Genomic DNA, 57,723 nt, shown 5'->3' on the forward strand with positions numbered 1-57,723 from the left:
ACAGAGCAAGGAGGCCGTGACCATCACTGTGCCCACAGCCGGCAGCAGGGTGAGGTGGCTCCAGCCCTGGGGCTGAACTCCCAGCCAAATTCAGCTGATTTTGGATTACAGAAGCCTGGAATATCCTGAGCGGCGAGGGAACTGTAAGGACCACCGAGCCCAACTCCCGGCCCTGCAGACACCCCAACAACCCCACCCTGAGCAGCTCTGAGAGCGCTGGTTCTGCATGGCGGCTCTGCAGCCCGGCCGGGCCCGAGGGAACGGGAACGCTGGAGCTCGGCTGGAGCACAGGAGACTGAGGGGAAGCTCCTCGGGGGCTGCAGCTCCTCCCCAGGGGAGGCACAGGGACAGGGGCTGAGCTCTGGGACAGGAGGCCAGGAAGGGCTGGAGCTGGGCCAGGGCTTGGCATGGAGCTCAGGGCAAGGTTCTTCCCCCCGAGGGTGCTGGGCACTGCCCAGGCTCCCCAGGGAATGGTCCCAGAGCTGCAGGAGCGTTTGGACAGCGCTCTCAGGGCTGCTCAGGGTGAGGGTGTTGGGTGGCTGTGCAGGGACGGGTGCTGGATCCACGCTCGCTGCGGATCTCCCTCAGGACGCTCTGGATCCCGCGTCCGCTCCCGGCCCGCCGTCAGCCCCGCCCGCCCCGCCCCGCTCGCCCCGCCCCGCCCCGCCCCGCTTTCAGGCGCGCCGCGGGCAGCCCTGTGCGGGCAGCGGCGTCGCGGGGTCCTCGCTACCGCGCCCGGCGCTTCCAAGATGGCGGCGGGGCCGGTACCGGCTGTGTGAGGCGGGAGCGCGTCCCGGCCGCCCGCGGCTCCTCTGCCCCCCGGCCCCGCTCCCGCCCCGCAGCCGGCGGGATGCTCAGATCCACCGGCTACTTCCGCGGCATCGACTGCCCGTTCCTCAACGCCGGGGGGTCGGGGCCGGGCCGGGGGTGCCGCAGGCCCTACTGCCACTTCCGCCACCCCCCGGTGGCCCCGGCGCCGTGCGGAGTCTCCGGAGCCTCAGGCGACCCCAGCGTGGGGCTCCCGCTCGGACACGGCGCAGGTACGGCCCGGCCCGGCCGCGGTGCCCCCTCACCTTCCCGTCCCTGCCGCCCCGGCCCTGTCGTGCTTTCTCCCCCCGCCCCGTGTGTTTTCCCCCCGGCGAGGGCAGACCCGTGCCTGGCCTCCCGGTGCCGCCTGCCCACCGTTCAGGGCCCTGATCAGCCCCCAGCGCCGCGGGATCGCCTCGCCAGCCCCTCCGCAGTGCGGCGATCTCGGGGTCTGTCGGTGTCACCGGCGGAGCCCGGCCGTGCCCCGGCTCTGTGGCTGCGTCTGCCCAGCCCTGCCCGCGGCTGTCAGCTCGCCCTGGGTCCCGGGGAGGGTTTGAAGGAGCCGTGCGGCCCCAGCGGGTGAGGGTGGCTGGGGTCGGTGGGATCCCACCGGGTGTTGGCGAGCAGCGTCCCGAGGCTCCGGGACAGCCCCAGCGCTGCCCCGGTCCCGTTCTTTGTCGCTCCGGGCACTGGGCTCACGTGGCGCTGAGGTGTCAGGCCGGATTCCAGAGCTGCTGACAGCTCCCGTTAGATCCAGGAGCTGCCTGGAGCGGGGAGGCATGGCCTGTGCTGGGCCCTCTTCGTTCTCTGGGGGGCTGTGGTCAGCCAGACCCCCCCTGAGGGGCTTGTGGGGCACAGGGCACTGCCAGGCTTCTCAAAGGCAGCCTGGCACAAAACCCCAGTGAATCAGGCAGTCATGGAATATCCTAAGCTGGAGCAGACCCACCAGGATCTATAGTGAGCTATTGTTGGCCCTTCTTCCAGCAGTTCTTGCCATTTTATTTATACACATTATTTGCTGTTCTGCTGATTTATTGGCAGAAAAAAGCCTGCATTCTTCTCCCTAGAAGAGCCCTGCTGGCTTTCTTTATGTCAAAGCTTTGTTATTTCTGTTAGGTATAATGGGATAATAATGCTGGTGTGGACAGTCCCTAATAATCTGAAGCAGAAATTGCCAAAACAAAGCCTAACTTGTGGGTTCTTTTTGTGTGCTTACTCAAATTTGGGTTGCTCTCTTTGGGTTGTTTGGAAGAGGATTAATTATAGATGTCTCCTGGTTACCAGGCCAGCGTACCACCACTACTAGTTTAGTTTAAAATAAAGGAAACATTCTCAGGGCTGTCACAGACAAATAATTGTTAGAAAGACAAAGTTTTTTTTTGCCAATTTTGGTGTTCTTTTGAATTTTAAAAGCTCCCTAGAATGCTTTAGGATGGTTCTTTAGATGATGTTGTAATTCTCTTTCAGTGTGCTGTTCCTGCACATCTTTAAAATATCTGTCAGTTTTTGGAACTGGAATTGCTCATTTTGGCCTGCACCAGGTGCTGCTGTGCTTGCTGACAGCTGGGGCTGGGTTTGGAGTTTGAAGTGGGGAAGGGAAAACCTCTGTGTGCCCCTGTGAAGTGTGTGAGGCTCCCAGAGCTGGCTGGAAGTGTTGGTGTAAGCTGAAAGGCAAGAAGAATACCCCAGTGCCTTGCTAGGCCTGGCCTGGGCGTGTCAGAGAGAGGAGAAGCAGCTTGAGTTTTGGGGAGTAAGAGTTTCCTTACAGTCATGGAATTGTTAAGGTTGGAAAAGCTTTCCAAGTTCATCAAATCCAACCTTCAACCATTGTGGTCACCACCAAGCCCTGTCCTCTAGAGCCACATCCACACGTTTGGACACGTCCAGGGATGGGGACTCCACCACCGCCCTGGGCAGCCCCTTCCAGTGCTTGACAACTTTTTATGTGAAAGAAATAGATTTTCTTAATTCTGTATTCTATATATTCTTAATTTCTTTATAGAAATTCTTATAGAATTTCTTATAAATTCTTATAGAATTACTTATTAAAAATTCTTATTCTTATATTCTTAATAGAATATTATTTTCTTTTTTCTTAATAGAAATTCTTGTGTAGAATCTATTCTATATAATTTCTGTATTTTCTTAGTATTCAACCTAATCTACAGCACTTAGAGAAGAGTTTTTTTGGCAAAGCAAAGCCCCAGTGTGGGCCTGGTTTCCCAAGGGGAAGGTTCTGTCACTTGTGAAAGAAGCAGGATGAAGAGGCTGAGCTCCAGGCACTGCTCCCTGCTGCCAGCTCAGAGCCTGTTCCTGCCTCTCTCCCAAACTCTTGGCATCCTGCACATGGCACAGCTGGCATAACAGGGATCTGGGAGTTCTGTCTCAGCTCAGGGTTTGCCTCCAGCCATTTTTTAATGTTAGTTCTGTGTTGGCTCCCACCTGCAGAGCTGCCCCAGCCCTGGGCAACAACAGCAGGAGGACGTGGAGCTGCTGGAGCCAGGCCAGAGGAGGCCACGGAGATGCTGCCAGGGCTGGAGCCCCTCTGCTCTGGAGCCAGGCTGGGAGAGCTGGGGGTGCTCCCCTGGACAAGAGAAGGCTCCAGGCAGAGCTCAGAGCCCCTGGCAGGGCCTGAAGGGGCTCCAGGAGAGCTGGAGAGGGACTGGGGACAAGGCCTGGAGGGACAGGACCCAGGGAATGGCTCCCACTGCCAGAGGGCAGGGCTGGATGGGATCTTAGGCAGGAATTGTTGGCTGGGAGGGTGGGCAGGCCCTGGCCCAGGGTGCCCAGAGCAGCTGGGGCTGCCCCTGGATCCCTGGCAGTGCCCAAGGCCAGGCTGGACAGGGCTGGGAGCAGCCTGGGACAGTGGGAGGTGTCCCTGCCATGGCAGGGGTGGCACTGGGTGGGCTTTGAGGTCCCTTTCAGCCCAGACCATTGGGATTCCAGTTGAGAAATGGGACATGAGCAATGGACCTGCTGCAATTTCAGGGTTTTAGAACAGACTCCAGCAGGTCACAAAATGTTCCTGATTCCTGTAGGAGCAGGAGACCATTTTGCAGTTATTTTGCAGTGCTTGGCTCAGCTTCCTGGGAAGGATTCTGGTTGAAGTGCTCCTGTCATTCCCTGCCTGCCCGAGGCTCCTGGCCTGGAAGGATCTGTAGGTTTTACACTAGAGGGTGTAGTAGCTCAGCCAGAACCAGGCAACCATCCTCTGGGAGCAGGTTCTCCATCCCCCAGGGCTTGCTCCCTGCCAGGGAAACTGCCTGTCTTGTTTAGAAGTAGCCTCTAACCATGCATGTGGGCAGGTCTGACCTATTTAATCACATCACTCGATAGAGAAGCTTTAAAAATGTCATTTTTTTGCCAAGGCAGGTGGGTTTCTACACCAAGAGCTACAGCACAGATTGGTGTTTTCTGGGATGGTGCCTAGAAAAAAAGGATAACATCTAAAGGAGCAGCCTGCTAAGCATATTGATTTGAGGCTGGGGCTGGCTTTGATGTTTGAGGATCACCAGAGGATTGGCAGGAATCCCAAAACTCTTGGTGCAATTTTGTAGCTTTGAAAGGAGCTTTTGAAAACTGCAAGTGGAGCTGGCCCTTGCAGGTTGTGGGAAGCGGGGCGGGGGGGGGTGGGGGGGTGGGGGAAGCATGCACATGTGCCATGCGGAGCAGAGAGGATGTGGAAAGAGGAATTAGTGGGATGCAGCACTGTTCCCCCCCTTTTTTTGCCCACCCTCACGGCTCCAGGCTTCCCAAGGTTCAGGTGTTCATAAATGATCCCTGTTTTGCACACACAGTGCTGGAGTCCTCCCAGGCACTGGGGGACAGTGGTGCAGAGCCCTCCATGTCCCTCGCACATCTGCAGGAGCAGGACTGAGTTTTCCCTGACTGCTGCTGGATGTGGCAGGTGTTCCCTTTTCTTTCCTGTCTGGAAGCAGGTCCATAAATACAAGGATGTTGAGTGAGGGGCACGTTTGAGCTGGGGTCTGAAACATGGAATGGCTGGTGTGGCAAATCTGTTCCCGTGTTTTATTGCAGGGATCTGCCTGTGTGGTAACAGAATGTGGGTGCCTTGGAGGTTTGTGAAGATTCTGTGCTGGCTGAGCACTGAGGATGATGGGGTTTTCTGTCCAGGACTGGAATCTGGAGATTGCAAATTCTCATCCTGACTTGGCTGAAGTGCTTTTTCCATCTCTGAGACGACTAAAACCCACCTGCTTCAGAGCAGGATGAAAAGATTATTGAATGTGTGTGAAGTGCTTTGAAAGCGTGCGCTGTAAGGAGGAGGGAAGAGCTGCCTTCAGTCCTAAAAGCGTCTTTTCAAGAGCTGTAGAGGGGAAAAATAGGTCTCTCTTTAAAGTCGAGGTCCTGAATATGCTGAAAGACATAAAAGAGGCATAATACAGCTCTTCATAAATATCTTAAGGTAGGCAGCCCTGGTTTGCTGGTTTGATGCTGTCTGGGGGTGTTTTGGAGGTGGATGTTTTTGAAGCCAGAGCAGAAAGCTGCTTCCAGGTCTGGAGCTCTGAGTTCTGTTGTCTGCACTGATCACAGAATCCTGGAATTTGCAGAGCTGGAATGGACCCACAGGGATCATCAAATCCAATCCCTGTCCCTGCACAGCCACCCCAACACCCCCACCCTGAGCAGCCCTGAGAGCTCCTGCAGCTCTGGCAGCCTTGGGACCATTCCCTGGGGAGCCTGGGCAGTGCCCAGCACCCTCGGGGGGAAGAACCTTGCCCTGAGCTCCATGCTGAGCCCTGGCCCAGCTCCAGCCACTCCCTCAGGTCCTGATCCTTGTGTTTTTGTGGGATGGGAAGAGCCAGCCAGGTTTTCAGCATCCTGCCTGAAGTACTTTGTTCTGCAGTGGAGTGTACTGAGCTGCTCAGCAGTTTTCTGATGTGGTCCAAAGCTTGTTGGAGCAGTTTTCTGGCTGTGTAGATTTTCTATCTGGGTGTACAAAGCTTTGCTGGTTAGACCTGGATCAAATCTGTGGAAGGTGTCAGGGACAGAGTTCTGCTCCTCTGTGTGGTTGACACACAGTGAGCTGCTGCAACACTGTTGGGCTCAAGTCAAGTGTGGAGAAATCCTTGGGCTTATCTTCCCAGCTTTAACCCTGGATCCTGTCACTGGTGCAGGGAGGCACTTCAGCTCTCCCTTCTTCTGCCCAAAAGCAGCCACAGAGGATAGCTGTGACCAGGAAAATCCCCCCGAGGGTGCTGGGCACTGCCCAGGCTCCCCAGGGAATGGCCCCAAGGCTGCCAGAGCTCCAGGAGCTCTCAGGGTGGGGGTATTGGGGTGGCTGTGCAGGGACTGGGGCTGGGCTGGTGATCCCTGAGGGTCTTTTCCAACTGAGGACATTCTGTGGTTCTGTGGTACTTGGTAAAACCTAAAGAGGCTCTTTAGAAGTTAAAATCCAGTTTTAATCACCCCTCTTAACCCAGCATCGGGACCATTGTGAGGTTCCTTACACAACCCTGCTCAGGGGCTGTGCCTATTTGTGGGAGCAGCATTGGCACAGGCTGGGATTTAGAGCCTTGGTGTGACTCACATTGCAGGCCATGTTCACACTGCGTTGTAGAAGGGTTGAAAAAACATCTTTCTCAGAGCATTTTCCTTCCTGCAATTGATGTGCAAGATCATCTCAGCAAAGAGCTTTAGTGCTCTATTTGCTACAGCAGAAGTGGAAACTCAAGTGTTTTCAGTATCATTTCACTGACAGAGCAAAGCAGGTGTTCAGTGTTGGGTGCTCCAGTCCATGAACTGGGAAGGGGCATCAGTTCTACTTTTCCCTCCCACATCTGTGTTTAGGAGAATCATTACCAAAGTGCCACCAGTGGATTTTATTTTTAACCAAGTTTTGAAATGAAGAGTGAAGAACCAGTTGGTGGTGAGGTCAGGATGTGTCTTTTCAGCACTTTGGGATTTGTGGTGATTTCCCTGCGCTGTTGGTTTGAGTGTTCCTGTGGCTGGGCAGGTGCAGGTGCCCTTTGTGCTGGGATTTCAGTGTGGCCTCACTGGACACTTCCCGTAATTGGTTTTTCTGTGGCTATGGGGAGATTCCCCCCTAAAAATCCGAGTCTCCCCTCGTGAGGCAGCTCCAGATGTGTGAAAAGCAGGAGGTGGGAGCAGATCTCCAGTAAGCTAGCAGGATTTTGGGTTTGGCACAGCTGGAGTTGTGCCAGTGCTGGTGAGTCCCCGGCTCTTCTCCACCCGGCCAGGAGCCCTGTGTCTGCAATTCTGGGATTGAAAAATTCTCTTGTCCCTGACATTTGAACACTTCCTCTAATTTATGTTTTCAATCTACAGCCAAGCCCCGCCGCGCCAGTGGGAAGCACAATTCACTAATCCAGCGCTTCCCGGAGCGCGTTCCCTGCGCTGGGCGAGGCGGAGGCGCCGGGTGGCTCCCGTGGGCTGGGGCAGGCAGCGACAGGCAGGGCCAGGCCGTGTCCCAGCCGTGCCACCTCCTCCCCTGCTGGCCCAGGCCGTGTCCCAGCCGTGCCACCTCCTCCCCTGCTGGCCCAGGCCGTGTCCCAGCCCTGCCACCTCCTCCCCTGCTGGCCCAGGCTGTGTCCCGGCCCTGCCACCTCCTCCCCTGCTGGCCCAGGCCGTGTCCCAGCCCTGCCACCTCCTGCCCTGCTGGCCCAGGCCGTGTCCCAGCCCTGCCACCTCCTGCCCTGCTGGCCCAGGCTGTGTCCCGGCCCTGCCACCTCCTCCTCTGCTGGCCCAGGCTGTGTCCCGGCCCTGCCACCTCCTGCCCTGCTGGCCCGGGGGCTGCAGAACTGGTTTGGGTCGGCACGGCCGGGGATGGATTTTTGGGGAGCCACTGCGGGCAACGTGTGGAGCTCAGACCAAGCCGACAGCAGCCGCAGGTGGGGAGTGGGGAGAGGAGGAGGAGGAGGTCAGAAACTCCCCCAAGGTGAGGGCAGCAGCGCTAGGAAAGAGGAACGGGGTCGGGAAGCCCTTGCAGACGCTCTGAACCCCACGGAGCTGGGAGCACCGGAGGGTGAAGGCGGGACCGGGGCAGGTCCTGCCCCGGTGCCCACGAAGTGCTGTGTCAGCAGCCGCGCACCGCGTGCTGCCGCCAGCCCCTGCCGGGGCGTCTCGCAGCACCGGGCGGCTCCAGCATGAACAAATACCTGCAGTGTTTATCGACCCCGGGCAGCTCAGGTAACTCTTTCTGAAGTTTTTGGCGTCCTGCGGGGTGAGGTGGAGGTTTGGGGGGTGCGGCTGGGAAGGAGCAGCTGGAGAGAAGCGACTTCTCCAGGGCGGCTTTCACGTGCTCACCATTCATTGAGCAGGAGACCCGAGTCCGGGGTCACCTGCTTCTGGAATATGTGTGCTGTATAAAAAGCCCACATTGGCTTTGGAGGGTTTGGTTTACGAGGGTTTTCATTCCCCTGTGGATTTTGGGTTTTTATTGAAGAGAGGATTGTGCTGGCGTGTTGGGTTCTGTGGTTAAAAGTGGCTGTGGAGCTGCAGGTATCCAAGACCTAAAGCAGCTGCAGAGTTTTAATTCCAGCTTTTGAATTGTTTAAAGCCAGACAGGTTTTAAAAACAGTTGAAGTTTTGCTTTTAGCTTTTCATACATCACAGCTAAAGTGTTTTAATGTAATGCACCTTGAAAGATGCTTTTCTTTAGCTTTTAACTTTGTTTTTTGGGTGTCCAGTTGTGACTAAGTTGAAATAGTTGAGTTTTGGTTTTTTTGGGTTTTTTTTTTTTCTTTTTTCTTGTCTTAAGCAGGAAATTTTCCCCCACACTAGTTTAAGAATCAGACAGGTGTTGAGAAGGTGATAACTTATCTGGAGCATGCCAGAAAAGGGCTTGAAAATTAAAGGACTGGTCGGTGTTGCTGCTTGTGACTGTGCCAGTTGGAGTAAGTTTTCAAGGTGAAGTTGAATGGAGAGAAGTCACCAGAATTACTTGAAATATTTAATTATTTTTTCTTTCTTTGAAAAGAAGACTTGCACTGCTAATTGCATTTTTTAGTAGATCCTTAGTTTTATCCAGTACTTTACACAGGAGGTGTGGAAATGGTTTCTGGGTTTTTTCTCAGAGGATAAAAACAAGTCTCTGTTAAGTTTGTTTTGTTGGGGCTTTTTTCCCCAAACAGAATTTCAACTTTTCCTGTATTTTGAGGAATAACTTTATAGCTAAAATGAGAGGGTGAGTGGAAAGATCTCCAAAGAATCCAAACACTGAATATCCAAATATTCAAATGCTGAGACTCCTTCCAGCCTGTGCATGACAGGCTGTGGGCTCAGGGTGTATTTTGGGTGCCAGTCCTTGTCCTCTGCTTGTCCTGGCCAATCCAGCCAGTTGGGATTCTCACATTCTTCCTAAGTTATGGGAGAAATGTGTCAGTGGTGTGATTTCCTCTTAGGTAAATGTCTCACAGACCTTGATGCTGTTCTCCAGCAGGGTGTGTGGGACTGTCTGTGAATCTGGGCATAGAGGGATGGCAGTGGTGGTTTGGTATGGGCCAGGTCATCCTGTCCTGGCTTTTGCATCCCTGGATTGAGGTGGTGGTGCTGTGTGAGTCAGTGACAGCCCCAGGTGTCCTTGGGGACTCCCTGTGAGGCCACCAATAGGGTGAAGCTGCCATGCTCAGTGGCTTGAGGACCTCTCAGATTCTTGTTTTGCTGCACCAGAGACAAAACTGCCTGTGAGAAATGATACTCACTTCCAAAAATTCAAAATGTTTATTAAAACCTTATCAAAAATACAACAGGAGACTGAATAGAGAGAATATTGCAGCACCTGGAGCAGAGGATTTTTCCCCCACGTGCTCACCCACACAATGGAGGTTTTGCCTTTTAACCCTTTAGCCCCTCCCAAAATTCTGTCCATTGACTCCTTCTTTGCTGTCCAGTGGTGGAGTTCACTTCCTTGAATCTTGCTTGGAGGTCAGGTTTTTATTGCCACAGTAACTGTCCTGCCCTCCCAAATGTCCCAAACCCAGGCCACCCCCGATAACAGCACAAGGGGGGTAAAACACAGCTATAAATCTATAAACTTCTCTTAGCATATATACAGGATATTTGCCTTTTAATTGTGAGAGCCAACCATGGCACTACTCATCTATCACATGCCCAAAGTTGTGTTGCCTTGAATAAGTTGAGGAGGTGGGTTCTGCATCCCAGGTTGTTTCTGTCTGAGCTGCTTTCTGGGACCTGCCCTGATGAGTTTCCTGCTGAGTCGTTCCCTGATAGCACTTCCAGCTTTGGAAGGACACTGTGAGGCTGCTCTGGCTGAATGAAGCCCCTTGGGCAGGTCCCTGTCTCGGGAGATCAGGACTTTGGATGTAGGGACAGGACACAGGGAATGGCTCCCACTGCCAGAGGGATGGGATCTTGGGAATGAGGAATTGTTCCCTGGGAGGGTGGGCAGGCCCTGGCACAGGGTGCCCAGAGCAGCTGGGGCTGCTCCTGGATCCCTGGCAATGCCCAAGGCCAGGCTGGACACTGGGGCTGGGAGCAGCTTGGGATGGTTGGAGGTGTCCAGGAAGAAGATGGGCTTTGAGGTCCCTTCCAACCTCAACCACTCCATGATTTCTTGCTGGGCACTGCCTGCCCTCAATCTGAGAGTTGAGGAGACAGCTCAGAGTACAGTACAGAGGTGCTGTCTGGCTGCTCTTGTCCCTCAGTGTGACCCCTGGGTTCAGCCTGTGGGGACAGGTGGCCCCATTGGCCATAACACCTGGGGAAACCAGCACTGCCCTGCTGGAACCCAGCAGGGCTAAAAATACCTTGGAGTGAGAGATGACTGTTCAGACTGTTTTTCAGTCTTGCTAATATCAGACTTTCTTTTCTCATATTTGCATCCTTTTTTCCATTAAAGAAATTACTGTAGAGGTTCATAAAGTACTTAGAGGCTGTGGCACTAAATACCACCCCTGGAGGAATAAATCCAAGGAGTGGGGTGCACAGGGATTCTTCTACCTCTAATGCCTCTCAAACCTTGCTTCCTGGTGTTCCTTGACCAACACAAGGTTATCTCTGCTTTTAATACTTAATTTTATAATTAGATTTACTTTTCAAAAACACAAAAAAGGAGCAAAACATATCCTAGGACTAGGGTTGAATTTGAAGAAACATTTCTCTTAGCTCCCCTTCCCTGCCCTCCTAACCCATTTCCTCTGGATGATTATTTGAAATGTACTATTTTAAATCTCATGTTAATTATTTCCAAGTGGTTGGATATTATTGTTAAATTAATTGTTGGAAATTTGCTTTGGGTCCTGGCGAGTGAGCTTTGTGCCAAAACCTGCCATTTCTTGTGTGCTCTTTAATTCTGTAGAGTAGCAGAACTCAGGCTGCTGGTAAAACCTCCCTGAAACATTCTGTTCTTGAGGCACCACTGTCCCTTCTGTGAAATGTTAAATGCAAAGCTCAGAGTGATTTTCCAGTGGTGATCATTTTTCTGCAATCACAGAGGTTGTCCCTTTGCTGAGTGCTGGCTCTGTAAACACAGAGAGCCCTTAAGCCAACAAAGCTGTTCCGATGACGTGAAATAAAAATGCCTTTATTTTTTCCTTTTTCAAAGAGTCTCCAAACAGCTTTCACCTTCCCCACCTCTACATGAATTCATCTTTAGTTGCCAGCTGCAGATGACCCAGGGCAGTGGGTGCCTTCAGCAGCAGCAGCAGCAGGGCTTGAAAAAAGAGCTGTAAGATCATTGTGTCCAGCAGTCAGCCCAGCCACCATGGTCACCACTAAACCGTGTCCCCAGGTGCCACATGCACATGATTTTTGAGCACTTGCAGGGACAGGGACTCCATCAGTGCCCTGGCTGCCTATGCCAATGTTTGACAGCCTTTTTTGTGAAGAAATTTTCCCAATTTCCAGTCTAAATCTCCCCTGGCCCAGCCTGAGGCCGTTCCCTCTCCTCCTGTCCCTGTTTCCTGGAGCACAGCCTGACCTCCCCGGCTGTCCCCTCCTGTCAGGAGCTGTGCAGAGCCACAGGGTCCCTCCTGAGCCTCCTTTGCTCCAGGCTGAGCCCCTTTCCCAGCTCCCTCAGCCTCTCCTGCTGCTCCAGACCCTTCCCCAGCTCTGTTCCCTGCCCTGGACATGCTCCAGCCTCTCAGTGTCCTTCTTGTGGGTTCACTACAAGAAATGTTCAATGTCTTTTGCCCCATGCTGGTCCCTCTGCAGCTTGGCCAGCAAAGCATTTTGTTTGGAATTCCTAATTACTGTAAATTTGAAAGTTTTTAATTTTTGCAGCCTTTTTGTCAGGCAGCAGCAGCTGAGTAGCTCTGTTGGATCTGGAAGAAGCAGTTGTCATCCAGTTGTCCAGAGCAGCTGTGGCTGCTGCATCCCTGGAAGTGTCCAAGGTTGGATGGGGCTTGGAGCAGTCTGGGACAGTGGAAGATGTCCCTGCCCATGGCAGGGGTGGCCCTGGGTGAGCTTTAAGGTCCCTTCCAACCCGAACCAATCTGGGATTCTGTCTCCCACATGCATTCAAGAGCTGGAGTCCTTTTCCAAAACCTGCAGGTTTGCATCATCATTACAGCTCACCTGTCACACATTTGGGCTTTTCTGAGTTTAAAGCATCTCAGCTATGTGCTGTGGTAGGCTTGGACAAAAAAAAGAAAGACTTTTCTCTGGAATGATTCACTGTAAAGTAAGTTTTACCTTCACACAGGTGACCTTGTCCTCCCACTCTTCTTTAATGTCAGCTTTGTTTACTGCCCTTGCCTGTTGCCCAAACTAGAAGGACCAGTGAAGAGTCTGGCTCAGAGGAGCTTTGTAATAATCCAGCTCCACCTTGGAACAGAGGCCTTGTGTCCCTCAATCATCCTGACAGGAACCAGGAGAAAAAACCCATCAGCCTGGTTATTTTAGGTGGAATCTTGTTCTGTGCTTCCATGTTTTCTGTGCTGCAATGGCTGATTGAAGCACAGCTCAGTTGGGTGTGTTCTAAAGCAGTTCTGGGTAAATATAGTGTTCACTGAGGTTCTGCATAGAGACATCTGTGTCTCTGTTAATATAATAGAGATAATTATTAATGATATATTAATAATATTAATATCAATAACTTGTTAAATATTAATAATTTGTTTTCTGTAATATTGATGGTAACCTCACATTTTGTTTCTCACGTATCTGAGGTACAATAATTTATTAAAATAGTTTGTACTTCAAAAAGTGTTTAGTTCACAATCCTGCCAGGAGCTGGCATCTCAAGTCTCATTATCTCGTGATTCCTGAGGGTCAGAGCAGCCTCTGCTTTCCATCCCTCCAAAAAGAGTTCCTGCACTAGGAGTGCCTCAGTCCTTCTGCTGCAGCAGAGCAGCCACCCCAGTGCAGCTCATCCTGCACCCCTGAGTGCCCGGGTTAGTGAAGGGAAGAGGAATAAAGGAAAACATGAAGCAGACTCCTTTGAGTGGCAGATCTCAGGGGCAGGATCCTTCCCTTTCCTGGGAGAACAGTTTGGCAGCTGAAAAGCTGATTTCAAATGGCAGGTTGAACATCTCTGGGTTGGAGACTTGTGTGCTTATGCCCCATTATATATATACATATATATATATATATATATATATATGTATATATACACACATATAAATAGATATAAAATTGATCTAATATAAATATATAGAACCAGGAATAATTATAAAAATATATACTATATAAGTATTTAAATAGTATTTCAAAAATAGATAAATATATTTTAAGAAATATATTTAAAATAAAAATATAATTTATATAAATTATAGAAATATGATCTATTGTACATTATATATAATATACATTATATATTGATATATATTTATACAGATATAATTTATTTATATAGATATAAATAAATGTATGAATAGATTTCAATTTATATGTAAATATTTTTATATAAATGTTATATAAATTTATATAAATTATATAAAAATATATATTTATAGATCTTAACATTTATACAAATATATATATATATAAAAATAAAATAATTTTTTTTTTTTTTTTTTTGGTAGATATGTTTTTGTATAAATTAAATCCCCCCTGCCCTGTTTTTGCTGCATTCTCTGCAGATGCCTCTTGGCCAGAGGGGGTTGTGCTGATGGGCATCCTGGAGGCACTTACTCAAGTCTTTCATGGCCAGGCAGCCTTTGATCAGCAGTGCTGGAGAATCCATCAGGCCTCCCCCACACTTGCACAGAGCTCTTTCCCTGCCCTGTCTCACAGCCTGTGGCACATCCTGAGGTTATAATGTGTGTTTTCATCCTTCCAGCCCCAGAAAATATGCCAGGAGTTTTGTGCTAGAGATAAGCAGCAGCCACCACGTCTGTGCTGGGCTTGCCCTCTGCTTTTCCTGATCCTGATATAGTTAAAATAGTTTGGTTTCCTGCATGTACAAGATGGCTTTTGTTTGGTTGGGGTTTGTTGCCTTTTTTTTGGCAAGTCTCTAGATCCAGACTCTGTGTTCTCTGTTTGCAGGCCATCTGATACTTTGCCCTGCATGAATTATCAGCTTTTCAGCTGTTCCCTTCAAATATTTGTGCTGAATTTTAGGTCTCAATGCAGATTTAGAGAGCAGTAGCTGACTCCTGCAAGCTTCAGTGCACTGGTGCTTTCTGCCAGTGTGGAGCTGATGTTTCACCCCATGGTCAGAGATGAGCTGTCTGCTCCTTCTCTCTTAGGCTGATATTATCCCTCACAGTTCTGATAATCTGCACACAGCCTTGCCTTGATGCTGCTGTTGTTTACATATGGGTTTGTTGATGTTTTTGCCTTGTTACCTGCTTTTCTTCAAAGTTTCCAACCAGGAATTGCTCTGTCCCTGGTTTGTCACCTGCTCCCTCCCTGTGTGCCAAGGAGGAGCACACCCTGACTTTGGGAGCACTCTTTGTGTCATCATTACAGCACTCTGCAATAGCTGGAGGGGAACTGGTTGTGGAAATAGCACCTTGTTCCTCTTTCCCCACGTTTCTGGCTCTGAGCAGGGCTCAGGCAGGCCTGTGGATGGTGGTGACATCGCTCTGCCATTGCCCAGAGTCCCTGTTCAATCAGGAGCTAATTGGTTTGGGAAAAAACCTTGCAAACCCAAAGGGATAAAAAGTGTTTTCTGAAATTGCTGCCTTTATTTTAACCCAGCCTCTTTCATTCTGCTTCCTTGGGGGCCAGTTCTGCCAACTGCTAGGGAGAGCCTTTTCCTGTTGCTAAATGAAGCTTTGCATTTATGTATCCTCTCTAAAATACCCCAAACCTACTCCTGCCTCCCCCCAAAACCCCCCAGACCCCTCAATCTTATAAGAACGATAGAAACAGCTCTTTTAACACAAGAAATTCTCTCTCTCATCTCTCTTAGACCTGAGAAGTTTTTCATTTTCTGTTTTATGTCTCTTTGCTTTTTGTTTGGTTCTTAGCATATCCATGTTGAAAAGCCAGTTTTGTACTGTCCTTGTAGCAGAGAACAAAAAGCTCCTCTGGAATGTCAGCCTCCAGAGATGCTGTGATAAAACAGGGATTGAAAACAGTTCAGAGTCAAAAAGCAGCTGTTAATGTTCTTGAAGTTTCTGTCATGGTTAGAGTCCTGGAATGATGTGGGTTGGGAGAGACTGGGACACCTTCCACCATCACCCCCTCCAACCTGGCCTTGGACATTTCCGTGGATCCAGGGGCATCCTCTCTGATTTTCCACACCATCAGCTCCATGCAGGCTCTGGCATCCTCACTGGAGTCGTGTCCTTCCACTGGGCACACAAACACAGTGCCACTGACCCCTCTGCCTGCTCAGCTCAGCTCAGGGAGCTCCCCAGGCAGAGCCAGCTCCTCCCTGGCCTCTGCAGCCACAGCCACACCTGGGAGCACCTTGAACCACAGCTGGGGATTTAAAGAATTCCACAGAATCCCAGAATGGTTTGTGGTTTATGGTTTTTTCAAGCTCATCCAGTGCCACCCCTGCCATGGCAGGGACACCTCCCACTGTCCCAGGCTGCTCCCAGCCCCGTCCAGCCTGGCCTTGGGCACTGCCAGGGATCCAGGGGCAGCCCCAGCTGCTCTGGGCACCCTGGGCCAGGGCCTGCCCACCCTCCCAGCGAACAATTCCCAATTCCCAAGATCCCATCCAGCCCTGCCCTCTGGCAGTGGGAGCCATTCCCTGGCTCCTGTCCCTCCATGCTCTGTCCCCAGTCCCTCTGCAGCTCTCCTGGAGCTCCTTCAGGCCCTGCCAGGGGCTCTGAGCTCTCCCTGGAGCCCTCCCTTCTCCAGACTGGATGTGGAAAAGAGGCCATCAAAGGGACTTTTCTGGAAAGGGGAATGTGGGAAAGGGAGATCCTTTGGGTGTTCAGTGTTCTTGTCTTGGTGGTTGCTCTGAGTGGTTGAGTTGTATTGCCTGTTGTAGTTTTTCCTTCCTAGCAGCAGCTCTCAGTTTGTCAGTCCAGATCAGAGTGGTTTTCCTGCAGCTGCCATGAGAATCACTGAGCCTTGAGGAATACTGGAGGCTTTTGGTGGGCTTTAGGTATTGGCATTGGGAAGTGAGAACCTAATCCACAGTTTCTCTCTGGAATCCTCTTTCCTCCTTGGTGGCTGCATTGAATTTAGCAGATAGTTCTGTTTCTGTGCACAGTCAGCTCCCCTTGGGCCTAATAGGGTGATTATTCTTTGGTGTCCTGAAGAATATTTAATTTATGGGGCTTTTGCATGAGTCTTATAAGCACTTTGTTACCAGATCTTTAGTCCTGAGAGTAAGTTTTACAATCTGGTTTAGTCTAGGCCAGAGAACATCACTAGTGGCTTTTGGTATCCTACATTTATTTATTCTGTGGTGCAAGAGTGTGGCTTTTGGTTGTGTCATTCAGTGTTGGGGCTTGATCAGAGCAGACCCTAAAAAGACCTCATTTTAAATTTTACTTGAATTGCTGGCAGTAAATGACTTTTTTTTTTCTCTTTCCAGAGCGAGGCTATGATCCCTACAACCCCGAGCTGCCCAGGCCCTCGCTGGAGGTGGAGGATGGCTTTCTGGCTGACATTACAGATGTCACACCTGGAATTCTGGAGCTGGAGCTGGTCAACAAGGCCATTGAGGCAGTGAAGAACGAAGTGGAGAGGGAGCAGAAGAAGTACGAGGAGCTGCTGGAAACCACGAAGGAGTTTGGTGCTTCAGAGGGCTCCTCACTCATTTCAAACTCACCTGTGTCAGCTGCTGGGCCTCAGAATGATTCCTTTGCCTCCTTGGAGTATAATCCAGGGAGCTACAACTTCAGTAATAACTCAGACTACAACCCCACTCCTCTGGCTGCTGCTGGCCACTCCAGTAAATACACTTTGGATTCCTCCCGCTCCAAAGGGAGCTCACTGGAGTATGTGCCCAAGGCTGTGGTGCAGAATAAAAAATACAGCAGCACTGTCACTAACAACAAATACGTGATTGATGACTCCAAGCCTTCCACAGACTTGGAATATGACCCCCTTTCCAATTACTCTGCCAGGCTGTTGGGCAAAGCCACAACCAAGGGGTCCAAAAGGGACAGGGCCTCTGATTATGAGGACTCCTACTCTCCGTCACGGAAGAAGCTCTGCGAAGATCCCGATGATGATGAGGTGTTGGCCAGGTTCTCCTCCTCTGAAGATGAGGCTGATGTGGAATATAAAGCAGCTTCTGGTAGTTCACCCTCAAAAGCTGGTTCTGAGAGTGAGTCAAATGAGTTCTCCAGCAAAGAGCAGAGCACAAAAGTGGATGGCTCTGCTTCCCAGGAGAGCAAAGCAGCACAGCACAAGGAGGACCTTCCAAATTCACAGAAAAACCTTGCCAAGAACTCATCAGACAAGAACTCAAAGGCAGCGAAGTTGTGTTCTGGTAAGAACAACAAGGAAATTGAAAATAAAAACAAAGACTCCAAAGACAAAACGAAAAAGAAGAAAACCGATGTTAATAAAGCACCAGGCCTCAGTGAGGCTGGTAAGAAGGAGAAAAATAAAAATGCAGACAAAGACAAAGTGCTCAAGAAAGAAGAAAAATTAAAAACCAAGAATGAAGAGAAAAACTGCAAAGACAAAAGTGTCAAAGTGAAAACAGATGGGAACTTGAAGAAACCTGAAAAACACAAGTCAGAAAAAGTGGATGGGTGTAAGAAAGAAAAATCCAAGTCCAGCACCAGCAGTTCAGGGAAAAGCAAGAGCGAGGGTGTCACCAAGGGCACAGAGAAAGTGAGGAGCAGCAAGAAGGATCTGCAGAGCAAAACAGCTGATGTGAAAAATGGCAAGGAAAGTTCTGGTCGTAAAAACAAGGAGAAAGGGACCAAGAGCTCCCTGGAGCGAAAGGACAAGGTCAGTTGTGCAGGACAAGGAGAGCCCAAGAAGGGTCGGAAGCAGCAGAGTTTGAGTCACGTGGACCTGTTTGGAGATGAGAGTGGAGATGAGGATGACAGAGGCCAGCCTTTGTCCTCCTCACTGCTCGGTGTGAGCTCGGACTTGGATGGGGCTGACTCCGGTTCAGCCTCTGACAGTGACAAGGACAGGACAAAGAAAGCAAAGCGCTCCAAGTTGTCCAAGTCCTCATCATCTTCCTCAACATCTGATGACATTGATTATTCCATCCTTGAAAAAGATGTGGATTTTGAGTCAGATCCCATGGAGGAGTGTCTCAGGATCTTTAATGAATCTAAAGATGTGAAAACTGAAGACAAGGGAAGGCTGGGCAAACAGGTAATGCTGGGTTGGGGTCGTTGGTTCTCTCCCCTCCAAAGGTGGAAGGGTTCTGGTTTGGTTTAGTGGTGCTGCTTATCTCAAGTAGCTGAAGAGGGAGACTCCATGTGTTGGAAGTCTCTTCCTTGTTGTAACTGACTGCTTGGAAGTGTTTGCACCTGAATTTACCTGCTGGATTGAAAGCTGCTGTGAAATGCAAGGCTTCAGTCCCCTCTTGTGTGGGAGGCTTTCAGATTTCAGGGTTATCAATTACTGCTGTCTCCATCTGGCCTGAGAACCTTGGGGCTGTGGATGGCTGGAGAAGAGGCTGCAGGGAGTCAGTTTGGGGTTTCAAAGCCAATCTAGGATTGCCAGCCTGAGCACTGCCTTCTTGTTGCAGCAGAGTTTGAGGAGCATTGGGGCAGGTAGAACCTGGACAGGGTGTGTTGGTGCAAGTAAGTCCAGTATTTGTCAGACACTTTGGAGACTCCCCAAATTCATCTTTCCTATTCTAAATGCATACTACAGGTAGCTTCTCAGGATCTCTGGATACCTTGTGGGTGGTGCAAGCAAGAAATGGAAGTAGTACCAGTGGTACCAGGGGCTTCAGACTAAGGAGGTAAAAAGACAGTGTTTACATAACAGGAAAATAATTGAAGGGCACATAATCTGTAGCAGGAATTACTGATCAGTAAATTGAGAAAGTACTGAACCAGAGGCTGCCACTCACAGCCAACAGTTAATTGTGGCCTGGGGTGACAAAGCTCAGCTGTTAGCAGCCACATGTGGCTCCTTTGCATCCCTGTGGTGAGGTTTGGTTTCCTGCTCCTTGGGGAAGGAGGCTCACTGCAGCACAGGGATCCTTCTTTGGGACATGGGTGTCTGTGGGTGGGATTGGTCTTGGGGCATTTTTTTGTTTATGGGATGATTTCCTAGATGCACCCTTTTTGGTTTGACACTGGCCAAACACCAGCACCCATGGAAGTCACTCACTTGCCCTCCCCTGCTCCAGCTGCACAGAGCAGAGAAAAAATTCAAACCAAGGGTTCATGAGTTGAGGTAAGGACCAGGAGAAAACATTGTAAGGGCTCAGCTTAGAGGAACAAAGTGAGTTTATTGCTAACAAAATCAGAGGACTATAATGAGAACTAAAATAAGCCCTGAAAACACCTTTTTCCACCCCAGCCCTTCCCTCCTTCCCACCAACAGTGCAGGGAGGCAGGGCATGGGGGGTTGGTCAGTTCATTAGTGAGATTTTCTTCCACTGCTCTGGGAGAGGAGTCCTTCCCCTGAGAGGCTGTGGGGTCCTTCCCAAGGGAGACAGCTCTCTGTGAACTTCTCCAGCGTGGGTCCAGTCTCATGAGCAGCAGCCCTACAGCACCTGCTGCAATGTGAGTCCCTCCCATGGGCACACAGCCCTCCCAAAACTTCTGCAATGTGAGCCCCTCCCATGGGCACACAGGCCTCCCATGGGCACACAGCCCTCCCAAAACTGCTGTGCCATGGCTGCAGTCCTCCAAGGCCAGGCTGCTCCAGCCTGGAAGCAGGGCCCCTCTCCTCTGGGTCTCCCACTGGATCACAGCCTCTTCCAGGCATCCACTGCTCCAGCATGGGCACCTCACCCATGGGCTGTGGGTGGATCTCTGCATCCCCCAGGGATCCCCATGGGCTGCAGGGTGATCTCTGGATCCCACAGGCTGTGGGTGGATCTCTGCATCCCCATGGATCCCATGGGCTGTGGGTGGATCTCTGCATCCCCCATGGATCCCATGGGCTGTGGGTGGATCTCTGCATCCCCATGGATCCCACAGGCTGTGGGTGGATCTCTGCATCCCCCATGGATCCCATGGGCTGTGGGTGGATCTCTGCATCCCCCAGGGATCCCCATGGGCTGCAGGGTGATCTCTGGATCCCACAGGCTGTGGGTGGATCTCTGCATCCCCCATGGATCCCATGGGCTGTGGGTGCATCTCTGCATCCTCCATGGATCCCATGGGCTGTGGGTGGATCTCTGCATCCCCCAGGGATCCCATGGGCTGTGGGTGGATCTCTGCATCCTCCATGGATCCCATGGGCTGTGGGTGGATCTCTGCATCCCCCATGGATCCTCACAGGCTATGGGTGGATCTCTGCATCCCCCATGGATCCCATGGGCTATGGGTGGATCTCTGCATCCCCCATGGATCCTCACAGGCTGTGGGTGGATCTCTGCATCCCCCATGGATCCTCACAGGCTGTGGGTGGATCTCTGCATCCTCCATGGATCCTCACAGGCTATGGGTGGATCTCTGCATCCCCCATGGATCCTCACAGGTTGTGGGTGGATCTCTGCATCCCCCATGGATCCCATGGGCTGTGGGTGGATCTCTGCATCCTCCATGGATCCCATGGGCTGTGGGTGGATCTCTGCATCCCCATGGATCCCATGGGCTGTGGGTGGATCTCTGCATCCTCCATGGATCCCATGGGCTGTGGGTGGATCTCTGCATTCCCCATGGATCCCATGGGCTGTGGGTGGATCTCTGCATCCTCCATGGATCCTCACAGGCTATGGGTGGATCTCTGCATCCCCCATGGATCCCATGGGCTGTGGGTGGATCTCTGCATCCCCCATGGATCCGCACAGGCTATGGGTGGATCTCTGCATCCCCATGGATCCCCACAGGTTGTGGGTGGATCTCTGCATCCTCCATGGATCCCCACAGGCTGTGGGTGGATCTCTGCACCCCCATGGATCCTCACAGGCTGTGGGTGGATCTCTGCATCCTCCATGGATCCCCACAGGCTATGGGTGGGTCTCTGCATCCCCCATGGATCCCCATGGCTGCAGGGGCACAGGTGCTTCACGATGGTTGTCACCATGGGCTGCAGAGGAATCTCAGCTCTGGTGCCTGGAGCACCTTCTGCCCCTTCTTCTCCACTGACCTAGGTGTCTCCATGTTGTTTCCCTGACATGTTCTCACCTCCTCTTCTCTAGCTGGAATTAGAACTGCATGCCTCACTTAATTTTGATTTTCTTCTTAAATCTGTTATCACAGAGGTGTTGCCATCTCCTCTAATTAGCCCAGACTTGACCAGCAGCCTGTCCATCTTCAGAGTCATCATGGACTGGCTCTGCTGGACATGGTGGAAGCTTCCAGCAGCTTCTCACAGAAGCCACCTCTGTGCCTCCCCCCACTACCAAACACCAGGCCATGCAAGACCAGCACAACCCCGTGTTGTTTGGGCTCAGTAATGTGTCAGGGCTTGGCATGGAGCTCAGGGCAAGGTTCTTCCCCCCGAGGGTGCTGGGCACTGCCCAGGCTCCCCAGGGAATGGCCCCAAGGCTGCCAGAGCTGCAGGAGCTCTCAGGGCTGCTCAGGGTGGGGGTGTTGGGGTGGCTGTGCAGGGACAGGGGCTGGGCTGATCATCCCTGAGGGTCCCTCCCAGCTCAGGATAATCCAGGATTCTATGATTGCAGGAGCTGCATGTGGCATTGCAGTGCTTTTCTGCCTGGGAGAATTGCATCGTGAGAGTTTATGATGGGTGTAAGTGAATTAACAGACTCTGGGGTTCCTGGGGAGCCAAGTGATTCAGGGTGAGGTGCTCATCCAGAGTGCCCATGTGGTGATGAACACAGGCTTGTCCCAAGTGGTTCTCGAGCTCATCCCTAAATCTAGCCTTGGCTCTGTTACTGAATTTCAGGGATTGTCAGGCTCATGTCAGAGTTTTGCCAGGAGTTGTTTTGAGAAACTGAGAACAAGATTGTCTGGAGAACAGCTGGAGTTTTGAGAAATAAATTGGTGAATTGTTTTGTATCAATTAACAACTGAGGCAAATTTCAAGCAGCTTTCCAAGATTTTTTTCTCCTTGTCCAGGAGCAGCTCTGAGGGGTCATCTTGGAGTAGCTTTGGCTGGAGAGATGCTCCTGCCTCCTGCTGAGATTCTGGATGTGACCTGGACTGTGTCACCAGAGTCTTCCTGCAGTGACAGCTGTGGCTTAACCTGCAGAAGATGTTTCCCTAAATGTGGGGTGAGGGCACTGTGGTTTGGTGTTGAGCAAGTGTCAGCACCTGCCTAGGGCAGAATGAGTCAGTTCCCAACTTCTTAAAAAAACCAACCCATCTCAAACCCCCTGGACTCTGAAAATGCCATGGGAGGTGAGGAGTGTGAGTGGCTGGCAGGGGAGGGCTGGGCAAGGCTCCTGTGGCAGGTAAGGCTGATCCTGCTCTGTGCCAGCTCATGGAGCTGCTGCTGGGGTGGGAATGTCCTGCTGCTGTTCCTTGGCTTCCTTGGTGGCTCCTGGGCTCACAACAACATTCTTGTCACTGGCCCAGCAGCTGGCCACGTGTTCACACCTGTCTTCTGCAAGGTTAACCCAAAAGGAGACTTTCCACCTCTCCCTCTTGTGAGGGATCTTCAAGTCTGTTCTCTTGTTCTTTTGTTTTCCAGCCATCCAAAGAAGAAGCAAATGAAGAAAAGACAGAAGATAATTTAACTACCTTGTTTCCTGGCCAAAAAAGAAGGATCTCTCATCTTGTCAAACAAGGAAATGTAAGTGCAGATTTAGAAGCAGATTAGCTTAGGTTACTCCAAGTGAGGATTTTCTGTCCTGACCCTGGAAAAGGCTGCACTCCCAGGGCCAGGCAGCAGTGTGAGAGCTGTTTGTGCTGGAATCAGTCTGTGGCAGTTTTATTTCCTCTCTTTCCAATTCCTCAAAAATCTGCCATGTGTAGGATCTGTTAAAAGTGGCAGCAAAACAATAAACCTTCCTAAAAGCAAGGGTAGGCTGGGAAGAGTGATTGGATTGTGCTCTTGGGAATCCTTTGGGATAGGTTGGGGTGTTCATTTTTCTCCAGTATAGCTTAATTTAGAGATTTCAATAAAAATTAACTGGACACAAGGTCACTCTGTATTTGCTGGTATTTTTCTGTGCCTTGTGGATCTAAAAGATCCTGCAGGAATTTGGTCAGATGTTTAAAACCATTACCTTACATCTGCTCTGAATCAGTCAAGATCTCAGCAGTATTTGTTTGGATACTCTTCTTTCCCGATTGTACAAATACAGAGGAGAAAAATTAAAACAAAACAACAAAAAAAGCAAAGAAGCAGCAAGAAATTCTGATTTTTTCATTTCTTTCTCCCTGGGATTTTAATTCATGTTTTCTCTGAGGGTTTAATGTGTTTCCCTCCAGGTGCTGATCACAGATTAGTTTTATGTTGCAGCAGGATAAGAGTGGAGGCTTGTGCGCTAATTTGAGCTGGGTAGTCCAAATTAATTGTTCTGCCTTTCCTCTCTGCCTAGGAAGGATTTTTTTGCCTTTAATAATTTGAAGCCCTGGGGTCAATACAATGGGTTTTATTTAACTACATATCTCCAGCCAGTTCATGTGGTTTGATAAGGGCCCTTTCTTCCAAAGTGAGGAGATAAGAGACTGAAGCAAATGGCTTGGAAATTCATTAACTCAAATATTTATTGCAAAGAGGCACCTTTTAGACATGTACAAACCTTTAAATATATTTTCTTAATGTGACAGCTGATCCCAAAATGCTTTCCAAAGGCAGGAGCCCCAGCACAGGCTTTGCTTGGGCAAACAGAGCTGATGTGGGTGCTCATCTGCCAGGGCAGCTCCAGGACCTGCCTTCCTTGCAGTATCTCAGCTCAGAGCAGCTCCCAGCTCTGCCCAGGAGGTGCTGTAACACCTCAGCTGCCACTTTTCACCTCAGAATGGGCTTTGCTGTGTCCCTCCAAGTGGAATATTTGCTCAGTCTTGTTCATGATTTATGGCTGAGGGACTGAGCAGGAGAAGGGGAGGGAGCTGAGTTCAAGGTTGGTTGCCAGGGGAAATGGAGGCCAGAGGAATTGCAGGTGAGGCAGAAAATGAGTGGCCTGTGCTGCTTGGAAGTCTGTAATTATAATTTAATGTCTGACTGCACCCAGTTTGGTATCCAGAATTTGCTGTCAGCATCAGAGGCTGGGAATGCAGGAGGTGCCAGCTTGCCCCCAGGTGTTACACTGGGCCACCCTCCTCCAAGGAGATTCCAGGAGGGAAGGCCTGTTCCTCACATTTCAAAGCTGTTAAGTAGAGGGAGAAGTTTGTACCACTGCTGCTTCTCTTGCACTTCTGCTGCTAGGAAACTTCTCTCTTTGCTGACACAATTTCTGGCACTTTTCCTGCAAACCTAAATTTGGCTATCAAAGGAAGCTTGTGTGGAACCTGTTTGTGCTGTAGCAGCCAAGGCACTAAGGTGCCTCCAGAAGTGGGCAGGGACAGAGCCTGTTTGAAATTCAGAAAATCAGTTTATGTAATGCTCTGATCCCATAAATACTTCTCTGTGAGGCTTTTAAGCAGTTCCAGGGCTGCAGAGAGGTGGGAGCTGCTGTGGTGCAGAGGTGGATGCAGGTGTCCTCAGGGAGGGAGCAGTGGAGCTCAGTGTCCTGTGGCAAGGAGGAGTGGGGAGTTGGTGTCACTTTTTTATTGCAGTAAAAAGCAAAGTAGGCAGCACAGGGCTAGGTCTGTGTGCTAGGGCAAGGCTGAGGGTGTTGATAGAGCCCAGGACTGGACTGGGCACAGCCATGAGGAACATCATGCCACTAAAAGCAGCTCATGAATAGCACCTGCCCATTGAGGAACGTGCCAGTGAGCTGGGAGACCTTCCCAGAGCATGAATCACTAATGCCATGTTTGTTGAAGGATGACTCTTAATTATTTCATTCTGGAAGACACTTGGGATCTTGTCCTCTCCAAACCCTCTACTTGCTAACAGAGGGATTGAGGAGAAGAGACCTTTTGGGGTGAGTGGAAGGCAGGGGGTGTGGATGGAGCAGGGGAGCTGCTGGCCCTAAATGCTGTTTGTCTGTGCAGGCAGAGGCCCCGAGCAAGCCGGTGGTGCGGCCCTACCGTCCCCCCACGGCCCAGGAGGTGTGTTACCAGAGGATCCAGCTGGCTCAGCAGCAGGCAGCACAGCTGGTTGGGGCTGTTCAAAAGACCTCTCTCTGTTTGCCAGGAGAAAAGAGGAGGATTGCTCACGTGCCAAATGCAGCCCTCACCGCAGCAGCCAAGCAAAGTAAGGCAGCGGTGGGATCTGGGTCGCTGTCCTGTCCTCCCCCTGGTCAAAGGCTCTACCGTGTGTTTACATTTCTCCTGAGCACGTGTGAAACTGTCAGGGGATGTGTAGGACTGACCATGACTTGAATCTCTGCTGCCAGTGTCCAGTGGAAGGTCTTTCCCTGAGAAATTCCACCCTGTTGTGAAAAGCAACAGGTCAGACAGGTAGAGCCTGATGTGTCTCACCTAGCTTCCCTCACTTCAGCCTCTCCTTTTTCTGTTTCTTCCTTGGGTTGTGTTTGCTCTTCATTCCCTCTTCCATGTAAGCCTGGAGGGGGCAGGAACAGGAGGGAAGTGCTAATGAAGGCTCCTTGCTGTGCCTTTGTAGTGGAAGGACTCAGAGCTGACGTGTGGGGTGTCAGTGCCTCCAGCTGACTGAGTTACCTCTTTAAACTCTGCTGACTCAGTCACCCCAAAACAAACCCAAATGAGAGACGTTTCCTGGCAGAAGATTTCTTCATCCTTGCCTGCAAGGGGGTAAAATTGCCCAATTTGTGTCCCTTTGGAGACCTGGAATTGAGAAAATCACATCTTGCAGTACTGGCCTTTGATAGTGAGTTCATTCTGGCTGCCTGGAGCCCAGTGGCAGGATTTGCACCTGAGTGTTTTGTGTTCCCTGCAGGCCTCGGGAGCAGTAAGGCGACTGTTGGTGGCAGGAGTGTCACATCTTCCAATGAGTCTGAAGCCCCCACCCTTCCTCTGAAGCCTTGCACCTTGGCTGGGATGGCTTCCAAGACCACCAGCACCATCGTGCCCAAAAGAGTAGCACACGTTCCCTCCTTACAGGTAAGAGGAATTTGAATTCTTTCCTGTCATTCCCCAGGGAGGGTGGAGTGTTTGATCCTGCTGTTCCAAACTTAGCACTCCCTGAGAGTGGTGTTTTGATTATGTTGATTGAGTGGGTTTGTTTCTTCCTGTGGTTTTCCTAGATGGCATTGTATAAAAAATTAAACACTTGAGGGGTAGGAGCTTAAAAAGGTAGAAATACTTAAATGCTGCTCTGATCTCTGTGAATATTGATCACTTGTCTCCAATTTGAGCCTTCCCTTGTGCTGACTGGCCTGGGTGTGTTTGGGTCAGGGGCTTGGAACCTCCTGTGCTCAAAAGCCAGGGATGGATTCTTGGCCTTCCCAGGCTCTGTGGGCCACACTGGTGGTTATGAATAATGTGTGTGACCTAGATAGGAAAATGTGAGCACTGAACTTCATGCTGCTGCTGGTGTTTAAAGAAAAGACGGTTTTGTCTTTGTTAGTTGCTTTTGTTTTGTTTCTCTTTACCCCCTGGGATCTCTGCCCAGCCTTTGGGTGCCTTTGTTGTGAGTTCCTAAGCAAAGTGACAGGACCCAGGGAATGGCTCCCACTGCCAGAGGGCAGGGCTGGATGGGATCTTGGGAATTGGGAATTGTTGGCTGTGAGGGTGGGCAGGCCCTGGCCCAGGGTGCCCAGAGCAGCTGGGGCTGCCCCTGGATCCCTGGCAGTGCCCAAGGCCAGGCTGGACAGGGCTGGGAGCAGCCTGGGACAGTGGGAGGTGTCCCTGCCATGGCAGGAGGTAGAATGGGATGATTTTTAAAGCCCCTTCCCACCCAAACCATTCTGGGATTCTGTTAAGTCCCTCCTTTCCTGTTACTTGCTAGGACAAGTGAGAGCAGGATTCCTCCTGGAGCAGCCTGGGGATGGCATGAGGAGCTGTTTGCTGGGGTGGATGGCAGAAGTGATTATTGCCAGGCTTGATTAAAGATCCCTTTATTGATGATGGTTTGTGTCAAGATCTGTCATAACTTGCTCTGATTATTTCTAGAAGAGTGAAAAGTAATTTGTTTCCTTTCCCACCCAAACTGCCACCATAGTAACGTAGAACTTGAAGCTGGTTAAAAATAAGATAAATAACTGAAAGGGTAAAATATTTAGCAGAATTACAGAGGTGGTTAAGGGTATAATATTAGAGGTTGAGAATTTATATATTGAATGAAAAAGACCAAATCCCCTTGAACAGGACATCAAGGTGAGAGTCTCCTGGGGAAAATGAGCACTTCTCCCATTGAGATAGGACCAGTTGCTCCCCTTGGAACAAGCTCACATCTTCCACAGAGCTGTTTTTGTTCCAGACTGCAGCAGATGGCTTGGTTTATGGATATCTCTTGGGTGGGATGGAGAACAACTGACAAAACAATTGGGTGTTTTAGAGATGAATTAATATTTTCCTCTCTGAAAAAGAGGCAAGTGTGCTGTGATGTGGGGGATAAACTGGTGTGAAATGGAAAGCTGCAGTGGTGGGTCATAGCTCAGTCCAACATGCAGCTTTTGAAGAACATGCCATTAAATTGAAGGGGTAAATCCTTTTAGGAACATCATGATTGGTATTAAAAATGGAAGAAAAACTCCAATGCAGTCAATTTGCAGGAATGCCCCGGGAAGTGGGGATGGGATAAGTGACTGCCAGCCTGGCAGGAGAGGCCTCCTGTTCTCTCTCCAGAATCAGAGAACCAAACCTGTCTGTGGTGCCCATAACTGGTGGTGTGTATTCATGGCTCCAGTGGTGCTTGGTGCCATCCTAACCTTGGAGCTCTCACTGGAAATGTCAGCATGCCCCTCTCTGGAATGCTGTGTGTGACTAATGCCACTGGAGTCCTTGGCTCCTGGCTGACTTCAGAGTGAACTGCAGCTGTTTTCTGAAGGACTTGGAGCACTCAAGGTGGTGAAGCCTCAAGTGGTATTTTTAGTACCAAAAGTGCTGCGTGTTACATTTGGCTTTGGGCAGATTTTCAAAAAGGAAGTCACCCCATGATTAATAACAGGAAGTGGGAGAGCCTCAGAGCAACCTCCTGGAGCCTGACCAGCCTCTTTCTCTCTCTGTCTCACCTCCAGAGCACCACTTTACAGAGGCCTGTTATTCCCACAGAGTTTGGTGCTAAAGTCCCAACCAACATTCGTCAGAGGTATCTCAATCTCTTCATTGATGAGTGCCTGAAGTTCTGCTCCTCCTCCCAGGAAGCCTTCGACAAGGTCTGTACAGATCCCTGCTTCTCAGGAATAATGGTTGCAGCAGGGAATGACATCCTCTGCCTTGGCCAAAACCTTCTAAAATGGTAGCAAATCCAGAAAACTGAATTGCATTTAAGCCTGTAGAAACTTAGGGGTGGGACCTAGATGATCTTAAGGTCCCTTCCAAGCCAAACTGTTCCCTGATTCCTGAAGACTCCCCTGTCCACAGCTGAGGAAACTGGCATTAAATATTACCAGACTGGGCAACAGCAAGTGTCATTCCAGTGGGGGCTTCCAGTAGGAAATCCCATCCTTCCGTTCATTTGGAAAGCTTGCCTGAGCCCTTTAATAACCCCAGGAGAGAATGCAGAGGAATGGGCATTGTGGTCAGAGAGCTTCTGCTCTTGTGCAGCCAGAAACACCTCCTGGAGTCAAAGTGTTGAGCACAGGGAATAGATGTGTTTGGTTGGGAATTGGGTCCTTGCTGCTTCTGAAGGCTGCTAAAGAGACTTTTAAGGAACCTTCTAGCAGCAGGGACAGTGTAGTAGGATTTCCAGAAGCAGAGTGGGGAGAGTAACACATTTTCTTGGAAGAGCTTGGTTGTTAGTTGGGTACATGTGGGACATTGTGTGGTGTGTTCTGAAACAAAGCAGACACCACAAGGATTTCTTTTGTGGGATTCCACCTTCCCAAGGAGTCACCATTTGCCAAAGCTCCTTTCTTTACCAGTTAAGATCTTGCACTGCACCAAAGTGGGGAAAGCAGCCTTGCCCAGGCAGTTCCAAGAACAAGAATTACTTGATGAAACATGGCAAAGTTAGATATTCCTGGGAGCAAGAGCAGCTCTGGAATACTTAAGTTGAGGTGGCAGCAGACTTTATACTGGTGAAAAGAGAAGGGATGATACCAATTTAAAATATATTAAAGTTTTTTTTTGCTAAGTAGGGAAGTTTTATTAATCTCTTCAGGAAAGTTTCACATGAAAGTGCTTTTTCCAGCACTTTGTTTAAAATAAAATTACTTTTTTATCCTCTTACTTACCCGAGCAAGTACATATTTGTGCCATATTCTGCTTTATTACTCAGTTCCTTCTCAGGCAATTTTTTTTTTTTGTGGTCCTACTGATGCCTTGTGAAGGCTGAGCTAGAACAGAGAGTAGATGGAGCTAAAGAATAAAGCAGGGATTTATTAGGAGGCCTCCATGGACCCACCTTGGGCAGCACAAGAGCCCAGCCAGGGCTGCTCCCAAGATGAACCAAAATGGTCCCAAAATGGACACCAGGTCACAGGGTCTCTCCCTGGGATCAGCTCTGCTCCATTTGCACCTTGCAGTTCATTGTCCCATTCCAGCCCCAGCCCATCCAGTCCCACCCTTGTTTTTCTCTCTCCAGCCCTCGGGGTTTGTGCTCCTGGGCTGAGATTTGGATCATTTGTCCTTGGTGCCCAGCTGGAGCAGGAATTGTTTTGTCTCCTGCTCTGTGCCCAGAGCTCACCATCCCATAATATGAAGCCCAGACCCAAACACTAAAGCAGCACAGAATGTGAAAAACAGAAAAGCTCAAACCTGAGGCATCACTCCTTGGAGTCAGAATTTAAGAACCAAACATTTCTTTTCTCCAAAAGCCATGGAAGTGTGGCTGCCCCATCCCTGGAAGTGTTCAAGGCCAGGTGAGATGGGGCTTGGAACAACCTGGGATAGTGGAAGGTGGAAAAAAGTGATCTTTGAGGTTCCTCCCTGTCAGAACCCAGGACATTCCTCTGGCTGCCCTGGAGGACTCCAGACCCTGGCAGGGGGCTCAGAGACCTTGGCATGGAGTCACAGACACCTGTGCCTTCCACTTTAGTCCATGGAAACAATTCCCAACTTTGTGTGAGGAGTTACAAGGCACAAGAGTTTGAGTAGAATGATAGTGAATTTGTCACAGGGTGAAAAAGTAGAATTTTGGGTTTTTAGAATGGGGGTTCAAGAGGCAAGATGGAGGAATCTGGGTGTGTCCTGTCCTTCTCCTTCTTCTTCTTGTCCTCCATCTTCTGCTGTGATGGTGACACTTGTGGATTGGTTTAGAGTAGAGACAGACTGTCTGACATGGGTGATAGGTATTGGAAAATATTGTAAATGAAGTACAGGTAGTTCTTAGTATAAAAAGATAACACTGCCCTGAGGACAGTCAGTGTGCCACAATCCAAACTGCTGGACAGATCTCAGCAGGTCAGACAGACAGTGTGATAGATAACAGAGAATAAACAACCTTGAGAAGAGAGCCAAGGAATTCTGCCTTCTTTTTCCATCTCGGGGCTGGGAAAAAGAGACTTCTAACACCTCGGGGTCATCTCAACACCAGAGACCTCGTCACGTCCCAGCCCAAGCCGTTCTGGGGCTCTGTGAGCAGTGGAAGGGAGTGTGTGGTGATGACTTCTGCTGTTCCAGGCCCTGGCAGAGGAGAAGGTGGCCTACGAGCGCAGCACCAGTCGCAACATCTACCTGAACGTGGCCGTCAACACCCTGAAGAAGCTCCGCAGCCTCGTGCCCAACTCCCCAGCCAGCACCAACAGTAGGTACCTTGCAGCTGAACTGTTGGAGCCCTGCTGGGATTGCAGACCACACCGAGAAACTTGTTTCAAAAGCCAGAGCCCATTTCTCAGCAGCATTATGCTGAAAGGCAAACAGCTCCAGTTTAGCTTTTTATAGCCTGGCAAGCCTTAATGGGCCTTCAAGAGGCAGGTCCTGCAATGCTTTGTTGGCTTTCTCAGCCTAAATGGAGATAATGCCACATGGGTGGGTTTTTTTTAGCACAAGTTCTTTCAAATGAAAAGCCCTGCTAATGGAGTAACTTTCACATGATGCCTTCAAAGTGATAGACTCGTCCATCACCACAGAAATCTGTTACACACATTAAGCTTCAAGAGAGAAACGAAGAGGGTTAAGACATTTCATTATTGGCTCTCGAGAGGGTACATTAAACAATCAATTTGTGCTCTTCTTGTGAATTTTTTTTTCTTTGGTCTCTTCCCTTTTCTCCCCTCTGTCTTCATTAAGTTGCTGGCCATTAGGCAGAGCAGCTGAACTTGGAGGCTGGCCTTTAGGAGAGGGCTGCCAGTTAATGATTAGTAAAAAGCCCCTCTCTGCCATTGTCTGATGTGTTGAGCATATTCTAGAGCTCTGAAGCTCCTTTCTGAAAGAAGCTGAAGGATCCTGCCTGGGAGGTTGGTCTGCAGGGCCCCAGAATCAAAGCTGTTTCCTGGGGGTGGGTGATGCCCTCACACAGCACATGAAGGGGTCAAGTTGTTTCTGTGCTGGCTCCTCTCTTTCGGTCAGTTGGAGGCCTTGCAGTGCAGAGCGAGCAGGGAGAGCTACAAGTTTCTAGCAGAACTGGAAAAGTGTCTTTGCTGCCCTTAAAATTGCTGTGGGCTGACTGTGAATGGAATACTCTCTGTGGTGCTGGAATGGAAATGCTGGGCCAGCATGTGGCACAAAGAATCCATTTCTGGAGCAAAACAAGAGTTAAAGAGAGTAAACACAGTTCTCCTCTTGCCCATGTGTAGTGTCCCAAACTAGGACTGAAGTCACCCACTGGGTACCTGATCTCTCTCCCCCTGTGCTGTTCCCTTCTCCTTGCAGAGACAAGTAACAAGAAGGTGGTGTCCCACGAGGCTGTGCTGGGAGGGAAGCTTGCTGCCAAGACCAGCTTCACTCTGAACCGCTCAGGGAGCCTGAGAGCTGAGGACCTGACAGGTCAGAGCCTGCTCCTGCTGGGCTGTCACTTGTGAGGGGGGAGTTGAGGTGTGGCACAGACTGGGGACTGCAGGATCAGGCTGGTGCATTCACCTCGAGTTGTGGGGGCACTTCAGCCACCACACTGTCAGAAGGATCCAAAGCTGTTGGAGAGTGCCCAAAGGAGGGACACGGAGCTGGGGAAGGGGCTGAGGCGCAGCTGAGGGCACTTGGCTCCTTCAGCTGGAGCACAGGAGACTGAGGGGAGGCTCCTGGGGGCTGCAGCTCCTCCCCAGGGGAGGCACAGGGGCAGGGGCTGAGCTCTGGGACAGGGACAGGGGGCCAGGAAGGGCTGGAGCTGGGCCAGGGCTTGGCATGGAGCTCAGGGCAAGGTTCTTCCCCCCGAGGGTGCTGGGCACTGCCCAGGCTCCCCAGGGAATGGTCCCAAGGCTGCCAGAGCTGCAGGAGCTCTCAGGGTGGGGGTGTTGGGGTGGCTGTGCAGGGACAGGGGTTGGGATCAATTATTCCTGAGGGTCCCTTCCAGCTCAGGATTTTATGACCTGGAGTGCTGGGATTTCTCTGTTCTCTGGCTGCATCACAGAGCTGCAGAGTCCCTTGGGGGATGGTGACACCACCGACCAGTGCTCTCCTTCTGTCCTCACTGGGGCTCTGAGGTCACTGCTGCAGCCTGGCTGGCTTTGATGGAGCATCAATAACCATTCAGAGCTGCCTCTTGTGCTTTGGGCATTATTTTACTTTAACTTTCTTGCCCTGAAGCAGTTCTTTACAATGTGCCTGTCAGATTAAAAGGCAAACTTAAAAATCTCCATCTCTGCAGGGCTCAGTTTCACTTTCACCAATGTCACAGTAAGGTCATATCGTAGCCAAAGGGTTGTGCCACGAGCATTTTTCATGTGGGCTCAAATCAGTTATGGGTATTTTGGTTGCCAAGAGATGTAGGCAAATTGTGGAGGAGATCAGAGAAGAGTCAGGGAGGCCATGGAGCAGAAGGAATTGACATTGAGAAAGCTTAAAAGGGCCAATATAGCTCAGCTAAGCAACATCAAAGGGCACGCAGGAATATTGGAAGGGTTTAATGCAGCAGCCAAAGGAGATATTGAGCAGAGTTCAAGAAGTTATAATTATTCTGTGAAATGAAACAAGCAGCCTGAAATCAGTAGCAGGAAGAAACTTCTGGTAATGAAGTTTTTTAGGGAGCTGTGGGTGGCCTTTGAGGGGTATTTGAGGTCTGTGTTACCAGTTATCAGCTGTTGCATTTAAACATTAAAATGGGAGAAGTCTCACATTTAGTGACAGGACACGGGGAATGGCTCCCACTGCCAGAGGGCAGGGTTAGATGGGATCTTGGGCAGGAATTGTTCCCTGGCAGGGTGGGCAGGCCCTGGCCCAGGGTGCCCAGAGCAGCTGGGGCTGCCCCTGGATCCTTGGCAGTGCCCAAGGCCAGGATGGACACTGGGGCTTGGAGCAGCCTGGGACAGTGGGAGGTGTCCCTGCCATGGCAGGGGTGGAATGGGGTGATCTCCAAGGTCCCTTCAGCTCAGATTGGGTTGGTTCTATCAGCAAAGCTGAAGATGGCCTTTTGGAGGAATTCTGTTCCAGCTGTGCTTTCCAGACTTAATGCTCCTTGTTCAAGTAGTTTAAAAATCAACTTGTGCAATAATGGCCAGATTTTAAAAATGACTATCTAACACCTATTCCCCTGTCCATCCTGAGCTGAGCCAGTAGAAACAAGTTCAGAATAGCGGGGGGAGTTCAATTGCTGAGGACAGGAGACTTGGTAAAGGCAGAAAACCAGGCAGTGCTTTGGTGCTGAGAGCTGAGCTCTGTGTTTGTGTGCAGGAGCTGCCCTGTACCGGCGCCTCAAGGAGTACCTGATGACTGAGGAGCAGCTCAAGGAGAATGGGTACCCAATGCCTCACCCTGAGAAGGCTGGACGTGCTGTGCTCTTCACTGCAGAGGAGAAGAAAGTGATTGACTGTAAGCTCTGCTGGCTCTTTCCTTCTGCAGGGTTTGCTGGACACAGCAGGAGCTGCCCCTTGGTCCTGCTGGGATGGGAGTGTGGCTGCAGAGCTCTGCTGCTCTGGAGAGTTTCTTCAGCTTTCACATCCTAAGAATGCTATTTTTGACCCAGAGTTTATAGTCTGTGAGGCTGAGGGAGGTTTCTAATTTCTAATTTCCAGGTAACAAGTGACAGGATGAAAGGAAACGGCCTCAAGTCGCACCAGGGGAGGTTTAGATTGGATATAAGGGAAAATTTATTTGTGGAAAAGGTTGTGAAGCATTGAACAGGCTGCCCAGGGCAGTGATGGAGTCATCACCCTGTAAATGTTGAAAAAATGTGGGGATGTGGCACCTGGGGACATGGTTTAGTGGTGACCATGGTGCTGGTGCTGATGGTTGGATTTTATCTTAAAGGTCTTTTCCACCCTCAGCAATTGCAGGATTCTGCCAAAGATCAACAATTGACCAGGTTGCAAAGAGGCTCCTGTTCTGCACTTGGTGACTCTCCCCTCTCCCAGGGGAAGGATTTTTTTCTGTCTCTCTCTGTGTAAGCTGCTGTTGTTGTGGGATAAGGACTGACCCAGGGTCAGGCTGGCTTTGCAGTGGGTCCTGCTGTGCTGCTCTGGATTGCAGAGTTTTCTATTTGATCTCATGGCACTGCTGCGTCAAATAGTTCCCCAGAGCCCTTTGTGCAGCTGGATAATATGATCATAAAATAACAAAATAGTTTGGATTGGAAGGGACTTTAAAGCCCATCTCATTCCACCCCCTGGAACACCTTCCACCTGATGGGTGGTGGAAGGTTTGGGTTGCTCCAACCCACATCCAACCTGGCCTTGGACCCACAGATTGGGTCAACCCACAGGATGGGGTCTTCCTCTGAATTTTCTGAACTCATGGCAAGATTTCTGCTCCTCAGCCCCTGCCTAAAGCAGGCTGTGCTGCAGCAGGGATAAAACCCAGATTGGTGATTTCTGTTGAGGTGCTTTGCCACGCTCCCTTGAGCATCTGTGTGAGAGACCTCACTAAAGTGTGTTAAGTGCTCATCCATGTTAACACCTTGTGCCTACATTTGTCCTGTGGTTGCTGAAGCAACCTGGGCAAAAGCTCTCTTTTGGCATTAACGCTGTCAAGTGCTGTATTTGTGAGAGCCCTTTCTTCCCAGGAACTAGCCAGCTTCTTTATATGAACCTGAGCTCATGCTCCTGGTTTTGTTCCTGTAGTTTCATGCAGATGTTGCAGGATCTTTGAATTTCTCCTTCTTTAACTAAAGCTGTTGCTGCCACTGTGACCAGTTGGGCAGAGCTAACAGCATTAATGCTCACACCAAAGTGGAATTCTGGTGGAATCATGGAATTGCATGGAGATCAGAGGAATGATAGCTCCTTCCCAGTGGCTTTTTGCATCTCCCTTCCCCAAGTTTTGGGCAGTAAAAGCAGAGGTGGTTGGTGGGAACAGTTGCAGACTCCCAGGCCCTGCCCTAAGTGCTCCTTCATCTAGCTGCTGGAAAATCCTGACAGAAAAGCTGTGCCCTAGAAGAGCTAAAATGTCATTTGGAAGTGACAAGGCACAGATCCCCTGGAAACCAGGCTTCATTAGCTCTGGTGTCCAAAGAATGACTTATTTATCCTGTTCCTTAAAATAACTGTGTTAGACTCCAACGTAATTTGCTGTGCATGGAGAAACAATTCAGCAAACCTTGATGGAGCTGGGGGGCAGCTTATGTGGACCAAAGCCACTGGAGAGTCTTTGTGTTTGCTTCTGGGAGGTGTTTGGGGGGCAGATTTCAGAGGGATTGCTGTGTCTTTAGAGGGGTTTAGAATCCTTTTTAACAGAAAACATCATTTACCAGCACTTGGGGCTGAGTGATGGTGATTGACTCTGCTTTGGCCAGGTGAAGGGTAGGAAGGGCTGCTTCCAGTGACCTGGCTGATGTTTCTCTCCTGTCCCCAAGCCTCGTGCAGGATCTGCTGTCGCTGTGGCACCGAGTACATGGTGTCAGCCTCGGGGAGCTGCATCCGCAGGGAGGAGTGCGTGCACCACTGGGGGCGGCTGCGCAAGCAGAGAGGTACAGCCCTGCCAGGGAGTGCTGGCACTGCCATGCTCAGGAAAAATCCCTTGGCCAGCATTGCTTCTCCTGGGAAGCTGGGAAGCTCCAGCTTCTCCATGTTTTGCTCCTCTGGAATGTGATTTGGAGAATGTTTACCCAGTATGTGAATTGTTTTTAATTAATGGCCAATCACAGCCAGCTGTGTCAGACTCTGAGCCTGTCACAAGTTTTTTATTATCATTCTTTGCTATCCTTCTGATGTCTCCTTTCTCTTTCTTTAGTGTAGTTTTAGTATATCATTTTCTTACAATAGATATGATAGGATATACAATGCAATACAAAGCAATGCAATGTAATGTAATGTAATATAATATAATATAATAAATAAATATAATATAATAAATATAATTAATATAATATAATATAATATAATATAATATAATATAATATAATATAATATAATATAATATAATATAATATAATATAATATAATATAATATAATATAATATAATATAATATAATATAATATAATATAATATAATATAATATAATATAATATGCCTTCTAAGAACTTGGAGTCAATTCTCATATCGCACCTCATCCTGGACCCATAACAAAACTGCTGCAATTAATAACCACAGGCTGGCCCTGCTGCCTGTGCTCCAGCCCCAAACACAGGCTCTTCCTCAGCTTTGAGCTTGATTTTGGGGCTTGTCACGCTCCCAGGGGTGGCAGGTCTGTGCCTGTCACTGCAATGACCTCACAAAGAGCTGCTGGGCTTGGCTGTCCTCAGAATGTGGCACTGGGGCTGCAGCAGGGGGGGTTTCATCTTTGTTCAGAAAAGTGAAGGAGAAAACCTTCCTGTGCTTTCTGAAAAGAATCAGCCCTTTAAAAGGCTGACTGGGAGCACTAGAGGTCTGGCACTCCCAGGAGAGTTCACTGATCTTGGTTGAATTCATTTGCAGCAAGGCACTAACCTAGTTTGAGCTCTGCTCTGGTTTTCCATCAGAGCATCTGAATGGCTTCTGGAGTTTGTCTGGCTGAGTACCAGAGACTTAAACTCTTTTGCTGCCTGTGCATCCACAGTTATTTCCCCCCTGTGTTAGACACCTTATTGTCATGCTTATCCAGGGGATCTGCAGTGAAAGCTGAAGTTCAGGTCTCTTGTTAACAAGAGCCTTCTCCTTGACCCTTCATCTCTTTCTCTTTCAGTGCCAGGTGGGTGGGAAACTCACTACAGCTGCTGCTCTGGAGCTGTGGGGTCACCAGGCTGCCAGGTTGCTAAAGTAAGTGATGGAACAACACCTCTTTATTCTCAGTGACATTTGTACTCTGCTCACAGTGGCAGTGGCTGGGAAATCCTTGTTTAAGCCTTTAGAAGAACAGTGGCTTCCCTTTAGGGGATAAAACAAGTGCAACTGTTTTTTTTTTGGTTTTTTTTTTTTTTTTTTGCTCTGCAGTGGTGAGAAAATCCAGTATTTGCCCCTCAGCTGTGTGAGTGAGCTGGGTTCATTTATCCTGGGCTGCCCAGCTCATCTACCTGAGGGGCATAGGAAAGCTCATGTTCTTCAGGAATCACAGAAGGAATGAGAAATAAGGGATTTCCTTCTAAGGAGCAGTCTCAGGGCCTTGGCAACAGTGTGCCAAACCCTTTTCCCCATCTTTTCCTTTCCAGATTCCCATTAAGGTAACTTTATCCTGGTGGACAAATCTTTTTCTGACATGTTTTCTGTTTGTTGCCTGTCCTTGGTTGTAGTGAGGGGAGGAACCTTCCCAAGGAGCCTCTTGGAACTCCAGAATATCACAAAACTTCTTTTGAGAGAGCCAGCACTAGAAAAAAGAATGAGGAAGCTTCTCAGGTGTGGAGTTTGATGGAGCAGAGCAGTGCCTGGGTACCTTTGCACAGGTGCTTTTTTCTTTCCCTTAGGCAGCAGGGGAGTTGTGCCAGCCCAGCCTCTCCAGTCTGTCCTGTGCCTTTCTCTCAGGCCTCTGGGCATGTTCCTGGTCACTTGTTTTAGTGGCATTTTTATATTTGGCAGCTGCCACACATGGCAGAACCAAAAGCTAGAGGTAGAAGGTGATCCTGGGCAAAATTCAAGGTTTGTTACAATTAATTTTTTTACACTATAAAAGCCTGCCCTGCACAGTTGGGTTGGATGGGATCAGGTTATTACTTTTCTTTCTTTTCCACATGAATTTAGGAATTTTTTTTTTTAAATCACTTCTCTGAGCACCCTGTGCCAGGGCCTGGCCACCCTCCCAGGAACAATTCCTGCCCAAGATCCCATCCAGCCCTGCCCTCTGGCAGTGGGAGCCATTCCCTGGGTCCTGTCCCTCCATACCAGTATAAAAAGTCCCTCTCCCTCCTTTTTAGAAGCCCCCAGTTTTCACAGCACCCCTTGGTAGCTTCAGGGTTGAATCCACAGCCTGCTCAGCATCAGTGCACCCAGTGACATTTTGGGATGTTGGGGCACTGGGGAGCACAGAATCCTTCAGTTTTGAAGAAGGGCTTTGAAAGCAGAAAAGATTTGTAATGAGACACCATTCTCAGGAACTGGAGCAGTAAGCTGGTTAGAAAAGCTTGTGTGTGTCCAAGCACAGGGCTGGGAAATTCTTCCTTAAGCCTTTAGCAGAACAGTGGCTTCCCTTAAGGGGATAAAACAAGTGCAGCTAAATTGTTTTGCCCTGTGATGGTGGGAAAATCCAGTCTTTGCCCCTCAGCTGAGTGAGTGAGCTGGGTTTGCTGCAGTGAGGCAGGGAGGCAGGAGATGGCAGGAGGGAGCTGTGCTGCTCCAGGGAGCCTGCAGAGGCTGCTCTTTGTGCTTCCTCGGCTCTCAAAAACGGGAGCACCTTCCCTGCTCTCCTCCCAGCCAGGAAGAATTGGGCATTTTCAGGACAACAACTGATAGAGAAAAATACCTAATGGGTTTTTTTCACTTCATTGCTCAGTTCTGTTGTTACACAGGGAAGGGCTGAAGCTGCAAGGGAGAAGTGTTTGGTGTCTCCTGGCTGCTGAGCTGCTCTCCCCAGTCCCTCAGCAGAGCAGTTCCATGCCATGGGTGCAGAGTGGACAAGTGCAGCCCCTTGCACCAGGGAAGCAGTGATCCATGAGGCTTTTGAGCAGTGCTGGCTGTGGAATCTGGGAGAGATTGGCCTCAGTGTTGGTCCAGCTGCCTCATTAACTTCAAATGATGCAGTTCCTGTGCTCTGGCTGTACCTGCAGTAGTGACCTGTGCAGGAAAATATGCAAATCCTGCTTTGGTTTCCTCTCTGCCCACACATGGCAGCTTTACAAGAGCCTCAGTTCCTCCTCTCTCCAGCCTTTAATCCTGGGACAAACCAGAAGAGTTTCATTCTTTGTAGGGTGAGACCTTTGGGCAGCCCTGTCCTGTGCTGGGCACTGCTGAGGCCCCACCTCAATTCCTGGGGTCAGTTTGGGCTCCTCGTGACAAGAAGGACATTGAAGGGTGGAGCATGTCCAGGGGAGGGAACAGAGCTGGAGAAGGTCTGGAGCTCCCTGAGGGAGCTGGGAAGGGGCTCAGCCTGCAGCAAAGGAGGCTCAGGGGAGACCTTGTGGCTCTGCACAGCTCCTGACAGGAGGGGACAGCCGGGGGCGTCGGGCTGTGCTCCAGGGAACAGGGACAGGAGGAGATGGAACGGCCTCAGGCTGGGCCAGGGGAGGTTTAGGTTGGATATTGGGGAAATTTCTTCATTGAAAGGTTTGTAAAGCATTGGAAGGGGCTGCCCAGGACAGTGGTGGAGTCCCTGTCCCTGGGAGTGTTCAGGAAGCATGTGGGTGTGGCACTTGGGTTCGTGGTTTAGTGGTGACCTTGGTGGGGCTGCTGGGTTGACTTGATGATCCTGGGAGTCCTTTCTAGCCCTGAGGATTCAGTGATCCCATGGCAAAGGAGACTGTGCCCAGGTTGCTGTGGTTGTACACAAATACATGGAGATTTAGGGACAGACAAAACTTAAACACAACAAAAAACCCCACTGGGGAATAAGGGAGGGGGAGCATCACCTGTGGGTGTGGTGCAGGTTGGCTTTACCTAGAACCATGTCAGCAGGCAAAGGGCAGTCCCAGCTCTGCCTTGCCCTCTGTGACCTGTTCCTGCTTCCCCTTTAAACTTCCTCCAGCTCAGAACCCCTGCTTGCCAGGAAGGTTTCAGGAGAACCAGTGGGATCTGAGCTGAGGAGGAGTGTGGGAGTACCTGTGTTGCAACAGCAGCTCAGTCATGCACTGGCTAAAACCACTTGTGAAATCACTCCCTGAGTTTTCCTGCTGGATCTTGTTGACCCTGGGGCTTTAGCTGGGAACAATGCAGAGTGCTTGGAAATGCCCTCTGTCGCCTCAAGTGCTGGTGGGCTGGAGCTCCTGTGGGTGTGGCTGGCTGGGTGTGGAGTGCCCACATTGCTGGAGCTGGCTGGCTGCTGGTGCTCACACTGGGATGTCTGGGCTTAGGATCCTGCACCTGGCCTTGTCTTGGCCACAGGAACCAGGAGCTGAAGTTACAGCAGAGTTAGGCCTCAGTGTGACCCTTCCTGATGGATTCTCCTCCAGACTGAAAGCTCCTTCTCCCCAGACACGCGATGTCCTGCTCCTCCTTGTGCTGTCAGTGAGATGCCACCAGCCCTGATGTGCCACTGGTGTGTTTGCTGTGGTTGTGAACTTCTCAAAACTCATTCCTCATTAAGAAATTATTAAAACCCAAGTGGAGGTTTGTTGGAGTGGGCTCTTTGGCTTCTTGTTCCTATGCTCAGCAGCTGTCCCTGTCTTTTCCTTTCAGCAACACGTGCACGATGGGCGCAAGGAAAGCCTGGATGGTTTTGTGAAGACTTTTGAGAAGCTGCCCACGACTGATGGCTACCCTGGGATCTATGCCTTAGACTGTGAAATGGTGGGTCCAGAGCCAAAACAAAGCTTCTTGGGGCTGCCTGAGGTGTGACACAAGTGGCTGAAGGGGAGCTGTTTGCTGACCTCATTCTCTCTGCTCTGAATATTGGTGCTGGAGGTGTAAATGAGCTCTTATTGATTGCTGTGTTTGGCTTGAGGGCTGTGCAGCCCTGGCAGGCTCTGACTGGCCCATGCTGGGCAGTGCTGCTGCCTGGCCTTGCTGCACCAGATGTGCTGCATTTTGGGAGCTGCAGCCCTTGGGTGAGGGGCTCCACAGATCCCACACTGGTTGGCCTGTGCCTCTCATCACATCTGCCCTGTTCTTGCAGTGCTACACTAAGCAAGGACTGGAGCTGACAAGAGTAACTGTGATCAACTCAGAGCTGAAAGTGGTGTATGACACCTTTGTCAAGCCAGACTCCAAGGTGGTGGATTACAACACCAGGTGAGGATGCTCTTCCTTGGGACAGAGCTTTGTGCTCTCTCAGGAGCTTAGCGTGGCTGCCAGCACTTGTAGAAACTCCAGTGGCCACCACTCCCTAAGGGCTGAGGGGCTTTGGGCCTTGAGGTGTTTCTACAAGTGAAGGACCCCCACCTGTGTGCTGTTGCTCTGCAGGTTCTCAGGTGTGACAGAGGAGGACCTGGAGAACACGAGCATCACCCTGCGGGATGTCCAAGCCGTCCTACTGAACATGTTCAGTGCAGACACCATTCTGATAGGGCACAGCTTGGAAAGCGACTTATTTGCACTAAAGGTAACTTGGGCTCTGCCTTCACATCTCCCTGGGGTGCTTTCCCACCCTGGGGGTGTTAGGTGGAATTTAGGAACTGTTCATTTCCAAGGACCAGTGGGGTGGCCTCACCTCAAGTCCTGTGTGCAGTTTTGGGCACCACAATATAAAAAAGCCATGCACCCTTTAGAGACTGTCCAGAGGAGCTGTGAGGATGGGGAAGGGTCTGGAGGGGCCTCATGAGGAGCAGCTGAGGGCACTTGGCTCCTTCAGCTGGAGCACAGGAGACTGAGGGGAGGCTCCTCGGGGGCTGCAGCTCCTCCCCAGGAGAGGCACAAGGGCAGGGGCTGAGCTCTGGGACAGGGGGCCAGGAAGGGCTGGAGCTGGGCCAGGGCTTGGCATGGAGCTCAGGGCAAGGTTCTTCCCCCCAAGGGTGCTGGGCACTGCCCAGGCTCCCCAGGGAATGGTCCCAAGGCTGCCAGAGCTGCAGGAGCTCTCAGGGCTGCTCAGGGTGGGGGTGTTGGGGTGGCTGTGCAGGGACAGGGGCTGGGATCAGTGATCCCTGAGGGTCCCTTCCCACTCAGGATATTCCAGGATTCCATTGTTTGTCCAGTCTCTGAGCCTGTGTGAAGCTGGTTGTGGTGGAAGTGCAGAGGAGTGGGGTCATGTGTGTCACAGCTGGACAGGGCTCTGAGCAGCCTGGTCTAGTGCAGGTGGAACAAGATGGTCTCTAAGGTCTCTCCCAACCCAAACCATTCCATGATTCTATGACTGATCCCAAATCATTTGCCTCTCGCCCCTGCCTGATCTGTTCTCTGCTCTGTGCCAGCTTTCCTAGGAATTGTGGTGTCACTTTGATGAAGTTACTTTGACCTTTTACCTGTCCTGTTTCCTGCCTGGCCCTCATCAGCCTGGTGTGCCCATCCCTCAGCCAGCTCTGCTGTCCTGCCAGGGTGTGTGTCCTGCACTGAGGCCCCAGGGGTTTGTCCTGGGTCACCAGGAGTGTGTGGCAGGCAGGAGCCAAGTCTTTGTGCTCACATGCCAGAACTTCCCTCAGCCATTCTTTGTCCCACAGCTCTCCTGCTGAAACCTCTGTGGCTGCCAGCTCCCAGGGCTGGGTTGGAAGCAGGAGCTTTTAATGCTTGTAAAACACTTTACCTCTCTGTGGCACCCTTTATCCCAGTCTTGGAGAGGCTTCATCATAATCAGAAAGACATTATTTCCAGTTAGATCAGCTCGAGATGACTGCCTTGGCCTCTTAGAGGCTTGATTTTCTCTTAGCACCACAGCTGCTGCCAAGAGGAGGAGCCCAGAGCAATGTGGGTGTCACAGCAGAATGGCCCAGGGCTGTGCCACTAAAGCCATATCTCACTAATGGCTGTGGCAACTTCCAAGTGCTGATGGCATTTCAAGTTTTATTTAAAGCTTTATTATCCTGTTTCCTCACTCTTCCTGATCTACATAAGTAATTACCAGTGTGTCTGGGAGGGTGCCAGGGCTGAGTGCAGTCCAGGGGAGATTATCCATAACATTGGCAGTTTTACATTCTGAGGAGTGGAGCAGGTTGTTCCTGTTAAAGTGCAGTTGTGGAGCTGTTACTGATGGAGTTGTGGGTTGTCCTGCAACATGAGCTGGTGCCTGGAGGCAGAGAGGAGAGGGGATTATCAGGGTCCTGTTGGAGTCATCTGTGTTGGGACAGGACACAGGTTTATCTCTTAGGCCCTGCCCTTCACTCCTGTGCTCAGGATGTGGGATTGCCTTCACCCACGTTCCTTCAGCTCCCACTGAATGAAGCTCATGACAGCAGAGAATTCATCTTGTCTCAGCCTGAGAGGAAGAAATCAGTGTTAAAAAAAGCCAGCCTGCCCTGTGATTATGGACTTTATCAGGTGGGGCTTTTGGCTGTCCCCAGCCCCCTTGGTGCAGGGCAGGGAGCACTTTGACCTGTTCAGCATCCTCAGTTCTTCCAGCATAGTGACAATTCATAGCTGAGCTGTTGGATGAGAGGGCCAGAGCCCCTCTGCTCTGGAGCCAGGCTGGCAGAACTGGGGGTGCTCCCCTGGACAAGAGAAGGATCCAGGGAGAGCTCAGAGCCCCTGGCAGGGCCTGAAGGGGCTCCAGGAGAGCTGGAGAGGGACTGGGGACAAAGCCTGGAGGGACAGAAGCCAGGGAATGGCTCCCACTGCCAGAGGGCAGGGCTGGATGGGATCTTGGGAATGAGGAATTGTTGGCTGGGAGGGTGGGCAGGCCCTGGCCCAGGGTGCCCAGAGCAGCTGGGGCTGCCCCTGGATCCCTGGCAGTGCCCAAGGCCAGGCTGGACAGGGCTGGGAGCAGCCTGGGACAGTGGGAGGTGTCCCTGCCATGGCACTGGATGGAGTAGAAGCCCTTTAAAAAGTCCCAACTCAAAACACTCTCTGCAGTGATTCAGTGATAGAATTTCCTTGTCCCATTCCACCCTTGCTGAGCTGGTGCTGGTTAAAAACTTCCTGGTGAGTCACTGCTGGTGGATGGGAGGATTTGGGGTTGGTTTGCACCCTGAGGGCCAGGTCTGCTCTGTAGCTGCAGTGGGATGTACATCCTGCTTTGTCATGTGTGCACATCCTGCCCACTTCTGTCCCCATCCTAGAATCCCAGAATGGTTTGGTTGGAAGGCACCACAAGGATTACCCTGCTCCAGTGCTCTGCCATGGGCAGGGGTGCCCCTCACCAGACTGAGAAGCACTTGAGAGGTTGCTGCAACTCCCATGGCGGCTGTTGTGCAGCCAGCTGGTTCTTCAGTTAAGTTTTTAATTGGGAAAGACTCCAGAGCTATTCCAGCTTCTCCAGGCTGGGGGTTAAGGGTTGGCCTGTCCTGCTGGAGTTACACAAACTGGATCAGCCCCAATCTCTGCTGAGATTCAGGAAACCCCCTAAATGTGAAGTTCCAGGGCTGTGGGGCTGGCACAGCAGTGGGAATGCTGAGTGCCCACACCCTGCAAGTGTGCCCACATGCAGCCAGAGCCTCCTGCCAGACTGGTTGGGTGGGAAGCTGCTGAGAGCGCTGCACGGAGCCTGGAGCTGACCAGAAGGTTGCTGCAGCACAGCTGATCCCAAGGAGTGCCTGTCCCTGTGGGAGTGGGGAAATAACCCTGTTCCTCTGCGCCTCCCCAGCTGATCCATGGCACTGTGGTGGACACAGCCATCGTGTTTCCCCACCGCCTGGGGCTGCCCTACAAGCGGGCGCTGCGCACGCTGATGGCCGACTACCTCAAACGCATCATCCAGGACAACGGTGAGAGCTCAGAGGGACCCCACGGCCTCCTGGCTGGGCTCTCCTCAGCCCTGCCTTCCTCTGCTCTCCCCAGTCCTCCTGCTCCTGGTGTTCTCTGCCCTGCATGTGTGTGGTAGCTGGGAATGTGCTGGCTAAGAAGCCTCAGCCACAGCTGGTTTCAGTGTGAGCCCTGCTCCGAGGGCAGAGCTCTCCCTGCTTCCCTCCCTGTGCTGAGTGGGACAGAGGAAGTGCGGGGGGAAGGCTGAGGGTGGCTCTGCCAAGGCCAAGTCCTGCCCTCCCTTCTCTCTCTAGCCAGCTGGGATTGTCCCTCCTGTTGAAAGTGGGGCCTGTTCCCTCCCATCTTCCCTTAGCACGTTGTAAACACTGCTGTTTCATGGCTGATGGTGTCAGGCTCAAGCCCAGCAGAAAGTGTGGGTTTAGTGGAAAAAAATACATGTTTAATGTTAGGAGTGTTCAGCCTGGAGAAGAGAAGGCTTTGGGGACTCGTTAAAGCTCCTTGAGCAGGGCTTAAAGGAGTTCCAGGAGAGCTGCAGAGGGACTGGGGACAGAGCATGGAGGGACAGGACCCAGGGAATGGCTCCCACTGCCAGAGGGCAGGGCTGGATGGGATCTTGGGAATTGGGAATTGTTCCCTGGGAGGGTGGGCAGGCCCTGGCCCAGGGTGCCCAGAGCAGCTGGGGCTGCCCCTGGATCCCTGGCAGTGCCCAAGGCCAGGCTGGACAGGGCTGGGATCAGCCTGGGACAGTGGGAGGTGTCCCTGCCATGGCAGGGGTGGCACTGGATGAGCTTGAACAAACCATAAACCACAAAACATTCTGGGATTCTGTGGAATTCTTTAAATCCCCAGCTGTGGTTCAAGGTGCTCCCAGGTGTGGCTGTGGCTGCAGAGGCCAGGGAGGAGCTGGCTCTGCCTGGGGAGCTCCCTGAGCTGAGCTGAGCTGAGCAGGCAGAGGGGTCAGTGGCACTGTGTTTGTGTCCCCAGTGGAAGGACACGATTCCAGTGAGGATGCCAGAGCCTGCATGGAGCTGATGGTGTGGAAGATCAGAGAGGATGCGAAGGTGAAGCGATGACCTCGTGTTGTGTCTCTGCTGTTCTCCTGCACCTCTGTGAAGAAGCAGTGCAATAAATGCCCACAGCCACTCTGTCCCCCCGTGCCAGCAGCATGTTCCTGCTCCCCACCATCCCAGCAGGACTCCTGGATTCACACCTGCAGTCCCCCTGCCCAGGTGGTGGCTCTTGGATCCCCAGGCTCCACCTGAGGGATTCTCTGTGGTCCAAGCTCTGCCTTTTGGGTCTGGCAAGGTGGTTTTGAGTAGCACAACCAGAACTTCTTGGTTCCTAGGAGAAGCTTGTAAGAGATAGGTTGGAGATGTGCAGAAGGATCTTTCTGGTTCAGTTAAAGGTAGATTGTTGACTTTTTTTTTTTTCCCAAATGTAACTTAAATTGCCTCTGTACTCCAAAGCAGTGTTTGGAGAGGGAGGAGTTGGAAGAAGTTTGGGCAGGAAGCTGTGAGTGGGTTGTGTAGCTGGAGTGGGAAGCAAGAGCTGAGGATCAAGCACGTGGGAAGAGATCTTGGTGCAATCCCACTGCGGAGCTGCAGAAGAGGGAGGCTGGCTCTGAGGGAGAGGAATGAGGTGGGATCTGGGAATTGCCACCTGCTGTGCCCCAGGTGATCTTGCTGAGGGCTGGCTGGCACCTGGTTCTGCAGTCAGTGCTAAGGGGGAAACCACCAGTGTCCCACCTTGCCCAGACCTCAGGGAGCCACGAGGCAGGACAGGGACAAACAGCTCCCAGAGCCAGGCAGAGCCTGCATCCCATCACTGCGGGGTGGGACAAGGGTCCTTCCTGCCCCTCAGCTTCCAGCAGGGCCCCAGTGAGCTTGTGTTCAGGGAACAAGGTTTTTGGGGGTGAAGGGAAGGTTGCACCTGAGGGTGGCCTCAGCAGAGAGCAGGACTCCCCGCCAGGCTGGCCCTGCTGCAGGGACTTGGTCCAGGCAAAAGCAATAGGGGAAAATCCTTCATTTCACCTCATTGACATGTTGGGAGTTCTGCAGAGAGCAAAGGACCCAGCTGTGTGTGGCACCTGGGCTAGAGCAGCTGCTGGGTGTGACTGTCACTGGAGTGAGTGGGTGGCACTGGTGGGTTCCTCTGCCCAGCCCCTGCTGCTGTCTGGGGACAGCAGAGCTGAGGGGGACAATCCCCATGGACCCCGTGTCTCTCAGCTGGGCTCAGGGAGCACCTTCCCCCCAGAGCAGTGTCCCCTCCCTGGCAGCACTGGAATTGTGTCCCTGGGTGGCTGCTGTGTTCCTGGCTCTGTCAGTCTGGGGGCAGTGGGGCAGAGGAGCTGCTGGGCTTTGGGTCCTGTCAGAGCCAGGTCCTGCTCACTCCTCTGTGCCCCTGCTGGGCTCAGGGTTTGGGGACAGCTGTGTGTCCCCTGCATGTCCTGCTGAGCTGGCCCAGCCTGTGGGCAGGAGTCTGGGCTGGTTGTGGTCCAGGACAGGGATGTCCTGCTCCAGCCCCACACTGGGCCTGGTGGACTCTCCCCATCCCACTGCTGCCCTTGGAGGCAGGGAGGTGACTTCTCTGCCAGGCTCTGCAGGAGCAGTGGGGCTGTACAGACTCCTCAGCCCATCTATGTTTCCTCTGGCTGCCAGTTCCTTACCCCAGGTTTTGGGGATTCTGCTCCCCCAGTGCTCCACATCCAGCTCTGCTCCTTCCCTGCCTTGGGGCTTCCACCCCAAGCAGCCTTGGGACACCTTGGGCTGTCCCTGTGTCCCACTGCCTGCAGGGAACAGTGCTGCTCCTGCCCAGGCTGGGGGAGACAGTTCAGTGCCTCCCAGCTGGGGAGGGAAGGTTTGTTCCTGTTTCTGCCACTTTGACATGTTTATCCGCCGTTTATCTTCACCCCTGGCTGCAGGGATGGAATGTCCCTGGAGCAGCCAGGCCTCAGATCTGGCTCTTGCCTCTTGCCTGTTCCTCAGCAGGCAGCTCCTGCTTCCCAGCCTCCCCCTTCCCTGGGACTGCCATGGGCACAGTGTGCTGTGTGCTGCTCTGCAGCTCTCAGGCAGGGGTTCCTCCAGGCAGGAATCCTGCCAGCCCATGGACCTCCATCATTTCCCCTTCCTTTCCCCATGGTCAGCCTGAACTGAGGCTTGTGGGGTGGGGGTGGGGGGGTTGCTGTGTCAAGGGATGTCCCTGGGAGCGTGGAACCACATCCAGCCACACCATGGGTGTGCTCAGAGCCAGTCCTGGCCCAGGGCTGCCATCACCTCCCCCGGCACCAGAGGTTTGGTTGGGTTGTACAAAATGATTGTAACCTGTAACTTTTTGTAATTGTTTTTAATAAAAGAGTGTTGACTAGATGCACATTCCTGAGTCTGGGACTGCTCTGCCTGCTGGTGGGTTGGGGGGGGGAGGTGCTGGAGCCATCCTGGAGCTGGGGTGGTCTGGACAGGCTTCCCTGGAGATCCTTCCCAAGCTGGAGAAGTGGGTTCAACATGTCCAAGGTCCTGCACCTGGGTCTCGGCAATCCCAGCCCTGAGCACAGCCTGGGGATGAACTCAGGCAGAGCAGCCCTGGGGGAAGCACTTGGGATAGGGAATGGGGCAGGAACCCACCCACAAACTTGGGGTGGTGGGTGAGAGGCTCAGCCTGCCCCGGCCATGGGCACTGACCCAGAAACCCCCCTGTGCTGGGCTGAGCCCCCACCGTGGGCAGCAGGGGAGGGGGGATTCTGCCCCTCTGCCCCTGTGCTCAGGTGAGACCCCACCTGCAGAGCTGCCCCAGCCCTGGGTAACAACAGCAGGAGGATGTGGAGCTGCTGGAGCCAGGCCAGAGGAGGCCACGGAGATGCTGCCAGGGCTGGAGCCCCTCTGCTATGGAGCCAGGCTGGCAGAGCTGGGGGTGCTCACCTGGACAAGAGAAGGATCCAGGGAGAGCTCAGAGCCCCTGGCAGGGCCTGAAGGGGCTCCAGGGGAGCTGGAGAGGGACTGGGGACAAGGCCTGGAGGGACAGGACCCAGGGAATGGCTCCCACTGCCAGAGGGCAGGGCTGGATGGGATCTTGGGCAGGAATTGTTGGCTGGGAGGGTGGGCAGGCCCTGGCACAGGGTGCCCAGAGCAGCTGGGGCTGCCCCTGGATCCCTGGCAGTGCCCAAGGCCAGGCTGGACAGGGCTGGGAGCAGCCTGGGACAGTGGGAGGTGTCCCTGCCATGGCAGGGATGGCATTGGGTGGGCTTTGAGGTCCCTCCCGACCCAAACCATTCTGTGATTCTGTGACAGCAGTGGGGACAAGACCCCGTTGTGCTGCTTGGGGCTGGGGGTGGCCCTGTGGGGTCCCCGTGTGGCCCCTCAGGTGTGTCCCCTCCCCACCACTCTGGCACAGGGTGACACAGGTGCCACATGAGCTGAGTGGGGTCCCAGCTCCGAGGGGTCCCATCCTGTTCCCCCTCTGCCCTTTTGGAACCTGGCTGCTGCCCAGTCCAAACCATTCTGTGACTCCTCGACCCCTTCAATTTGCAGCCGCTGTTCTCAGAATTCACAGAATTCACTGAATCACTTTGCAGACCCTGGTTCAGTCCCTGAGGCGTTCACAGCCCCCAGCCCACGCCCCAAGTCACAGAATGCACAGATTTCCAGAATCACTGGGTTGGAAGAGACCTCCAAGCTCATCGAGTCCAGCCCAGCCCCAACACCCCAACTGAACCCTGGCACCCAGTGCCACATCCAGGCTTTGTTAAACACCCCCAGGGATGGGGACTGCACTACCTCCCCAGCAGCCATTCCAGAACTTCTTCACCTTTCTGGAAGAAACTTTTTTCCTGATATCCAACCCAAATTTCCCTTGGGGCAGCTTGAGACTGTATCCTCTGGTTCTGTTTCTGTTCATGCCCGCGGCCGGCTCTGCAGCACAGCCCAGCCTGCCCCAGGCCACCCCCAGCTCCCGTCGCTCCAGGACATCCCTCCCGCTGGGATGAGCTGAGGAAAAGGGATGAAATCCGTGCCAGTCCTTTGGGACAGAGCCCGATCCCAATGCCCTGGACCGAACCAGGAGCGGGGGTCGCGGCCGGACCCTCGCTCTGTGCAGACCCCAGACCCCGAGGGGTGCCCGGGCACATCCCGGCTCCTCCTGCCTCATCCCGGGGCCAGGATGGAGCCTCGGCCTCCCCCGGCCCTGCCAGGCTCCCCCCAGAGCCTCGGCATGTTGTGGTTCCTCTGAGTGCCACCGAGGGAACCCCGGCCAGCCCCGAGATGGTGGGCAGGGGTGGGGGCACTGCCCCGTGCCCCGGGGTACAGAGGGCAGCCAGGCTGATCCCTGGGGTACAGAAGGACAGAAGGAGAGAAGGACAGAAGAACAAAAGGAGAGAAGGCCAGAAGGACAGAGGGACAGAAGGACAAAAGGAGAGAAGGACAGAAGGACAGAAGGCCAGAAGGACAAAGGAGAGAAGGACAGAAGGACAAAAGGCCAGAAGGACAGAAGGACAGAAGGACAGAAGGACAGAAGGACAGAAGGACAGAAGGAGAGAAGGACAGAAGGACAGAGGGACAGAAGGACAGAAGGACAGAGGGACAGAAGGACAGAAGGCAGCCAGGCTGATCGCCTGCAGCAGAGGAGACGCTGGAAGGGCGGCAGAAGATGAAGGGCCCGACTCTCTGCAGGGGTTGATCCGAGGGTTATTTCAGGAGCTCCGGGGAGCCCCCACGAGCTCAGGGGGCTCCTGCCGAGACCCCCGGGAGAGGTGCCAAGGTTACATTTAAAGGGAGGTGGAAACCTAAAGGAGAAAACATTTACTGACCAGTAAGTGACCCTAAGGGATGGGCACTGGGAATGGACACTTGGGACAGTGTGTGGGGTGACACTGGGGGACACTTGGGACCGTGTGTGGGGTGACACTGGGGACACTTGGGACAGTGTGTGGGGTGACACTTGGGGACACTTGGGACAGTGTGTGGGGTGACACTTGGGGACACTTGGGACAGTGTGTGGGGTGACACCTGGGCACTGACCCCTGGCCTCTAGCTGATCACTCAGTATCCTGGACAGAAAGTTCCAGATGGAGGGGATGGGATGTGAGAGACTGACAGAGAGCCAGGGTGGGGATTTGGGGATGATCTCAGCCAAGGAAAGGGATTACACAGGTAGAGGGAGGGGACACAATCTGGGGAAAATAAGGGGATACAAAGACAAAACCATTATAAAACATGAAAACACACTACAACATCGGCATCCCCGGCCCTGCCAGGCTCCCCCCGAGCCCGCATCAATCTCCCAAATGGGGCCGGAATGAAAGTGCCAAGCCAAGGAGCTGATTCAGCACGGAGGAAGAGGTGAAGGTAAAAAGTTCAAATAAAGGAATAATGGGCCATTAGATGACCTCACAGGCAATGTGTTTTATTTAACGCGCGGCTGATGGCTCGGCGATGGCAGCTGTGAAAGTCACGCCTGGCGCGTTCTCAGCCACCTCCGCGGTCTTTTGTGGCACTGCCTGCTCCGGCAGTGACCTCCCCATCCCCTGCTCCGGCAGTGACCTCCCCATCCCCGGGGGTCCCTTTGCTCCCCCCCTTGCAGCTCACCTGATGGCCTAGGTGACATCAGGGAACCCCTGCAGTGACAAAAGGATTTTTTTTTGCTTTTTATTTTTGCAATTGTTTTTTTTTCTCTTTTGGAGCCTGGAGGGTGACAGGGACTCTTCAAGACTCCTCCAGGGTGAGGGTGGAGGCAGGTGGGATTTTTAGGGTTATGACAGCCCTGGTCCCAAGGGAGCAGCACTCACCCAGGCCCAGGCAGCTGGAGGGACAGAAGGACACAAAGCCAGGTTGGACAGGATTTGGAGCAGACTGGGACAGTGGGAGGTGTCCCTGCCATGGCAGGGGTGGCACTGGATGGGCTTTGAGGTCCCTTCCAGCCCAAACCAGTCTGGGGTTCGATGACACCAAGGCATGCTCAGGATCTGTCTCAGGGGTCTGTCCCTCCTGTTTTTCCCTGGAAGATCTTGTCTCCCAGGGCACTGCCAGAGTTGGGCATCACCAGCAGGAGGGGTTTTCTTGCTCTCTGAAACCTTTGCCCCTTTTGGGTGGCTTTGCCTCTGGCTCTGAGCGTGGCTCCAGGGCTTGGCACTGCCCATCCCCAACCTGGTGTTTGGATGCTGCAGCTGAATTGGGGGAAGTAAAGGAGCAGAGAACCCCAGAACCCCATTCCTTCCCCTTCCCAAAACCCTCTGGGATCAGCTGGAAATCAGGAGATGAAAGGAAAAGGGGAAAAGGCTCCATTTCCACCCCAGCAAGAGGAGAGGGGTGAGCTCAGAGGTGCTGGTCACGAATCCTCCCACTTTGCCTCCCTGACAGGGGGGCAGCCCCTGATTCCACGCTGTGTCCATATCCATGGAAGTCACCTCTGGCTGGAGTCTGAGCTCTGCCAGTGAATTGGTGCTGCTGGTCTGGTCTGAGAGCTGCAGCCCTGTCAGAGGGCCCGAGCCCTGATGGAGGGCCCTGCCTGGCTTTCCCTGACCCCTGCCCCCACCCTTTCCTTCCCAAGGATATTCCAAACCTGAATCAAAGCAGCCTTGGCCCCAAAGCTGCCCCTTGACAGGGGGAGGAGGTTTTGGGCAGCCCAGGGCCTGTTGGGTGTTCAGGGTCATTGCAAGTCCTTCCTTCAGCTGAGAGCACTCGGCACACCCAGCCCCGCCTGCAGTGCTGGCAGCAGCAGCTGCCTTGTCACAGGATCACAGAGTCAGAGAATGAGACTATCAGAGAATCACAGAATCACGGAATTCACAGGATTCACACAATTCCAGAATCACTGGGTTGGAAGAGACCTCCAAGCTCATCGAGTCCAGCCCAGCCCCAACACCCCAACTGACCCCTGGCACCCAGTGCCACATCCAGGCTTCGTTAAACACCCCCAGGGATGGGGACTGCACCACCTCCCCAGCAGCTATTCCAGAACTTTCTGGAGAAAACTTTTTTCCTAATACCCAACCCAAATTTCCCTTGGCCCAGCTGGAGGCTGTGTGCTCTGGTTCTGTCAGTGCTGCTGGAGACAGAGCCCAGCCCCAGCTGAGCACAGGCACCTTTCAGGAGCTGCAGAGTGATCAGGGCACCCCTGAGTCACCTTTTCTCCAGGCTGAGCACCCCCAGCTTCCTCAGGGGTTCCTTACAGGGTTTGTGCTTCCAGCCCCTCTCCAGCCTTGTTTCCCCTCTCTGGACATGTTCGAGCATCCCAAGGTCCTTCCCAAACCTGGCCTGCAGCATCTCCCCCCAGCAAGGGACGTGCACAGGTGTCTGTGTGTCACTCCCTGCCCCGAGCCCCCTGGCACAGCCCAGAGGTGACCACCTCATCCATCCTCTCCTTAAGGAGCTTTTCACACATTTTGTCCAGCCCCTCCAGCACGGGGAGTGTGGGCTGAGGCAGGGGTGAGTCCTCACAGGTGACATCAGTGAGTGACCTCCCTCTGCCACAGCCAGTGGGGACAAGGACCTCAGAGCAGCCCCTGCTGTGTCTGATCTCCCCCTCACTCCAGACTTTCTCGGCTGGGCCCAAGGCTGGTCCTTGGCCGTGGTGCTGAGCCCGGGCACTGTGGTCACCTGGGCTCTCCTGGCTGCCACCAGGGGTGGCCCTGTGCCCCGAAGTGCAGGGCAGGGGGCTGGGAGGCTCCCCAGGCATTGGGGCCCTGTTGCTGAGTGACACCTGTGTCACCTCAGGGACCGGGGTCCTTCTGCAGCCTCCAGCCAGCAGGGAGAGCTGAACTGGTCCCACTGGGGAGCAGGGGCTAGTGGGGACAAGAAACGGGGTCAGCACCGGTGACCCCAGTCCTGTCCCCTCCCTAGAGCTGTCCCCTGGCTGGGGGTGGCTGTGGGGTGGCTGGGGACAGAGGAAGAGGAGGGTGAGAGGAGCAGGAAGGAGGGCACAGCCACTGTGGGGCAGGTTTTGGGAGGGGAGTGAGGGAAGTTTTTGGGCATTGGAGGCAGTTTCTGGGTTTTGAGGGCATCACTCGCTCCGGGCACCGCCTTCGGGCAGTCGGGGACTCGAGTGGGAGACCAGGAGGTGGCGGCTGGAGGTCGGGGATGCTCCTGGGGCTGCCCTCAGGCTGGGAAACAACCCCTGTCCCTCAGGGAAGCGCTCCTAAATTAGTAGTATTAGCGTTTTAGTAGGAGTATTAGTATTTATTAGTATTCGTGTTTCCGAACAAACGGGGCACCTGGAGCCGCTCGATGCTCCAGGAGAAGGAAAAGCCTGGCTCGGAGGCTTAACCCTTTCCTGGGAACGCAGGGGCTGCCAGGGGGCAGCTCCCGGAGAGGGGACACACGGGGACAAACCCCGCGGTGTCAGGGAGGGGACACACCAGGACAGCCCCCGCGGCGCCCCAGGGACTCTCCCTGCCCCGGCCTCCCAGCGCTCCCTTAATTACCCTGGCAGGGCGGGGGGGTGTCCGCTAATTGCAGAGGCGATTGATTGGGAAAATGTCACCGTCACCGGCCTCTGTTGCCAGGGTGACCTCGGCTGTTCTCGTTCCCGGGTGCCCAAAGCCACCCGCCAGGCGGCCTGCGGGGACACCGGAGAGCGGTGTGGAAGTCCCTGTCCCTTCTCCAAAGGGATCCATCCTCCCCGGTGCTCCGGGAAGGGCGAGAGGGAGAGAAACCCTCAGGGCATGGCGAGGTTTGGGGCTCAGGGGCCATCGGACCTTCCTGCGGTGCCGGTGCCACCGGCGGGGAGGGGACAGCGAGTGGGACATGGCAGGTGATGGCTGAGAGACCGAAATTCCCTGGGGGGCTGGCCCAGACCTGGGGGATCGCGATAGGGGAGGAAGGAAGGAAGGAAGGAAGGAGCAGGAAGTGAAGGGAAGGTAAGGAAGTAAGAAGGAAGGAAGTGGGACGGAAGTAAGTGGGAAGTGGCGGAATGTCCGGCGGAAGTGTGCGGAGGATGATGGGGCCGTGGCGGCCGATCGGCCGGAAGTGAAAAAGGGAAGTTACTCTTCTGAGTATCCGTTCCTTCCGTACAGCCGCCTATCCTGCCTCCTGATCATTGCCTTGCCTTCCGGACGGCCTTGTCTGCAGGCATAGAGAAGGCAAGAAGGATAGTAGCTAAGGACATGGGTACCCGTGGAGACATTGGGACCTGTATGGGGACATGGGGACATCATGTATAAGGACACAGGGACACATGTGGGGACATTGGGACATGTATGAAGACATGGGGACACATGGAGATATCAGGAGATCTATGATGACATGAAGACACATGTGGGGACATGGGAACATGTGGAGATATCAGGAGATGTATGGGGACATGGGGACGCCTGTGGGGACATTGGGATGTGTATGGGGACATGTGTGGGGACATGGGGACACAGGGACATGGGGAGATGTGTGGGAATGGGGAGATGTGAGAGCAAGTATGGGGACACAAATGGGGACATGGGGGCACGGATGAGTTGTTTTCTGTAGATTTGTTTTTTTGTTTGTGTTCCTGTACAGAACTTTTTGTATTTCTTTTTATCTGTAATAACAGAAGTGGTCAGGGGTGCTGTAGTGGGAGGTCGTAGTTTTGGTGGTGTTTGTGCTGCTGTGCATGCTCGGCATTGGGGGTTGTTATTTTGTTGTGTGACGGCTCCTTGTGAGGTGCTGTTATTTTGTTTTAAGGGAGTTTGATCAGTAACGGTGTAAGACATTTTGTATGAGTTTTTTTTTTGTTTGGAGTTGGGATTTCTATTTTTACTCGATTTTTCAGTTAAAAGTTCAGGAGGGCTGCTGTTTTGTTTAGGACTGTTATTTTTGACATTGTAAAGTTCGTGTACAGGTTGTACATGGACGAGGGGACATGCATAGGGACACGAGGACACGTGTGGGGACACAAATAGGGCCATGGGGACACAGGGACAGAGCAGGAGCCGCTCCCGGCTGTGCAGTAAATGCTTTATGGGCTGCGGGGCTGGCGCTGGGTGATCGCCTCCGGGGCCCTGCGGTTAATTGCAGGCAGTAATTAACGTAATGACGGCGATGGAGGGACCACTGCGGGTGTGCAGGATGAGAGCGGGGCGGACTCCCGGCTCCGGCCTCATTAGCTGCCGTCACTAACGAGGTGGCCTCTGTCCCCAGCTGGGCTCGCAGTCCCGGTGCTGGCACTGCCCGGAGTGGCTCCTTTGTGCCTTCGGCCTCCTCTTCCTCGCTGTCCTCTCCTCCCGCCTCTCTCGGTGCCCAAGGCACGGCCCAGCCCCCCCGAGCTGCTGCCACACCCGGGGGGATCGGGGGGGACCGGCGACACCAGTGACACCAGCCAGTCCAGTGGGGACATCAGCCCAGCCCCGAGGCTGCCCAAACCTGCCCCGTGCCCCCCCTGCCCCGGGATCCACCTGCCCCTCCTCTGGGACGGTGACAGGGACACCCGGACGGTGTCACCGTGTCCCGGAGCCCGGACAGTCCCGCGGGAGCGGCGGCTCGGCTGGGTTTGGGACAATGAACCCGGGCAGGGGAGGGCAGCGGGGCCCGGCCGCGGGCAGGACGGGCAGGAGGAGGCGGGCAGGGCCCGGAGGTGTGGCATGGGCTGTCCCCACGGCCCCGCGTGGGGCAGGGCGGGTGGCAGCGCGGGTGGCAGCAGTCCCGTCCAGCGGGCGGCGGAGCGGCAGGAGCGCGGCGCTGCCGGGGCTGTGCCCGGGCACCGGGGCAGGTACGGGGCCCCGAGGGGAGGTGGCACGGTGACAGCGGGGACACACGGCTGGCAGGTCCCTGGGGTGGCGGGGGAGCCGCATCTCTCCCCGGGAGGAGCGGGGTGCCAGGGCTGCCCCTCGGGCACGGAGCAGCGTTTGGGGACCCCCAAACCGCATCCAAGCGGCTGGAAAAGAGGGCGCGCGGAGGCAACTCATGGCTCTGGCACTTCCTGGGAAATAACCTCGGAGAGGTTTTAATGATGGCCCGGCCAGGCGCGGGGGCGTTTCCGGCCTGCCGGGGCCGGGAGGTGACAGCCACCCCCCGCTCTGCCCGTCCGCGCCCTGTCACTGTCGTCTGTCGCGGTGGGTGACACTGGCCGGAGCGGGGCTGGCCGTGGGGACACCCCGGGGTGGCTCTGGCTGCGGTCCCGCTGGGACACTGGGCTCGGGGAAGCAAGAGCAGCGCCCCGGGGGGCGTTACGGGGCCGTGTGCCAGCCCCGGGAAGGGACCGAAGGTCGGGCCGGTGCTGTCCCCGCCGGTTCTGGCGTGGGAAGGAGCCGGAGGGCACAGAGGGCACCGGGAGCTCCCAGCTGCGGGCACTGCCCTGCCCGGAGCATGAGCTCGGCGCTGAGCCGGGGATTTCAGGAACAAAACCTCCACAGAATTCCCGTGGCAGCGCTCGGAGCAGGCAGGGACAGAAATCTGAGCGGGTTCACCAGCCCGGGCCAAGCCCTGGTGGCGCCGTGCCCGGCCCTCCTTAACTCGGCTCCTGCTCAGCCATGCGAGCCTGCAGGAGCTCGGAGTGGCACTTTTGGGGTGAGAAAGTTCTGGTTTAGGGCTTCTGAGCCCCCGGCAGCACCGCGGGGACGCTTTAAGGACACTCCGGGGATGGGACAGTCCCCGCGGG

At 52.8% G+C, this 57,723-nt stretch overlaps 2 protein-coding genes across 3 annotated transcripts in view; both read left to right on the forward strand.

The window, feature by feature from the left end:
• The first annotated feature begins 714 nt into the window (after nucleotides 1–714).
• Nucleotides 715–48,540, forward strand: REXO1 (RNA exonuclease 1 homolog). 2 transcript variants are annotated; one of them, XM_050986038.1, is made up of 16 exons: nucleotides 715–1,040; nucleotides 16,694–18,444; nucleotides 22,855–22,956; nucleotides 25,269–25,470; nucleotides 26,134–26,297; nucleotides 28,376–28,513; nucleotides 30,921–31,044; nucleotides 32,112–32,225; nucleotides 34,065–34,202; nucleotides 36,181–36,294; nucleotides 37,490–37,563; nucleotides 41,065–41,175; nucleotides 41,501–41,616; nucleotides 41,788–41,926; nucleotides 45,053–45,173; nucleotides 46,156–48,540. In XM_050986038.1, exons 1-16 carry the CDS (start codon nucleotides 851–853, stop codon nucleotides 46,242–46,244), a joined length of 3,687 nt encoding a protein of 1,228 aa, XP_050841995.1. In that variant the 5' UTR covers nucleotides 715–850; the 3' UTR covers nucleotides 46,245–48,540. The 2 variants fall into 2 exon arrangements, with proteins under 2 accessions (XP_050841995.1, XP_050841996.1); XM_050986039.1 differs by lacking the exon at nucleotides 715–1,040 and adding an exon at nucleotides 7,822–7,977.
• An 8,084-nt stretch (nucleotides 48,541–56,624) lies between these two features.
• ATP8B3 (ATPase phospholipid transporting 8B3) overlaps nucleotides 56,625–57,723 on the forward strand; it is a 28,783-nt gene continuing 27,684 nt past the window's right edge. Inside the window, exon 1 of the mRNA XM_050985945.1 lies at nucleotides 56,625–56,835. Coding sequence (XP_050841902.1) covers nucleotides 56,625–56,835 — 211 coding nt within the window. The remainder of the gene's footprint in view (nucleotides 56,836–57,723) is intronic.

The sequence above is a fragment of the Serinus canaria genome, chromosome 28, assembly GCF_022539315.1.
Source record: "Serinus canaria isolate serCan28SL12 chromosome 28, serCan2020, whole genome shotgun sequence".
NCBI classification, from domain to species: domain Eukaryota; kingdom Metazoa; phylum Chordata; class Aves; order Passeriformes; family Fringillidae; genus Serinus; species Serinus canaria.

Excerpts from the sequence above, each read along its gene's own strand:
- REXO1 (XM_050986038.1), top strand. The coding sequence starts at position 851 with ATGCTCAGATCCACCGGCTACTTCCGCGGCATCGACTGCCCGTTCCTC. Across the intron at positions 25,471-26,133 it reads CACCGCAGCAGCCAAGCAAA|GCCTCGGGAGCAGTAAGGCG; the intron begins GTAAGGCAGCGG and ends TGTTCCCTGCAG. Across the intron at positions 26,298-28,375 it reads CACACGTTCCCTCCTTACAG|AGCACCACTTTACAGAGGCC; the intron begins GTAAGAGGAATT and ends TCTCACCTCCAG.